Below are 56,995 nucleotides of genomic sequence, written 5' to 3' on the forward strand. Positions count from 1 at the left end.
TTCTAGGTTTGTCAGCACCATACCCGTGCTCGTTGGTTTCACCGAAGTGGTAAACGTCTGAGACCTGCATCACTTCGAGCTTTCCTCCCACATTAAGCTGACACGCCGCGATATAACTGGAATACTGTTAAAAGCGGCGTTAAACCCAACTCACTCACTCACTCACTCATTGCATATGAATATGGGCCCAGGGGCTTCCGTACAATAAACGTATTTTGACTTTGACTTTTGACCTTTATATACATACAGGAATGATTGAACCTCAAAGTGAATACGAACACTGTCACACTTTCGAATGACTTCACCTAGAATGTTTGACACTGTCACAGCCACTGTTCATAAAACGTCCTTGTCACCAGCAAATGGTTACAGGCATCGCCAGGTTAAACGTGGGAATGAGCAGGTTTCAGTTCACGTGTCATAGCTTTGAGAAACCTCATTCAGTCGACAATCCTTGAGTAGACTGGTTACTGATGTTTCCTGGCTTCTGGTGAGGTTCTCGAGGGATGTCTTGCTATTCTTCTTCGTCTTTACAAGCGCTTACAGGGTGGTATTCCAACGTGTTCTTATACCTTGTTTGTACCTATCGTAAGCTCGTTACAAAGAATAGGACCGTATGACCTGCCATCAAGACGCCCTGGACTCCCTAGGCCGCAAAAGTAATGTCTCATCAGACGTGGAAATGACTTCAAAGCTTATTTAGAGGGTCTTCCTCGGCTTCAGGCGCCTGTGGTCCATGTTCAAGTCGACAACCTTAAACAAAGTTACACACTCTCTTCAGCAACATAACATATTATTAAAACGTAAGTGTCTTAGGATAAACATTACTGTGAATCTGTCACATGAACACAAAGAATGGAAACAATTATGCACTGCCCTACTGGAGTATGATATCGAGCATGAAGCACAGTTTACATTCAACGACCGTCCAAATTGGCCAAAAGGGTTTTTACTCATGAGTTTCAACTAAATGACTCTTTCAAAGCGACTTATGGATTTCAACAAAGAACGCAACCCAAAGAGACGTTTCGGTACGAATTGGAGCTTGAATTAATAATTCAATCATGTCTTTACTGAAACTACAGCTATTTAAAACCACTTAAAGGATTGGATGGCATTAGCATTACTTGGTAGTGTCAGGCATCACTGACCGTATGACTGTAACAATTTGTATATTAAACTTTAAGTTAAGAATCATCGCCTACATAATTTTTATGAATTACATTAAATGTGAAGAACTCTGATGCCAGTTAACGTTGTCTATGAATGCTTCATACATGTACTGACTAGAATGTTAAGAACAAACCTTGGTGCTTACGCGACCATTTCCTGTATACCACTATAGCCCCGGCAACTGTAGGTACAATCAGGATTGCACCAACCACGCCACCAACTGTTGCTGCCACGTTAGATTCGGATTCGTCCACGGCGCCATTCTCCTCTTTACCTAAAGAATCAACATGTCATACCCATGTACATTATAATCAGCATGAAAATCACACAATCGTACCTGCAATGGATCTTTATTGATGCAAAGTTCAAATCAGAAAATTGTTTTATGTCATGTATCTCAACTACAACTTCGAAGTTCCCGTGTGCGAATCCTCGATTCGCCTAAATTATGCTGCCTGGCTAGTCACCTTATCAGTGATGATGTTTCGCCAAAGTTTCAAAGGTGCGTCAGGATAGTGTTTTACTCCCACATCAAGCTGACACGCCGTGATATAACTGAAACACTGTTCACAACTGCGCTAAATTATTGGTTCTGTTCACGCATAATCCATCTATGTTTTAATGTGACGTTAGTTCTAATCCAACAGGGGAGAGCATAATGGCATCATTGCCACATGAAATAGAAAATGGAAATTGGGTTTAACGTCGTTCAAGATTATTGCACTTATATAGCAACGAGCATGCACCTGCATGTGTGGCTGCTTGTGCTGATGTGACCTAAAGACTCTTTTATAGTGTAAGCCCACTGACATACCATGCTGCAGTTTAACATGGATATCTTCAATGCTAATATTACAATTTTTGAAGTCGCTCGTACTATAGACAAATCATCTTGGCAAGGCGCATGGCACAGATGATATTCTTACCGAATGTTTGAAGTCTCAAAATGTTATCTCAGCAATGCATAAAATATTTACTGTTTGTTTTAATACTGGTAATATTCCCTCGCAGTTGTCAAGGTAAAAATGACCCTAAACCAAAGAGCTCTACATTGAATCCTACAGATTAATCAACGATTACAATATTGAGCAGAATCTAATGATGTTCGGAACAATGCTCAAAATGGTTTACGAAAAAGAGGTCCATTATGAACCACATTCACACTGTATTCTCAAGAACCTCACGATGTTGGTACCAATGGGAAGATGCTGGTAGCGCTTCAGTAACTCAATCACAACGTTAAATGTAGAGTGCGAGTAAATGGCGTGTTTACACTCGGGGTTATTGTTAATCATGGTCTGACACAAGGATGTTTATTGTCCCCTATACTGTTTAACTCTTTCATCAATGACTTCCTGGATGTTATGACTGATTCCAAAACTGATAACAATATTGATGGTACCATTCATTATTTGGACCTTAGCGAATGCTGAATCAGAAAATTGCAGGTTGTACATTTGACAAATCCTAGAGTCCTAAGAACCACAGAAACGTTTGTTTTTGGTAGTTCGGCTTTAAGTATTGCTTCCTGTAACATCTACCTGGATTTATTGTTGACTGATCTGATGAAAATGCAATGACAAAGGCTGCGGCCATATCAGCAAACAGATTTTAAGCCCAATTATTTCCAAATTTAAAGCAATCGGATGTGTGCATTGCCACACTTTACATACGTTGTATAAGTTATATGACACTGTGGTGTGATCTGTCCTGGAGTAACTCATCTGTATGGGTAACCGTCATGTTTCTGCTGTTAATGCAGTACACTACCTGGCTTTCAGGTTTTACCTTGGAGTATACAGATATGTATGCACCTAATCTAGCTCTTAATGAGGCTACAGGGTGGATACCTCCAGACATTTGATATGTACAGCTAGACAGTGGTGCCGTTTCAAAAATATGCCTGATCGATTAAATTAACATATCTTTAAATGGGGGAAAATGCTTGCCACTATTCATTAGATTTGGAATTCAGGTTCTTCGGCCAAATCGGTCGACTTAAACAGGCAGCATATATCTAACATCACCACTTGCTCTAATACGGAAAAAGGGCGGTCGGGTAGCCTAGTGGTTAAAGCGTTCGCTCGTCACGCCAAAGACCCGGGTTCGATTCCCGACATGGGTAATATGTGTGAAGCCCATTTCTGGTGTCCCCACCGACCAGTGAAGATCCGGGGTAGAATAGCAACCTCCCTTCAGCAACCCATCCATGCTGTAAAAAGCGACTATGCTTGTCGTAAGAGGCGACTAACAGGATCGGGTGGTCGGGCTCGCTGACTTGGTTGGTGCATGTCATCGTATCCCAAAAGTGTGGATCGATGCTGATGATGTCAATCACTGGATTATTTACAGACTGCCGTCATATATCTGGTATATTGCTGAGTTTGGCGTTAAACAATAAACAAATAAAATCAAGTATAGCGGCTAAATTATCCAACTTTTTAAACCTGTCAAACAATGAGAAGCTATGTGTCTTTTTTAAACATGAGGTATAAACAGATTTGATGTATGGGTAAAACATTTTATCTCTTTATATCATTTAGTTTTGTCCCATCCCTCATAACTTCATATGATTGGCGCTGTATTATTATCGTATGGTATAACATATTTTATGCATGTTTTTTTATTAATATATATGTACAGTTGTTTGTCTAGGTACCCCTCTGAGACAGAGTATACTGACTCCGAGCCGACAAGTCCTTGTTTTATCCTTTTAATGCCGAGCAACAGGCAGGGAAACAAAAATGCCATTTTAAAAAGTCTTTCGGTATTACACGGACGGGGGTCGAACCACCGACATTCCGCTCTCTAGGCAGACACTCTATCCACTAGAACATGGATACGGCGCCAATAATCACCAATAATTTGCAAGTTCCGATCGTCTCAATAAATGACTCTAATAAAGAAATAAGTAGTAATAGTTTCAAGGTACAATATTGAACTAATCGTATATATCGTAATATGTTTACTTACTTCCAATACTCTTTGCTGTGCATCGTCCATCTTTGTTACACTGTTCGCAAACATTGAGACACCATTCACTGTTTTCACATAGGACACCATTGTTATTCTTGCATTCTATACATTTATCTTTTATCTGTGCACAGGTCTTATTGACGCAGCCTGTTTCACAACTAATATTACAGTAGAAACCAGTCCAGCCATCTTTGCAGCCCATGTGGCACCTCCCTGAATTGTGTATGCAAACAGAATTGTTGCACATTTGGCTACAGTTCCTGTCACACATACCTCCCCAGTATGACGGTAAACATCCGTCATCACAGTGCCCGTTATTACGGTTACACGCAGTGTTCTCTCGGCAGTTTGGTGAACACGTCTCATTGCATCTCTTGCCATAAAAACCATGTTCACAGTTGTCACATTCACCTGTACTTTTCTGACATTTGTCATTCTGACAATTTGTGCATTCAAGGGTACACTTGTTGCCATACCATCCACCCTGGCAGTTATCACACGTGGCTTCACAGTGCTCTATTAGAGGCCCAGCATCTGCAACATTGAATGTAAAGTTCATCCATGAATACTGAAACACTGAAACATCTGTAAACCATAATTTGGTAAAGTAAATCGTTTTGTATTGAAGCCACGACTTTATAGTATTGATCAAAATATTTTCATTTCTCCAAGGGGGCGGTCGGGTAGCCTAGTGGTTAAAGTGTTAGCTTGTCACGACGAAGACCCGGGTTCGATTCTCGACATGGGTACAATGTGTGAAGCCCATTTCTGGTGTCCCCCGCCGTGATATTGCTGAAATATTGCTAAAAGCGGCGTTAAACCGAACTCACTCACTCTCTCCCTCATTTCTCCAAGCCGAATAGCAGTGTTCTGTTATCAAATTTTGGAGAGAGAGAAATATGTTTGTCAAATTGAAAACTATGAAACTGTGGATTATCTCTAAATCTAAATTGTCAATGCGAGAGAATAACCAGCCTAAATTTTCTGCTGGAACAGATTCAACTTGGCGTAAAGGGCAAATAGCTGTGGATATTATATGAATGAGTAACTGAAAATCAGTGATGACACCAGGTGTTCCCGTAAAGGATAACCATGTCCTGGCCAATCTCATTAAAATCAGACCTTAATTCTCGCTATCGCCTAACAAAGATCTGAGGACATCCCAGTAGGGGTCACGTCAGAACGACCTTTCATCCGACCAATCAGAGCATCGCTTACCAGATCATAAAATGAATGTGATTTCTAATCATGCATCCTCGAGAACTTTAGCACGGGATATTCCGAACGATAGTTACGGGTTTAACGACTGAATCCATACAATCTAGACCATCTATTAGCGATTCCAGAATGTTCTTTTGTTCAGGTTTCAAATTTGTAATCGAGAATTTGTAGCGTAGTCGCCAATTTGAAATTAGTACCGTCAAGCACGAGAAAGCTGCCTTCTGATTGGTCATTCCATTGGTCGGTCAAAGTTCGCGCAAGGTCGGTCTGATGTGACCCGTAATGGGATGTCCTCAGATCTTTGTTTAGCGGTAGCGAGAACTAAGATCTGATTTTAATGAGATTGTGTCCTGCTCTACCTGTAGCACCCGTCACTCATACAATTAGCATGAAAAAAGTATATTTTGCCTGACGCAGCACAGCAGTACACCTGTCATGCGACGTCAGACTGTAAACGAGTGCGTCATTACTGAATTTTGTTGAAACTTATGAAAACGGGAGGTTAATTTTGAATTTTGAATTACGACGTGTACACGTGCAGGGATATTGCTGATTATAAGTTAAGAAACATGTTAAGAATAAATGCGTTTTGCAACACAGTGGGGCGCGGAGGGATAGATTAAGACACTGAGGCAAGTATCCTCCCCTTCTTACGAATCTGTTTCTTTATGCATATAAATCGGAATTTCAGTGCAGCATATTCGTTTTAAATTTGTCTCTGTTTGTTTGTTGATTCATTAGTTTTAGATCTGCCTGACCCTGGCTCTTACACTTTTTTATAACGAATGTCTAGTTACTTGTGGGCAGAGTGTGTGTGTGTGTGTGTGTGTGTGTGTGTGTGTGTGTGTGTGTGTGTGTGTGTGTGTGTGTGTGTGTGTGTGTGTGTGTGTGTGTGTGTGTGTGTGCGCTTGTACTAGTCTAGTTCGGGCCGATTTTATATTGCTAGCCCAGGAGATACCATACAACAGCTAAACACAAATACCCCACTCAGACACAGTAGCCGCCCAGTCTATGTCTTAGCCCCTTAATGCCGAGCGCCAGGCAGGGTAACAACAAGTACCATCGAGCTCCGGACCGTCCACTCTCCGGGCGGACGCTCTATCACGGAGACCACGGAGGCGCTCCTTTAACAACGTATTTGACAACAGATTGCAGCACACGCTCCCATTGATTTGACAACGCCACTGTGTATTTAGGGTGATCATACTCTACTAGACAGATATCAGTCTCTGTTTGGTTGTATTTGATACACCACTGTTCATAGAAATAATCCGGGTATATGACAACGGCCTGTAAATGATCAACTCTGGGACAGCCAAACCATTGATTGATATTATGACAACCGATCCACGTTTCGATTCGTTTGGGGTTCGATAACATGAAATCAACAAAGTCAGTGAGCCTGACCATCCTATCCCATAACAGACAAAATACCCTCCCTCCTATTTTAAACCGTTCTGCCTTCAGCAACACATCATAATTTTAACAGTTGACACGATATACGGCTTTCCAATAAACGAGAAGGTGACGTCAATACGCGTAATTATCGACATTGTAACGTTCATGGTTTTTTTCACCCGGCATAATATTTGAAATAACGTAATAACTGGCAAAGTATTTTCACATCCCCTGGGACAACCCTGGGAATTCCCTAAAACGAATAAATACTGAAGCATTGCTTGAACTTTAGCCAACATTGCAAATACAAAATCCGTGGACTTCCACGAATATCCTACCCGTGAAGATCCGGGGTAGAATAGGTGTTCAGCCATCCACGCTTGCCGTAAAAGGCGACTATGCTCGTCGTGACTAGGGATCGGGTGGTCAGGCTCGCTGACTTGTTTGATGCATGTCATTGGTTCCAATTGCGTGGGTCGATGCCCTTGATATCAATCATTGGATTGTCTGGTCGATTATTTACAGACCGCCGTCATATAGCTGGAATATTGCTGAGTGCGGCTTTAAAAACAACAAACAAACAAACACCAATATCCTCGCTACAATCTACCGTTGTGACCAAAACGAAGAAATGCGCACCCAAACTATCGACTCGATCTGCACCTCGACAGACAGTGATAGTGTACAGCAACCAATTAATGTAACTAGCTACTTGACACATCTTTATTATCACCTTTCAGTGAGCAGTTGATCCATGATCACCAACACTTGTTATCACCACAGGTTCACTGACAACCTTGATGTCACACGTTGATCGTGTCGTCGTTCTGACGTCCAGTACTTGATGTAAGTGTATTACAACGCACTGTGACCCGTGAAGATCCGGGATAGAATAGGTCTTCAGCAACCCATGCTTGCCGTAAAAGGCGACTATGCTTGTCGTAAGAGGCGACTAACGGGATAGGGTGGTCAGGCTCGCTGACTTGGTTGACGCATGTCATCGTATCCCAATTGCGTGGATCGATGCTGATGATGTCAATCACTGGATTGTCTGGTCCTGTCTTGATTATTTACAGACCGCTGTCATATAGTTGAAATATTGCTGAGTGCGGCGTTAAACAACAAACAAACAAAAACAAAAACACAAAAAACGCACTGTCGCCGTGACTGACATACTTAAGTAGCACTTAACATACCTTTCATCTAATATGAATGAGTTTATTCCGTGAAGGGGCCACCGGCCCATTATACAAGGTACATTTGATTGATCTGTTCAGAGCGCTGACTATTACAGGGGACTGATTCACAAATCGCCCGCAAGCCACGAACGTTCGTGAGTCTAGTGGTCAACACTCATCGGAGTGCTGAGGAGGATGCACAAAAGGTTACTGAGGCCGATCATCACCCACGCACACTCATGGATCGGGTCCCAACACATGTTACACACACTGGCAACAATCAGTCTCACATTGTTACAATGGCATAGTGTTCCTTTTCTTGAGAGCGAGAAATATATACTTTGCCATTCTTCTTATAACATAGAGGTTGCAGCTATATAATTGTTTTAGTTTATCAAGAGTTGGACATATGTAATATTATTTGGAATGATATAATTTTCAGCTAATGATATAATTTGAATATATTTGTTATAACCAACCTGAACAAATGTTTCTGCAGTGCAGTTTGAGCATACGGAAGTTTCATATCACTTCTCCTCTTGAGGAACTATTTTTTTCGGTCAAACAACTTGTTGCTTTGTAATTGTCAGTGTCAATCTCATTAAAATCAGACCTTAGTTCTCGCTACCGCTAAACAAAGGTCTGAGGACATCCCATTACGGGTCACGTCAGACCGACCTTGCGCGAACATTGACCGACCAATGGAATGGTCAATCAGAAGGCAGCTTTCTCGTGCTTTACGGCACTAATTTCAAATTGGCGACTACGCTTCGAAACATATGTTGACAAATTCTCGATTACAAATTTGAAACCTGCACGAAAGAACATTCTGGAATGGCTAATAGATGGTCTAGATTGTATGGATTCAGTCGTTAAACCCGTAACTATCGTTCGGAATATCCCGTGTTAATGTTTTCGAGGTTGTATTATTAGAAATCACATTCCGACTGTCACTTTCATGATCTGGTAAGTGACGCTCTGATTGGTCGGATGAAAGGTCGTTCTGACGTGACCCCTTATGGGATGTCTTCAGATCTTTGTTTAGCCGTAGCGAGAACTAAGGTCTGATTTTAATGAGATTGTTGTCATTTAAACATTAAGTCACACGAACGACATGAAAATGTGGATACATCATTCGGGCATAAAATAGTAATACAAAAAGAGAATGTCAATTATCACCACTCTACGTAAGTTCATACTCCAATGAACTCAGACAAAGTGAAAGTCAAGTCTTAAGTAGAATGTGTTCTGTCCTTTAGCAATGCAATATACAATGTTTTGTTGGGATCCGTTCACGCTCTGTGTTCTGTCCTTTAGCAATACCATCTTTTAACGTCTTTTGGTATGACGCGGCCGGAGACCGAACCCCAGACCTACCGCTCTCCGGGCGGACGCTCTACCACTAGACCACGGAGGCGGTCAGTCCACGTTCGAAGTATTCCATGAAGGTTGTAATAATATTTCACAGGTAGCCACAAACGATTAATCGAAACAAGGAAGTAGTTACTGGGGCGTGAATAGCAAACCCAGCGTTCAGGTTCAAGCATGTGTACGACTGTACTCACGACTTCCTCCTCGAATAACGGTTAATTATATGATACTAGCATTATTTTCATTAAATGCTCATTGTCTCGGTTCGAATTCACGGTCGTGTGCACATTGTCGATACCTACATACCTACGTTATTGATCATACTCATTCATAGATAACTAAATGTTGTCCGGTTCAATACTAAAAATAGTAAAACTGATCACTGAACTGCTTCACAGATAAACCCGTGTCTCGCTAAACATTACCACACAAAGGTAACTATGAAATACTGAAGTCAGGATCTTAAATACTTACCATCAGAACTTGTAACGCTAAGGAGCAACAGTAACTGGAGGATTAATCTGTCCATTGCCACCATTGACTGGTCTGAGTTAGCTCCACGATGTGACGTCAGTCCAGGAAATACCACAGTATGCCACGTGACTGATAGCATGTATATTATGTAAGGTATATCAGTTGTGTGGGAGGCATAGTAATGTATTTGCATACTTCGGAAACAACACCATGAGACGATTTTGACAACAGAGGACTTGTAGTTGTTTCAAATCTTAACACGATTGAACATGCTGCGGTCTGTTGGTTTTAAAAGTGAGGTGAAATGGAGTTTAACGTCGCGTCCAAGATTATTGCACTTGTATTGCGACGTGCATGTACGTGTGTGTGTTTGTGTGGCTGCTTGTACTAGTCCGGACTGATGCCGATTTATAGTGCTAGCCCACTGATATACCATGCCGCAGTTTAACATGAATACCCCACTCAGACACAGTATACTGACGCCGAGCCGACCAGTCCTTGTTTTAGCCCCTTAATGCTGAGCGCCAGACAGAGTAACAACAAGTACCATCTTTTAACGTCTTTTGGTATGACGCGGCCGGGGACGCTCTACCACTAGACCACGGAGGCGGTCTGGTTTTAAAGGAAGGTCCTGTTTATCACGTAATAATTGCATTTCACTGTCTTAATAATGGTAGTTTTATTATCTTAGTTGTATGGTGGCCCATAAGGGACATGGAATCTGTTTTTCAATATTTTGATAGTTCACTTACTTTTATCGTAACCTTTTGCAAATGAACACAATTTGCCTTAACATGCAGTGAAATATCAAAATATTGAAAAACATGTCCCTTATGGGCCACCGTATGGTTGGTATCGCATTACCATAATGCCCGACAGGAAGCAACATTGACCCTTAACGCTTTGCATCTTAGCTGTCATCGGGTTCAAGGTTTAAACCTCCTTTAATACGCCCTTTAATACTTCGTATATCCACTGGGGGCACGGGTGGCCCAGTCGTCTAAGGCGCCGCAATTCGCTGTGCAGAGTTGCGTCCCTTGGGCATGACAGAAACCTATGATTATAGGTTCGAATCCCGGTTATGTTTCTAGGTTTGTCAGCACCATACCCGTGCTCGTGGGTTTCACCGAAGTGGTAAACGTCTGAGACCTACATCACCTACATGACGTAAACCAAACTCACTCACTCACTGATTTTCCCGCAATCTAAATTTATAGCTTGCCAGCAATTGCATATTTTTTCCAACTTTTATTTTGCTCAAGACAGTGTAAGAAAATAGGTAGGGAGGTGTTTGTACACTTAGAAAAGAAACAAAGCACCGCTTACTATATATGTTCATATGAACATGTTTAAATCTATGTAAATTATTTCTCACGAAATACAGTCATTTTGTTTCGAAGTAAAATAATCATATTCATTACAAACACCAAACTAGATTGTCCAGTGACATGTTTTGTTACTGTTCCATGGCAACAGTTATTTCATTACCCTTCCAATGATCCCTCTGCTTCTTTCCATCAAAGACCCGTGAAGATTCGGGGTGGAATAGGTCTTCAGCAACCCACGCTTGCCTTAAGAAGGCGACCACGCTTGTCGTAAGAGGCGACTTACGGGATAGGGTGGTCAGGCTCGCTGACTTGGTTGATGCGTGTCATCGATCTCAATTGCATGGATCGATGTTCATGATGTTAATCACTCGATTGTCTGGTCCAGACTCGATTATTTACAGACTGCCGTCATATAGCTAGAATATTGCTGAGTGCGGCGTTAAACAACAAACAACACATCAACATGTGATTCGGTGCGTGTGGCAATCTGCCTGAAAATACAGTGTTCATATACTAACGTTTCAGCAAGTATGAGATCAATGGACAGTAGAATTCAGCACGTAAATATTTCCAAAAGATACATGACACATCGGGATATGAAATATGAAAAAAGGGTTATGTTTAACCTTTCTTCGGGTGTATATAATCACCATTCATGGAACGAGATATATTATGTCTTCATTTTTTACGCATAAGCATATGCTGCTGCCCTGATCTGAAAACAATGTCTCAGCACTTTGTTCGCTTTGTAGAGACGGTTCCATGTGTTGGCATTATGGAAACCACTGGCGTGGGTGAGTCAATGGTGCTTTATGCAGCATGTTGGCATTATAAAAAACACTGGCGTGGGTGAGTTAATGGTGCTTTATGCAGCATGTTGGCATTATAAAAAACACTTGCGTGGGTGAGTTAATGGTGCTTTACGCAGCATGTTGGCATTATAAAAAACACTTGCGTGGGTGAGTCAATGATGCTTTACGCAGCATGTTGGCATTGTGAAAACCACTGGCGTGGGTGAATCAATGGTGCTTTACGCAGCATGTTGGCATTATGAAAACCACTGGCGTGGGTGAATCAATGGTGCTTTACGCAGCATGTTGGCATTATGGAAACCACTGGCGTGAGTGAGTCAATGGTGCTTTACGCAGCATGTTGGCATTATGGAAACCACTGGCGTGAGTGAGTCAATGGTGCTTTACGCAGCATGTTGGCATTGTGAAAACCACTGGCGTGGGTGAGTCAATGGTGCTTTACGCAGCATGTTGGCATTATGGAAACCACTGGCGTGAGTGAGTCAATGGTGCTTTACGCAGCATGTTGGCATTATAAAAAACACTTGCGTGGGTGAATCAATGGTGCTTTACGCAGCATGTTGGCATTGTGAAAAACACTGGCGTGGGTGAGTCAATGGTACGTTACGCAGCAGTCAGCACTAGCTAAGTTACATCCCATGTTTAGACCAGGAAAACAGGTGGTTGATAGCATGAGCACCGCTCCATTCCATCAGGGCAGACTGAAAAGTTCCAGATAGTGCTTCATTCCGCTCAGCGGTACCGTCCATCATAAAGTTAACATAGTCAGAACTCTAAGGTCGCTTTTATAAAAGGGTGACTTTGTAACATTTTGTAACCACCTCTAACCTCAAACCAGGGATACAGGGGTCCTGTCCCGAATCCACTCAAGCTTCCCCAGGAAAAAGCCCACAAGTGAGAGATTGTTAACAAAAATGGACTATGACTAGCTTTATTGACCTAACATAATTTGAATGAAATACAACACATGGATTTTGGACTTTATGGACTTTAAAGTGATACATTAGCGGATATAACCACACAGTAAATCTGCCACAGACCCTTAAATCACAGACTTGACTTCCCTCTTCAACAGAGGGGCTATCCAATGGAATGGGCGCACATCGAACTTTGCTGGTGTCTGGCACATACTGTCCTCACGTCTGTCAGGTGAACTTACCAGGTATTGAGACCGCCTCCGTGCCCACTGTTTGAAGAGAAGACGTCAGTGTGGACATGCTTATCTGGATATTGTTTCCCGATGTAGTGGCGAGCTGATGACTAAATATCAGGGGACTAATTAATTCTTTGGCCATCATCTTCCATAAAAAACCAGACTGCCTTGCTTCGCCCATTTAAGATCTTCCCATGAAGATGTGTGACGTTACATTTGTTCAGTTTAACGACCGCCTCCGTGGTTTAGTGGTAGAGCGTCCGCCCGGAGTGCGGAAGGTCTGGGGTTCGATCCCCGGCCGCGTCATACCAAAAGACGTTAAAAGATGGTATTTGTTGTTACCCTGTCTGACATTCTGCATTAAGGGGCTAAAACAAGGACTGGTCGGCTCGGAGTCAGCATACTGTGTCTGAGTAGGGTATTCATGTTAAACTGCGGCATGGTATCTCAGTGATGAGCTAGCACTTTAAATCGGCATCAGTCCGGACTAGTAGAAGCAGCCACAAACACACAGACACACGTACATGCACGTCGTTATATAAGTGCAATAATCTTGGACGCAACGTTAAACCCAATGTCACTTCACCTCACCAGGTATTTGGATTTAAATACTGCATCGGCTAAGTATTGTCATCGGGTGATGGCTTGTTTTATCTGGGGTTGGTGGGCAGGAGTTGTCGTGGATGTACCGGTCTGTGTGTGTAGGCTTGCGGTACACTGATGTTCTAAGTCCCTATGTGGTGTTTGGAGGGACACGTCTAGGAATGGTAGGTGTTTCGGTCTCTAGTCATGGTCTAGTGGCCGTACCGCGCCCCCGCTTTTAGTTGCCCCAATTTCCGACACCTTTCGGCAAAGACCGGCGGTCTTCGTTGTACACATTCGTCACCACTCGCCCCTTTCCGTAACCTGGAAGAAGACTCGTCCCCCTATCGATGAATGTTATGTGCGAAAATACGACAAACCGATCAGAATGCGCGTATGATTTCAAGTTCTTTGTCAAAGAATCCCTCAGAAATATTTTTTTATTTTACATATGTCTTGCATCAAAAATATACCAAAGACACGGTTAAATGTGTTCAATCATAATGTATAATTTTTCACGTCCCGATGTGCCTTAAATTGCATCTGAAATATATATAATATGAGGGGAAATATATATGAACCATTACGCAACGAGATAACAATTGTTTTAGGTAGGCCTGTTTAAGCTGAGACGGAATCCGGTCGCAAAAAGGTGTCAAGGTGTTCTTGTAGCTATTCTCAATTTATTACTGTAATACAGTTGCTTAGGTACGCCGCTGGTGTATTTGCTCTGATATATATAATCAACGTCATTGTCAGTATAGATTGGGTTTTTTATCTTTTATATTATCACCTACTGATACACTTAGATGCTCGTAATAAACTGTGAACCTATTTGTACGTTTTCAGTATCACTTTATTCTTGTTTAATGACACCCAGGACCCACTGACACAGCCATCTTAGCGCTAAGACTATTTTAAGCCTATACTAAAGTATAGGACCGGAAATCCCAGCAGGAAGTGGCTGTAGTACATAGGGGATAGCTGCTTGGACACATCCAATGTACTTCATGTATCATAATGTAATAACATGTTTTATTACATGCCCATGAAGTGATCACCCGTTTAGTAAACACATATATACAGCTGTACTACACATAGTGTAATACCAAAACGCGTGCTTACATATTGCCGAGCAAGTTTCGCGAACAAATATTGAAAGCTTTCAACATCACTTGGCTTATTCAACGACATTGCGTGTGGAGGTGATAGAACAACTGAGAGGAGCTTATTCACACTCGATGACACCAGCAACCCTGTTGCTAGGCTGACGTCACATGGTATTGTTTCGCCGGAGCATCTTCCAAAAAGATTTCAACGAATTACGTCAAAGGGCATTGTGACGTGATTATAAACTTTGTGGTGCCGGGCGCGTTCCACAGGGCGATCGTATTTTAGCACAACGGCAGTCTATGTTAGAATATGTCAGTTACGATAATCTTAGCGCTACGCTAACTTTGTGGAGCGGACGCCTGAATTCTAAATGTGGGTGGTTGTATGGAAATTAATACCTGTCAACTTATTACTTGTTTGAAGCATTATTCTGTTCAACCCAATTGGATTATGCTGTGGATCGTGTAGGTGTCTGCCTATTCACACAGGGCAGTGAAATTTTTAAAAAAACGTTGGCAAGCGAAAAAATAGACAGACAGACAGACAGACAAATTTATTCGGTACTTCAGGCCACTGGCCCATAATACAATGGAAATATACTGTGTATATATATTTGCATGCTGGGTAGATTTAATAATGATTTACCGTTCCACACTGTTTCCTTTCGATGTTCATGACTTGGGAGAGAAATTTACCTAAGCCTTTTATAATTTCTTCGTTTTCAGCTGACATAAGTCTTATAAAAATTCTTCAAAAAATAAAATGCCAAAATCGCTCCCGTGTAATATAAATTTTATGAAACTCATTAATAGTTGTGGTATCTCAGTCGCTTTCGCTCATCAGATACCACAACTATTCACTCGTTTCATAAAATTGGTGTTACACGGGAAGTCGTGTAGTACTCTATATTTCGTACACTCAGATGGATGTTAACCCATGTTTTATTGCCAAGCAAGGTCGTTTTTCTAACGGGTAAAAACGACAACATGAAGCCCTGATATAGTGGCTTGTCCCGCTGTTGACAGGTGTTTTACGACACCAAACGGGGTCAGTGGGTGCAGAGAGTTGGAGATCGTTATTCGGTCACTGCTGAACACATAATTTGTCCTCTAAAGGAAGAACGGAACAGGGAGTTTTTAAGCAATATATTTGCAATATATATACTCAGCTTAGAAACCTAGGGTAAATTATGTCTATTGTTTCGTGGGTGCAGTGCTATCGTGGAATGACCGCCAGTCTGCATGTACCGCTCACTACTGATTATCCAACAAGTATACTTGCTGATCAGAGGGATGTCCATACTGAAGATTTATTAACTTGTCCCTTTCTGGTAGAGTTGTTCAGGTTGTTTATTGACCTGTCCGTCACTGGAGAGGTTTTACCAAGAGATTTATTGACCTGCCCCTCACTTGAGGTTTTACCAACAGATTTATTAACCTGACCCATGGCACAAACCAGGCGTGCGGTAGCGGATTAGTTTTTTAAAATAAATCAACACACACATGTTTCAATATTTATTCTGAGATGCCATAAACCATGCCGTTTACAGTTCAGCTGAAGTTGAATGTGACACAAATATTCCGCGAAGCGTCTCTTTTTGGTTTTCTCTCGCAAGTCGTGATCAGAGACAATTTCACTGGAAACGGCTGGTGGCGGTGCTGCAGATGACGGGATAGCAGTAGCAGTAGCAATTGACGGCGGCGCAGTAGCATCATCTGGAGATGGTCTCGTGGCAGTGGCAGTAACAGACTTTTTCTGCTTTCCCCCACCATAGATGATGTCCGACACCAGCAGTTTCTGATCTTCGGATGTCCGTTTATAAGTGCGCACAGTTTCGCTTCGATGGCCTGAAACATATACGCTATCAATTGTACCTTTCAAATGATAACACTACTCTTAAATAGTTGCCCAGAAATAATTTATATTTTATCTTTGCCACCAATTTGGAAGTAAAAATAATTTTAAAACTTTAAACTAAAATGTTGCTTTACCTGTCTGCTCGCAAATAAGTTGCCCATCAACGTTGGCTCTGTATAGCCTGGTGGCGGATGTTGCCCTGAGAGAGTGATTTGTTCGCTTTCCCTCGATTCCTGCATTCCGACACAGTCGCTTGATTATGCCTTGAAGCGTGTTGTGTCCTATCGGGAAATTGCTGAACCATCTGTCTGCCTTGGGTTTCACTAATAATGGTGAGTAGTAGAAAGCGTCCATTTTCTGAGCATGGGTTAGAAAGATGTCCTCGTCGCTCATCGTGTTCACGGTAAAAGTGTGTGGTTACTGTGTGAATGCGCACGTTTAAAAAAAGCTGGTCACGTGAAATGACAATTGTAAAACCTCTCACAAGTATCGGCAATCTGCACGTGCAGTACGTGATGATCCGGTCAGCTAGGATATGTTTGGTTACGTCCTAGTCACGTCACATGACAATTGTAAAACATCGCTCAAGTACCAACAATCTGCACGTGCAGTACGTGATAATTGGCACATGCATGATCTGACGTCATTACAGCGAATCAAAACGTAGTTCTCATACACTCGACTTTTTCAGGACAATATAAGGCAAATTTTGGCATTTTATTGCAAAAAAAAAGAAGTTTCCCCACGGTTTCTAAGCTAGATAAAACACTCCTCTTCGGTTATGCTTGGGGATGTAAAACACTCGGCGATCAGGGGTCGGAAATGTAAGACCTCGGGGCTTCGCCCTCGGTCTTACATTTCCTCTCCCCTGTCGCCTCGGATTTTACATCCCCAAGCATAACCGAAGAGGAGTGCTTTATCCTATACATACAACCTAGGGCAAAATTATATTCTTCCAGTATATTTTTTCAGAACAAACATTCTTACACACACACGCACACACGCACACACGCACATACGCACACACGCACACACGCACCCACGCACCCACGCACCCACGCACAGAAAATTAAATGTAAGTTTCCTTTTCCGGACATATTCCCTGCTTCTTCCCAGCCTAGAATATCAAGCATGTCCTTTACACGCGTGATTTTTTAAACTAACCTGTCGATCAAAAGAACGTAATACACACATGTTTGATGACTAAAAACGAAACAAACAAGACATAGTTATTCGATATTCATGTATTTGATATAGGTATCATAATTATGTCTTTGACCTTACGTCTGTAGTGTTTAGGCGACTGTTTTCAGCCTCGTAATGTTTTAATAACGTTTGTTATTGTTTGGTCAAATCCATTTTTTAAGTGTATACGTTCTTATCCCCGGCAGTTTACTAGTAACATTATGATTAAAATAACGGTGACGGTGCCAGTGAGATGTCAGGTTTTCTCCAGCACAGACATGTTCATGGGTTCCACGAAAATGGTAAATGTCTACGACCTGTGTCATTTTGGACCAAAAACATGCGATATATACATTAAACACTGCTCGACCCAACTCACTCACTCATTCACCCATTTAAACAAAACGAATATAAGTAATTGCAAATCTTTATTGAGATCATTTGATAACTATCTTTCAAATATGCATTTCATTCCAGAGAGTTGCGTCTCTTAGGCACGCCAGGATCCTAGAACCATGGGTTCGAATACCAGTTCCGATCCTTCGTTCGTCAACAATATTCCATATTCACGGTAAACGTATATGATCTGCTTCACTTCGGGCGTTCCTCCCACATCAAGCTGGCCCAGCGTAAAAAACAATAGCTGACATAATAAGACCAGGGACCCGTTCAACAAAGCGATCTTAGCGCTACGACTGTCGTAAGCCTATGTTAAAGTATTGGAGTTACGATCATCTTACTGCTAAGATCGCTCTGTGGAACAGGGCCCAGAAATGGGCTTCGCACATTGTACCTATGTTTGGAATCGAACCAGCTCTTCGGCGTGACGAACGAACACTTTAACCACTAGGCCACCCCACCGCCCCCATATTATTCGGAACAGATATTAAAGTGCACATCCGATACCAACATCCATTTGTTCAAGGCAGGACGATTGGTCCGAGTGATGAATTCTTCTTTTACGCGGACTCTCTCCATTTGATACCCTCAATGTTTTTTTTAAAAGTGATAAATCTGAAATAAAATGTTGGAGGAATGTAACGTTGTACATGGCAAAGACTTATCAGGCAATACATCTCGAATGCTTCGAATGTTAAGAGTCAGGACGAGCTTGCTATTGAATTAAGCTAACCTTGTCTATACCATGTGGGTATCCTCAGGGTTGTACGCTGTCTGGGTGTTCGTGACGCTAGATTATCGGCTTCAGCCTAATAGTTTGATTCTCTTCGTTAACGTATGCAAGCCTGTATCACTTCGCCCCCTAATAATAATAATAATAATAATTAAAAATAATAATAATAATAATAAATGAGTGTCAACCAAGCGAAGTGTCATATCAACTCGGGCCAGGTTTTAAAGCGAGATCTGAACGACCACTGCATCGAGTTTATGTGCAGAGTGTTGAGAAGATCAGCAATCCTGTAGAGTCCTTCGCTTGGGTGAAGTCGTCTGGCCTGAAAAGTGAAACAGAAGGCTTTCTGTTTGCTGCTCAGGACCAGTCACTTCCCACTTGAAACCGCCTACGTGTGATTTTGCATCGAAATGTAAATATGAAATGTAGATTATGTAATGAATTTAATGAGACTGTCCAAAAACATTGTCAGTGGATGCCCAGCTTTGGCACAAACACAGTATCTTAAACGACATGATGGTGTAGCTCGATCATTTTATTACCGTCTTTGCCATGCTTGTGGTTTTGACACAGAGGTCAACCAATGGTACGACCCGGAATATGTAGAGGGCGTCATGGAAAATGATAAATACAAAATTCTTTGGAATAGGCCCGTTTACAGCCTCAGACGTATCAAGGCTAACAAACCTGATCTTGTCCATTTTGATAAATCCAATGAAATCATTTATATCTTTGAATTTTCTGTCCCCTTTGACACTAATGTGATTGACAAGATTGAGGAAAAACATGACAAATATGCGGACCTCGCTTTCGAAATGTCACGCTTGCATCCCAAGTACCAAGTTGTCCGACTCCCCATTGTTCTCGGTGCCTTAGGTTTGGTACCTCCCTATCTGTTGACTGACATCGGGAGAGTACCCGGGTTTGCTGCCAGGAATACAGCCCTTCTGACAATCTGGGTAATGCAGAAGGCTGCAGTGTTGGGGAGTCTTCACATTCTCAGAAAAGTTCTGAGTGGGTTCGACTAGACAGCGCTTCCTGGAAGAGGTCCGATTCGCTGCGTGTAGAGGGACAAGGGCCCTGAGCTGATAATGAGCCTAACCAGCCTGACTGTGCCAGGATCACCCAAACCCAAATCTTGTGATATCAAGCTGCCATGAAAAAGAATTACTGTTCAAAGCGGCATCTTAACCCAACTCACTCACTCACTCACAGTTCACCTTTTACATCTGCACAAGTACATACCGACGGTTGGTATTTGCAGGGTCCATTCCTCAGATATTGGAGTGCGATGGTGCCAAAGAAAACACAGAGATTTATTACCAGCATCACGCTGAACACTGTCACCAGTAGAATCAACGTGGGTTCCTCGCCTTGCTCTGGAAAGGAATAAGTGTACAACATTGTGAACTATATATCTGGAGGGTTGAGTTGTACAGGGCTTCTACGGTGCAGCCGCTGGCTAATCCTATCTACAATGAAACGACGTTTCAGAGCTTTCAAGATACAGTGAGTTATCCGAAGCGGAGTGGCTATATTGGACCATATATAGTACCAATGAAGGTTCTACCTCAACATATATAGGGGGTCAACAATGTAGCCGATGGGTAACTACAATCAGAAACCTAGTTAACACTACGTTCCCTGTATTTCGAAAATACATAGAGGATATTTCATGTGTCGAGTGAAATATTATGTTTCTCTCATCAAGTGACGGGGGTAAAGGAGATATTTTCACGAGTGGCGAGGACAGGAGTGAAAAGATCTCCTTTTTCCCCATCACGAGATAAGAGAAACATGATTATATCAGTTGTCAACCGGAAACTTTAATTATTTCATTACAAATGTAGCACCTTGAAACGTAAATTCTCGTTTCGTGTGTGCAAAATCTTACAAAATATAACCAAAAATATCAAAGTCAGATTATTTAGGGTCAAGAAAATTCTGTGTCATACGTTGAGATATGATTATATACAAAGTCAACATTGATAAAAAATATTCTTTAAAACTACGAGACCGCTGTTGGAAGCGAAAGAATACACGCTGGTCAAGTAACAAAAATGGCGCTGTGCGAAACGAACAGTCTCGATTGACGAGTTAAATGAGAAATTTACAGTTTGTAACACAAAGAGAATAACAAACGGCAAGGCGCGATATTAACTTCATAAATGACCATCTGTCATTATTTTGCCTTGTCAATGTGGAACTAACGTAAAAAGGACGTCAACAGTTTGTGCACGGGCTAGACACTTACGCTAAAAGGTGACAATTTGAGTGGCGGTAGCTCTTGTATGACAATAGTTCCGTCAAAGTGTTATGTACACTGCTGTGAAAAATCAAGTGTTATGTTCACTGCAATGAAAATATCACTTTTCTCAACTTCAGAAAACTCAGTCTTTCACACTGAGGTATACAATAAATCGAGTTATCCATACTTCGAGACAAGCGGAGTGACTAAATATCATGGGCAGGGTATCTACAATGTAGCAAATGGCTAAGTAAACTGAGAAACCTAGTTAACACTACGTTCTCGGTATCTCAGAACAATCGAGTTATACATACTTCGAGACAAGCGGAGCTACGATGTAAGAGACGAAATATCAACTGGTTCAAAGGAACAGCGAACCTTGAAGGAGTGGTAAGTGATATGTTTATCTGAAGGCAACGGTTATGTGATATAATCTCAAGTCCTTTCAAACACACACACGCCATGTATAAGAGATATATGTCCCGGGTTGATAGCTTTTATGATTCTAAAGGGCATGATTTGCCACGCACTGGTGATACTCTATGTAACCTGCTTGCATATCTGCAGTCTTTTGTCACTGAGGTTGCATTACTGTGTAAGCTTACCAGCATGAGTTCGCTTTCGACATGTAGTAGCATGGGGCCTAGCGGGAGCTTCTGTCACATTAATGGTTGAGTCAACGGTACTTGGCTCTTGCTCCGTCAAATCTGCAAACATTGCACAGGGGCAGTGGTTGGTTGGTGGGTTGGTTTGTTGTTTAACGCCGCACTCAGCAATATTCCAGCTATATGACGGCGGTCTGTAAATAATCGAGCCTGGACCAGACAATCCAGTGATTAATATCATGAGCATCGATCCACGCAATTGGGATCGATGACATGCATCAACCAAGTCAGCGAGTCTGACCATCCGATCCCGTTAGTCGCCTTTTACGACAAGCATAGTCACCTTTTACGGCACGCATGGGTTGCTGAAGACCTATTCTACCCCGGAATCTTCACGGGTCCACAGGGGCAGTGACATATTAATGTTTTACACATACCAGAGCTGTCTATTCCTATGTTGCAAAATCTCAAATGCATTATATAGCTCGAGTGAGTGAAGGTTGTTCAACGCCGCAGTCTCGAATATTCCATCTATACCACGGCGGCCTCTACATCTCATTTGACCAGACAAACGAGTGACTGATAAGTTGAGCCACGATCCATTGGGGCACGATATGACACGCAATCAGTGGCGTCATACGGCCAGACAATCCAATTTCGAATTATATTATAACGAAAAGCAAAGGAATAAAGTGATCCTAACCCGGGTCGCAATAAGGATTGCTGCAGCGAAACGCTAATGAACCGACCATCAAGGCTGAAGCTACCATCAACATAAAAGTTGAATAATAAAACAGTATCACCTTTGAAATCGCGATCTATTTCCTTGGTGGTATCACGTTTACATGACGATGTCCCCTTATTCCCTGCCGACGCCCCTATTCGCTTGTGAGGCCCCTATACCTTGGTAATGCCCCCTTACTCTTTGTCCTCGCCCCTAGTCATTGGCAATGCCCCTATGCCTTTGTGGTGTCCCATTATTCTTTAGCACCATGAGTCTTTGACGATGTCCCATTATTCCTTTGCGATGCCTCTGGTCCTTGTCGAAGCCCCTTTCCTTAACAATATCTCTTATTCCTTAGTGTTCACCCGTGCTCGTACTTATCACCAAAGTGGTAAACATCTGAGACCTGCATCACTTAGTGATTCCCTCCCACCAAGCCGACACGCTTGATATAACAGGAATACTGTCCAAAGCGAGGTTAACACCAACTCATTCACTTTTCCTTAGTGATGCCCCCATTCTCTGGTGATACCCCTATTCATTAACCACATTTCCATTTCCAACACATAATACTTACTCAAACAGAAGAGATGACAGGCACTGTGTATTTTGACTGCACCGCAGAGATCCAGATTCTGACTACAGGGTACGCAACGTCCAGCACCCTCGTCGCAGTAGTCCACCCCGAGGGTGCAGCGGTCTCCGTAGCAGTCAAAGTCTAATGGGGCAGCCGCAATCAAATTGTTTTCAAACATTTTCACCAGAAAAAAATACACAACGAGTTCCATGCCTACAGAAAAGCAGTACACATCACATCCAGCTCAGATGATTTTTAAGTCCTACAGGGTTGCCTTGACGTACTGCCACTCCACCAAGAAGCCACACACAAGTATAGTCAGGTTCGAGTCTCATCGGCATGCATATGACTATAATGTACTCCACTTTCACACCCTATTGACAATTCCTCCACCTCAACTTGGCTAGAATAGTAAGACTGAGAAAATGACCGGTGCACATTGAGACAGAAACACCTGGAGGTAAGAAATATGTCGTACATATAGACGACTCACAAGCCTAACACCATGCCTTAACATACATGTCCAAAGCCCATATAACTATACGATTTCATGTTTGCATGTGATTCTGAACAGGTACGTTGTTTCTCCCTGGTCTTTATCAGATTCTAGGAGCTCAATAAGACCTGCTGAGACGGCTTTGACATTTTGTTTAATGATTACATTACTTCATTCGGAAACACAGAGTGGTTGAATGGGATTCATTTTATTGCTCAGTAGTCACAATTGTATCTATCGCGTATACAAATGGGACTATAACAGTTATTTGTGTTGACACCCCCACATGGTGTCCAGTGTGGACGACCCATTGACGATAGTGATAGATAAAGAGTGTGTCTACATACCTGTGTACCTCACAACTCTCCAGGGAGATGGCCCTTCGTGTGACGTACTATGCGCACGTCCATGTTATTACGTGTGGCCTTGTAACTATTAGTATTGACTTGGCCCGTTTCACAAAGAGATCGCAACATTACGGCTGTCGGAACTCCTATCCCTAACACTGAAAACAGCTTCGATCGATTTGTGATACGGAGCCCACACAATTTACCATGAACAGGGCAGTTGCATGATCAGCATGGCGGTGGAGAATCGTTTGTTATTTGCTTAACTGTTTTGTAATATGGTTTCATGTTTTTTGTCGAATAAAACTTTTTGCGTCTTTTATCACGTGTTTACTTGTGGTTTTGGTCTGTAGACTAAGATATTAGAGTAAGAGATCTTTTGTTTGATTAGATGGTCGTTATGCTTCGCTGTGAACAAGTGTTATTATCATATTGTGATGCAATGTAACCCTATATGATACTTTGTTTAAGTGCCATATTACCCTCCATGTCATTAACCTACATATCGGTGTGTTTAAGTGTGTTATTATAACACACTGCAGTGTGTTCAAATATGATATAAGCCTACATATCGGTGTGTTTAAGTGTAATATTCCCCTACATGTCAGTGTGTTAAAATATAATATTAATAATATAATTATATTAATTAATAATATAATATAATATTAATCTGCATATCGGTATATTTAAGTGTAATATTATCATTCACGTGTGTGTGTTCAAACATGATATGAGCCGGTGCGTTTTAATGTAATATTACCCAACAAAAAACAAAACAATTATTTTATTAACCAGCATATCGGTGTGTTTGATTGTAAAAACATCTTAAATGGCAGTGTGCTTAAGTGTAATAATACTATACATGTTAGTGTGTTGCAATATATTATTAGCCTGCAAATCGGTGTGTTTAAGTAATACTATAATATTGCCCTACATGTCAGCGTGTTGGAAAGGGCATCAATGAGACACTGAGTTTTTTTCCATATGTAACTTAAATGTACTTGAAAATAAAATTCATTTTGCTTTGATATTCGTTCAAAATATTTCCCTAAATATGTCACCCGATGTAAGTTTTCTAAAACATTTTGTAAATTACGTTAAAGGTGCCATCAATCTCCGATCTTCACACTTGTAAATATTTGCTGCTGCTCGCGTGTTAAAAACTACCTTCAAAGCATTTGTCGTACGTGGCCCTGAGGCCTCAATATTGAAATAAAGGATTGAGTGTGTTCAAATATAATATTTACCTGCATATCGGTGCGTGTAAGTATGATATTACCCAACATGTTGACATGTTCAAATATAATTATTATATTAACCTGCATGTTGATGTGTCTGCGTGTATCATTATCCGCCAAGGTAGCGTGTTCCAATAAAATATTAACCTCCATATCGGCGTGTTTAAGTGTAATATTACCCCACATGTGGGTGTGTTCGAATATAATGTCAACCTGCATATCGATGTGTTTAAGTGGCATATTACCCTTCATGCCAGTTTGTTCAAATATAATATTACCCTACATGTTGGTATGTTCAATTGTAATATAAACCTCCATATCGGTGTGTTTAAGTGTTATATTACCCTACATGTTAGTCTGATCAAATATAATATTAACCTGCATATCGTTGTGTTTAAAGTCATATTACCCTACATGGCAGTTTGTTCATATATAATATTACCCTACATGTTAGTATGTTCAATTGTAATATAAACCTCCATATCGGTGTGTTTAAGTGTTATATTACCCTACATGTTAGTCTGATCAAATATAATATTAACCTGCATATCGATGTGTTTAAGTGGCATATTACCCTTCATGCCAGTTTGTTCAAATATAATATTACCCTACATGTTGGTATGTTCAACTGTAATATAAACCTCCATATCGGTGTGTTTAAGTGTTATATTACCCTACGTGTTAGTCTGATCAAATATAATATTAACCTGCATATCGTTGTGTTTAAATGTCATATTACCCTACATGGCAGTTTGTTCATAATTATATAACCTCGGTCTTACATTTCCTCTCCCCTGTCGCCTCGGGTTTTACATCCCCAAGCATAACCTCGGAGTCGTGCTTTATCCTATACATATAAACCTCCATATCGGCGTGTTTAAGTGTAATATTACCTCACATGTTAGTGTGATCAAATATAATATTAACCTGCATATCGCTGTTTAAATATAGCACACATTATGTCCGTGAATTTGGAAAGAATATTCGCCTACATGTTAGTGAGTCCATGTGAGATTACTCTACGTGTATACATATAAAAATGCATGACGTTGTTCCGTATTGTAATTCATTTGTATTTGTATTATCCTACATGGCAGATCCCCTGAAAGTTAACAATTGATCCTCCCAACGGACGGGCTCAATCCAGATAAGGTAACTACACAGTGTTCAATGTCCTAGGCTTGGCAGGTAAGTAGACGGCGGTGTGTTATGTATGTCCTCGTAAGTGTTTAAGGAGACAGCACACGCTATCATGTCTCGTTATTTTATCTCGATCAGTTTGTAGTGCACTTAACAGCATGAGTTGTACATGAAGAGACGTACACACTGCACTTTTATGACACTAATGTTATCACAACGCTAAATGTCATGTGCATTGCGTAATCGTCAATATTTATTTTCAGACACTATGATATGGTATCATATTTTCTACCTGACTCCGACCGCCTCCGTGGTATAGTGCATACAGCGTCTATCCAGAGTGCGGAAGGTCGGTGATTCCTACCCCGGCCGCGTCATGCCAAAACACTTTTAAAGTTGTAACCCCGCCATGTGCTCGGCATAAAAATAATAATCGGAATAATACAAGTGATCGGTTCGGAGTCAGTATACTGTGTCTGAGTGAGGTGGGGGGCACGGATGGCCCAGTCGTCTAAGGCGCCGCGATTCGCTGTGCAGAGTTGCGTCCCTTGGGCACGCCAGAAACCTATGATTGTTGGTTCGAATCCCGGTTCGCTCCGATTATGTTTCTAGGTTTGTCAGCTCCATACCCGTGCTCGTGGGTTTCACCGAAGTGGTAAACGTCTGAGACCTGCATCACTTCGGGCTTTCCTCCCACATTAAGATGACACGCCGCGATATAACTGGAATACTGTTAAAAGCGGCGTTAAACCCAACTCACTCACTCACTCACTGAGTGAGGTATCCATGTTAAACTGCGGCATGGTATCTCAGTGGAGTTGCACTGCCAGACTAGTACACTTGTGCATACTGTTTGCTACATGAGGGCAATTATCTTGAACCACATTCCACATCACCTCGACACCATGATTATAGGTTTCTGTGAGTTGGTGGCTTTCTGTGAAGTTGTTGATCAAGGCCTCAGTAAAGCTTTCAAAGCGTTTTATGGTAGACACGTGGAGGGCATTGCCACGTTTGACGCATCAGTGACAAAAATGATGTCCGATGCAATTCCCTATTTTGACTTGTGCCATATGTTCCTATAATTTTTCGGGTGAACAATTGACTTGACTTTGCATGTGTTTGCGACGGGAGCCGCCGTTGGGGCAGGATACGCTCACCTTTTCGCGAACACCTGGTATCATTACTATTTGATAGTGATTCATAAACACATGCTTATGATATAGTCGGAATTGTACAATCGACTCTGCTTTATGCAAAGATTTCTATTGGATATTGAAAGGGTTTTGTCGCTTTATGTCACTTTATGTGGCAGTGATGTCGTTTTGTCTGGACTAGAACAAGCAACCACACACACAGCCAAACATGCACTCACGTCGCAAAATAAGTGCAAATATCTAACCGACATTAAGCGACAATTCACCTCACCTCACTTCAAGTCACCTCACCTCACCTCACCTCACCTCACCTCACCGCACCGCACCTCACCTCACCTCACCTTAAGTCACCTCACCTCATCTCACCTCACCTCACAACTTACTAACGCCACTTGACAACGACTTTTATTCCACATGTATGCAATGTCAGCTGCGAAACAACGAACTTGACTTAATTTATGTTCATGTCATGCATGAAACACGCAATATTTATCAAGTTATTATATATGTTCAAAGTGCATATGTAATATGCGGTCTTTCAACACAGGGGCGGTGGGGTATCCAAGTGGTTAAAGTGTTAGCTCGTCACGCCGAAAGCCCGGGTCGATTCCCCACATGGGTACAATGTGTGAAGCCCATTTCTGGTGTGCCCTTCTATATTGCTTGAATATTACTATATATATTGAATATTGAATAATTGGCGTAAAACCATACTCACTCACTCATTCATTGAACACAGATACATGTGATGGTTGTAGAGCAGACGATCTCGATATCCATTGGCTTGATAGGATTTCTATTATATTATATTATTTTATAGTTATAGTTTTATTGCACCAGAATATGTGTTCGAGGGTATCTATGTTTATAATTAGTGTCTTGTGAAATTTGTTTTTTTATCATATTATGTTTGATAAGACACTACAGCAATAGAAGCAAGATTGATACATTTGCGTGAAACCTACACATACGTATGGAATACTGTAAGTGACATTCTCGCGATCTCGCATTCTCGCGATCTCGACCTTTGCAAACGAGGTAGATATCCCCAAAACACGAGAATGCGAGATAGCCAAATTCCATACATACATGTACGTGTTACTTTTATTGCGAAAATGTATTAAAAATATCATATAAACATTACATGAACATATCGAACTAAAAACCCCGTTTAGGAGTTCCGGGCCAAGCGTCTCTGAGGTCCCCGGTAGCTCATTGAGTGAGTGAGTGAGTGAGTTGGGTTTAACGCCGCTTTTAACAGTATTCCAGTTATATCACGGCGTGTCAGCTTAATGTGGGAGGAAAGCCCGAAGTGATGCAGGTCTCAGACGTTTACCACTTCGGTGAAACCCACGAGCACGGATATGGTGCTGACAAACCTAGAAACATAATCGGGGCGAACCGGGATTCGAACCCACAATCATAGGTTTCTGGCGTGCCCAAGGGACGCAACTCTGCACAGCGAATCGCGGCGCCTTAGACGACTGGGCCACCCGTGCCCCCGATTGTAAGAGTGGACTTAAATGGGCTTCTGTGGTCAGGCGTTGTGTCTTGGCTGATTGTGGGTCAACGTGCCCTGATGGTGTTTGTTGTTGTTCATGCTTTCAGTCACCGGTTTACAGGCCGCCGGGATATAGCTGGAATGGTGCTGGCCGGGGAACGACAAAGAGTGAATGAGTGAGTGAGTAGGGTTTAACGCCGCTTTAAACAGTATTCCAGTTATATCGCGGCGTGTCAGCTTGATGTGGGAGGAAAGCCCGAAGTGATGCAGGTCTCAGACGTTTACCACTTCGGTGAAACCCACGAGGACGGGTATGGTGCTGACAACATAGAAACATAATCGGGGCGAACCGGGATTCGAACCCACAATCATAGGTTTCTGGCGTGCCCAAGGGACGCCACTCTGCACAGCGTATCGCGGCGCTTTAGACGACTGGGCCACCCGTGCCCCCGGAACGACAAAGAATAACCAGTCTTGATTATCAGCGGGAACAGATTCCATTGGGCGTAAAAGGCAACAAAGCGGTGACATGTACAATGTATATGAATAGATCACTCAAGATCAGTGATGACAGTGATCGCGAAATGGGTAATTCACTGGAACTTTAAATTGAATTTCCTTTTATTTTATTTAATAAACAGAAATAATAAACAGAACACGATTTAGATATGTACATATATGACAACATTTATTTCTTGATAATTAAGAATAAGAGAGAAATATAAATGCCTTGCTGCCCTTGTGCGTGACAGACGCCTATTGTTGTGGGTTTGAATACGTTTTTGCCCTGAATATATTTTCAAGGTTTGTCAACACCACACACGTCCTCGTGAGTTTCACCAATATGGAAAAAGATACACTTCTTAAACCAACATCACTTAGTGCTCCAGCTACCACATATCAACTTATATAAACACATACATATTATAAAAGAGAAACCCGCAAAACCTCGTTAACTCGAAGTCCTGTGCCCATCGGAAATACATCGAGATATCCGAAGTTCGACACAACTATTAGGCAAAAATGTCGCTTTGCAAGCTACCATTATCATACTGATATATAATTCATTATGTATTCTTAGTCGATATATCGAATTATCCGTTGTTCGAGACAAGCGTAATACCGTTGTGGCGACACGATATACATATTACAAAAGAGATATACTGATTTTGCTAGGGTCATAACTTCATAGCTTTAGTGATATGTTGAGTTCAGAATGTCGAGCTGGCGAGGTTTTTACACTTCGTAAGACAGGAGTACAATGTCTCATCTTTAAGGAATAAATCATTTAACAAGAAGCATAAACACCACTGACGTACAACATTGACATTTTAATATCAACAACAAAATATAAAATGAAAAGGGAGAAACAAATTAATAAGATCCGTCACCTCTGAGATTATTTCCGCCTAATAACCTGCCAAGGTCTGGGATCCGTTTAACAAAGCAATCGTAGCGCTAAGACGATCGTAACTATCATACTTTAACATAGACTTACGACTGTCTTAGAGTTACGATCGCTTAGTGGTAAGAGGCCCTGGAATATAAAGTAAGAATGTTATGCTTACTAAACGATAATCACTTCTCTCTTTTTCAGGAAAATAATGGAGTGTTCCATGTGTCGCGTGCTGACGACTAGCTGCCTTACCGCTTATTTAAACCGCGCACAACGGCACTTAATATGTTTACCTTTACACACTGGGTGGTATGTCATTCATTAATCATCATATTATGCTAACAAATTAAAATATGACACTTTAAACTTTAAGTTCTACATTTCTTTCGTGACAAAAGTCCCATTACCACGACAATAGTGCTGTTGCCATTCAAAGTAGGGTTAATGACGTGAGGTTGCTGTGGATCCCGAATCAACGATACGTCAGACCTCGTTCCAAGCGCAGCATCCTTTGGGCAAAACCACAAGCTGAACAAGTTTAGATCTCACCTCCCGAATACAACCATACTGGTCCAGTTTCTTCTTACGTGAAGACCAATATGTCAATAAACTGATTATCCCAATGACAAAGTGTCAAGTTCTCGTAAGGCATTAATTTCAACCTCTGAACTGAAACCTTGAACGAGCAATTGAAAATACTGGATCCGGCTTAACTTGAGGTGACGCTATGATAATGTTCTGATGGTTGACATAATATGATCCATTTGTGTTCTCTTCTCCAACACCTTCCGTTGAATGGACTTGTATTATAATATAACTATGACGCTGCACTATTTTTCATGTGTAACGAGCTGACACTTCACTGACCTACTTTCTACAATGCACATTTTAAGCCCGTGTATTAATTCAAAGCACGCGCATTACGAATATAGTGGCTTCAATTATCAAATTGCACAAAATAAACGTGCAGTAAAATATAGGTCTAGTTCAAATGTTTACGGACATTGAGGTTTAAGTGAGTGAGTGAGTTGGGTTTAACGCCGCTTTTAACAGTATTCCAGTTATATCACGGCGTGTCAGCTTAATGTGGGAGGAAAGCCCGAAGTGATGCAGGTCTCAGACGTTTACCACTTCGGTGAAACCCACGAGAACGGGTACGGTGCTGACAAACCTAGAAACATAATCGGGGCGAACCGGGATTCGAACCCACAATCATAGGTTTCTGGCGTGCCCAAGGGACGCAACTCAGCACAGCGAATCGCGGCGCCTCAGACGACTGGGCCACCCGTGCCCCCTTCAGGTTAAAGAGTGTAATGCACGTGTATTACGAATTTTCTGCATGTAATTTCGGTGCAGCATATATGTATTTACACTGTATTTACTTTTATTTATTTATTTATCTTAACTTCTAGGCTGTACAGTAAACTACGGTTATAACGAACTCATGATCCAAGGGACCACTGATTTTAGTTTGATGTAAACGAGGTTCGTTATAAGCATATATACATGTATAAACAGCAAATGTTCGGTACCAAAAAATAACATCGTTATATCCGTCAGTTCGTTATAAGAGTGTTCGTTATAAACGTAGTCCACTGTATTTTAAATCTGATTTTGCATAATTCTGATACTTTGGTGCTGTAATTTAAGTCAGATAACGCACACGTAACTGGCCATTCTTTACAAATAACACACTTACTATTTATTTGTAACAAATGTCCAGTTACTTGTGTTATTCTTAATCATTATCACTGCTGTATTTGAAAACCATAACTTATTATACAAATAAAAGCGAAAAAGCCTTTTCTATAACCACAACGTCAACGCCAGAGATAACACACCTAAGAGTCAATTGTGCGATACCCACCATATCATAAGCATGTGTTTGTGAATGAGTGAGTGAGTGAATATTGCTTAACGCCGCATCAGCAATTTTGCAGCTATTCGCGGCGATGTTTTCTGAATTACTATCAAACTGATGATAAGATATGTTCGTGGCTAAGGTACAACACATGCTATTACAGTAAACGACGCATGTTTAAATACAACATCGTCTTAATCTTAATGGTCAGCTTGAGCTATTTGCTATTTTTGGAGGTGTTTGTGTGGAGGAGGCTTTCTTGGATTTTCAGGATGTGATTCACAAAATACTGGAGAACAACACACAGGTTATAAAAAAGAAATCAGTGTTTGTTATATACAATGGATGACCCATAAATAGTGTTGTCAAAATAGTAGTTCATGATGTAGTGACCGACAACATGTTTGTCCCCTTACAAAAAAAACCTTGCTTCCTCCTAAAATATGAAATAATCGGCCCCAAAGTATCTGTGATTCAGGAGTGTTCCAAGAAGCCAAATCTCATGCATGATCTCTGCCTATAGTGAAACGGTGTTTGCGGACAGTAGGTCCGTATTCTCATCTCCTTCTCGACAGAAGCATCTCAACAAGCATGTCCACTGTCCAGATATGTCTCATATGCCGGTGGTGCACTGCCGTTGTTGCAGTTCATGTCGCCGATGCAGGAAGGCTGCATCTTTGGTCTTGATGCACGGGAGATGATGGCACCTTCAGCATCGACTGTGTGAGACTTCGTGTCTATCGTCACATAGTCTCCTGCACCTTCTAGCAGGGCAGGAAGTTGACCGGGCAGTTGGTATAAGATCAGTTTCTCCTTCTCTGGCGCTGTGACACTGTGGCACTCTGGCAATATAGACATTCAGAATTACAAAAGACAGCATATTATCCTATTGATATTTGTACTTATGTGTATGTCTTTTCAAATGTAAATAATGTTTCACTTTTGAACCTTGTCTACTTATATAGTATTTCCAGTATCAAAATGCAAACATGATATGTTGGATATCACGTGGATGTTTTCTCAAAGATACATTATACATTTTTTAATCAGCTCCAAAACCCTGTGTTAAATTGAGGTACGGTTTTTAATAGAAGTCTGGTGGTTAAACGAGACCCCTCGGTTAATATATAGAGGCCCTGAGATTATAAAACCTTCGGAATGTTAAATACTTCTTTAAATATCCAAGATCCACAATAAACTTGGAAACTTTAAACTTTTTCTTTGTCCACAAAAATCATTCCGAACATAACGTTGATGCTGAAATTGTCAATATATCGGACAATATCTTTCTGAAATTTCATACTTGCCGATTCTGCAATAGTACAGCCAATGTAGCAATACCAGGTCTACCTTACCAGTTCCATGTTGCGGCGGAGATTTGACTTTATCTTGTTTCCTGCACCATCTGGAGCAAAGGATCCCAGTGAGGATGATCACCACAACCCCCAACACACCAGACGCTGTACACACGCCGATTAGGATGACACTCAACCGCTCATTCTGCTTGACAACATCTGTAACATACCATTGTGGTTCCTATTCAAATCCTTCCAATCATTATCACAGACACAGAATAGACGCTTCAGACATTAAACGTTCTTCAGATCATATAACGTTTCTTAAACGTAGTCACAACGCTGCAAACATAAAACATTGTGACGACGTTCTAAAATTGGTTTCACAATATCACGCTCCTTACACGCTATTAATAAAACGTGTCATTGTGTTGTAAAATGGCTGCCACGACCATATACCGTTCCTACGACGTTCCTACGCTGCAACATGAAACGTTGTGACGACGTTGTTCAGACGTTATCACGACGATATGAAGTTAATACAACGCTGGTCAGGCTTGGTCTCACATACGACATGTGATATGGCTGTAAAGGTACTAATAGAGGCATGATACTCAACTTTATCACTCGTTATACAAACACAACAGAATTAGATATTTAACATGATCATGAAGATATAAAGGTACAATGACACAAAGCTTATATAGCAATCGTGTTCAAAAGATATCTTACCTTCGAGCTCAGTTTGGCGTCTTTTATATTCCCTATTGTCAACCAACAAGGCATTCCGTGATTCATTCAACTGGGACAGCATCGTGTTCAACTTTGTGATCGTCATCTTCATCTTTGTTGTTGTATTTTGTTCACTGTGTAGTTTTGTTTTTACGTCTGTCATTTCGGAAAACGTCTTGTCTTTCTTCTTTGTCATTTCTTCCAGTGTAACTCCTTGTGAAACAAATGAACGTTTATGAATAAAACATTTTGGCCATGTCAATAAAGAACGTAAGACATATATGTAAAATATTATTTTAATTTCACGGATTAACGATTTAATTATCCAAATGTACAAAACACCTTGTAACAATAAATAGCATGCATTAATTATCAAGATACTTTGAAAGCATCTGCAGTTAGAAATTTCCTAGCAAACATATAGAAACAATGAAGATAATTATGTCAGTACTTACGGTTGCAATAACTGTCGCATTCTCGCGAGATCTCGGATGTATTACACAGGTGAGCTACGTCAGCGCAGTGGTAACATCTTTGTCTCTCCTCCACACAGTACTGTTCTCCACGACGACAGAGGTCCCGGTGACACTTGAAGTAGTCGGTGTCGACAGCAACACCCACGACTAGGGTAATGATTGCCAAGAGAACTGTAGCCTTAGTCAACATTGTCTGTACAAAAAGCAAATGTAATCGCGATGTGTTATCTGAATTAGACTTGTAACACTGTCATCCATTGTTGTGTAAGACGATAATATGTAGTAGTTTCATTAGTGAGCCTATTTTATACATAGATCGAGTTCTGAGTCTGTCAATAGTCACAATGTCCCTTACATGTGTGCTTATCAATTATTGTCCATTCATGAGATTTAATGGACCCTAGAAACTGATATTGACCGAGGCCAGCGGCGAAGGTTAACACACGTTTGTTGTGTCCATGAAACATGTTCATACCTCAAAGTCAGAATGATGAGATCTGATTGGTTCATGTGATCTTGATAGAATGATATGTATCCCGCCTTGGAAGGAAAAACATTTCTCAGTCGGAGAATAAATTTATACCCCGCAACTAACAAGACAGGCTGCACGTGGATTTCTGATATGTTGAATAAATCCCTTATACCCCGTTTCGAAGCAAAAAGCCGCACGCTGTTTCCGAGTCAATGAAAGTCACGTGACATAAGTTAACCCCAGCTCAATCGGACATCTATTTTATACATTTTAAATTTATTTATTCTTTGCACTGTCATATTAAAACATGTCGGTAAGACCAATTCGTTTCAACAGTATCACTCGGGGTACATTGGGTGTTATGCTTCCCTTGTTAGAGACCTATATAACGCGGGACGCATAAAACCCCATGTACCCCTCGTGATACTGCTACAACTTTGCCCGAATTGTGGTCAATAGTTATTTCATTACACAAAAGCAAAAATAATATTTTAAAGTCAAAAATAATATTCAGGTGTTCCAGGAGATACTGCTCCTGAACAAGCTGATTGGCTGAAAATAATTTCCTTTGTTTGTTTGTTTGCAAAATTCTCAGCTATATATCTGTAAATAATCGAGTCTGGATGAGACAATCCAGTGATTGACATCATAAGCATCGATCAACGCAGTTGGGATACGATGACATGCATCAACCAAGTCAGCGAGCCTGACCACCCGATCCGATAGTCGCCTCTTACAAAAAGAGTTTCTGTTTTGAGTCCATTAGCCTCATCACGCAGGGCAGACTGTCTTTGATCGCTGCTCGGGAGGATGAGTCTCAGGACAAAACAGTGTTTTAAAGAAAATCGTGTGACCCTTTCTCAACCAATGGATATACAGGTACAATTTGTACATGCAATAACTGCAAATGTATACATACAGTAATATCCCAGCATCATAATATACCGAAAATGAGCATGCAGATGTCCTACAAAAACCTTTCAGACAAATGGACATTCAAACTCCAACTCCAAATCCAGTTTCGATAACCGATTATCGATATGGTTAACCGTAGAGATAACCAGTATGTTATATCTATCTACAAGAACATAATAATTAGGCATACTACTTCATCTATGATAGGACATTTCAAACTTTCGACGATATATATAACTGATTTATGTAATACGGCGAGTCTATATATAAATACAGTGACATCTGATTATCAAAAGTCGAGTAGTACACTAATGTATGAATACTTGTCTAGAGCGGAATTATTTCACAATACCCCCAGCAACTTATGCACATAAGTCTCCACGTTACATGTTGCTTAATCTATAAATAACCTACCAGGAAAGTCTCCTCCTATCTCCAACAAGACTTTCAAACTGGCCACGTACATAACATGCTTCATATATATTTACAGCTGCATTAAAAGCACGTCTAAAAATAGACCTCACGTTGCTAAATGGGGCACTGCCAACTCATGAACATGGTTGCAATCAATGAAGAAGTGGTTTGAAAGTGGTTTTCAGATCGGTAGGAATTAGTATAATTTGTCTTAAGTTACGTATAATATGTGGGTATAAATGAGGTTTGTTGCAAATGCAAGACAGCAATAACTTATAAACCTTCGATACATCTATCACACTGTCTCCTTCATGGGAGGGATGAAGAATACATTTAGCCACACGTCAACTCATGATATCATTGGTTTTCCCAGCTATTTTTAGACTTGACGTATCTACCACTATTCGTAGTTATAAATATACCAGTATATCAACAGTGTGTTTCAGACCAATTTACACATTTTAACATAGATTTTATGTCATGTGTATTTACGTCTCAATTCACACAAAAATACCGGGATAGAATTTATGTCATGTGTAAATTAAGACATGTTTATATTGAATAGGACAAGAAAACTAAGATACTATCAGCCTTGTCCTCCCGTTGTAGGTCTTGGTGTAATTTTATATGAAAACAATATACCAGTATATAGAGAAGAGGGGGACTCTGACACGCTTGTGAATATTCGGCATATTTTGGAACATTTGGATATTTTTTCAACTTTTACCGTTTTACTTCTTGTGGCATCGGAATTGTTATCACTCCTGATATTATGCCTGAGTGAGTGAGTGAGTGAGTGAGTGAGTATGTTTTTACGCCGCATTTAGCAATATTCCAGCAATATCACAGCGGGGGACACCAGAAATGGGCTTCACACATTGTACCCATGTCGGGAATCGAACCCGGGTCTTCGGCGTGACGAGCGAACGCTTTAACCACTAGGCTACCCCACCGCCACGATATTATGCCTGAATTAATGTTAATTTCAATCCACATGTTCAAGTCATGATACTTTCTATCTTAAGCGCAAAAGTATGTATTCTGTTTGCATTTGCTAAGAATATCAATTGTTTCATAGGACTCATCTCTCATCCCTTTATCACTGATGTCTGTACACTACTCACTCACTGATGTCTGTACACTACTCACTCACTGATGTCTGTACACTACTCACTCACTGATGTCTGTACACTACTCACTCACTGATGTCTGTACACTACTCACTCACTGATGTCTGTACACTACTCACTCACTGATGTCTGTACACTACTCACTCACTGATGTCTGTACACTACTCACTCACTGATGTCTGTACACTACTCACTCACTGATGTCTGTACACTACGGTATGTGTGTGATGGCGTCCATATGTAGAGGTGGCATTCAGGAGTAAAACAATACTCACTCACTGATGTCTGTACACTACGGTATGTGTGTGATGGCGTCCATATGTAGAGGTGGCATTCAGGAGTAAAACAATACTCACTCACTGATGTCTGTACACTACGGTATGTGTGTGATGGCGTCCATATGTAGAGGTGGCATTCAGGAGTAAAACAATACTCACTCACTGATGTCTGTACACTGCGGTATGTGTGTGATGGCGTCCATATGTAGAGGTGGCATTCAGGAGTAAAACAATACTCACTCACTGATGTCTGTACACTGCGGTATGTGTGTGATGGCGTCCATATGTAGAGGTGGCATTCAGGAGTAAAACAATACTCACTCACTGATGTCTGTACACTAAGGTATGTGTGTGATGGCGTCCACATGTAGAGGTGGCATTCAGGAGTAAAACAATACTCACTCACTGATGTCTGTACACTGCGGTATGTGTGTGATGGCGTCCATATGTAGAGGTGCCATTCAGGAGTAAAACAATACTCACTCACTGATGTCTGTACACTGCGGTATGTGTGTGATGGCGTCCATATGTAGAGGTGGCATTCAGGAGTAAAACAATACTCGCTCACTGATGTCTGTACACTGCGGTATGTGTGTGATGGCGTCCATATGTAGAGGTGGCATTCAGGAGTAAAACAATACTCACTCACTGATGTCTGTACACTAAGGTATGTGTGTGATGGCGTCCATATGTAGAGGTGGCATTCAGGAGTAAAACAATACTCACTCACTGATGTCTGTACACTAAGGTATGTGTGTGATGGCGTCCATATGTAGAGGTGGCATTCAGGAGTAAAACAATACTCACTCACTGATGTCTGTACACTAAGGTATGTGTGTGATGGCGTCCATATGTAGAGGTGGCATTCAGGAGTAAAACAATACTCACTCACTGATGTCTGTACACTACGGTATGTGTGTGATGGCGTCCATATGTAGAGGTGGCATTCAGGAGTAAAACAATACTCACTCACTGATGTCTGTACACTACGGTATGTGTGTGATGGCGTCCATATGTAGAGGTGGCATTCAGGAGTAAAACAATACTCACTCACTGATGTCTGTACACTACGGTATGTGTGTGATGGCGTCCATATGTAGAGGTGGCATTCTACAGGACAGGAGTAAAACAATACTCACTCACTGATGTCTGTACACTACGGTATGTGTGTGATGGCGTCCACATGTAGAGGTGGCATTCAGGAGTAAAACAATACTCACTCACTGATGTCTGTACACTACGGTATGTGTGTGATGGCGTCCATATGTAGAGGTGGCATTCAGGAGTAAAACAATACTCACTCACTGATGTCTGTACACTACGGTATGTGTGTGATGGCGTCCACATGTAGAGGTGGCATTCAGGAGTAAAACAATACTCACTCACTGATGTCTGTACACTACGGTATGTGTGTGATGGCGTCCATATGTAGAGGTGGCATTCAGGAGTAAAACAATACTCACTCACTGATGTCTGTACACTACGGTATGTGTGTGATGGCGTCCATATGTAGAGGTGGCATTCAGGAGTAAAACAATACTCACTCACTGATGTCTGTACACTACGGTATGTGTGTGATGGCGTCCATATGTAGAGGTGGCATTCAGGAGTAAAACAATACTCACTCACTGATGTCTGTACACTACGGTATGTGTGTGATGGCGTCCACATGTAGAGGTGGCATTCAGGAGTAAAACAATACTCACTCACTGATGTCTGTACACTACGGTATGTGTGTGATGGCGTCCATATGTAGAGGTGGCATTCAGGAGTAAAACAATACTCACTCACTGATGTCTGTACACTACGGTATGTGTGTGATGGCGTCCATATGTAGAGGTGGCATTCTACAGGACAGGCGTAAAACAATACTCACTCACTGATGTCTGTACACTGCGGTATGTGTGTGTGATCGCGTCTATATGTAGAGGTGGCATTCAGGAGTAAAACAATACTCACTCACTGATGTCTGTACACTACGGTATGTGTGTGATGGCGTCCATATGTAGAGGTGGCATTCAGGAGTAAAACAATACTTACTCACTGATGTCTGTACACTCGGTATGTGTGTGTGATGGCGTCCATATGTAGAGGTGGCATTCAGGAGTAAAACAATACTCACTCACTGATGTCTGTACACTACGGTATGTGTGTGATGGCGTCCATATGTAGAGGTGGCATTCTACAGGACAGGAGTAAAACAATACTTACTCACTGATGTCTGTACACTCGGTATGTGTGTGTGATGGCGTCCATATGTAGAGGTGGCATTCAGGAGTAAAACAATACTCACTCACTGATGTCTGTACACTACGGTATGTGTGTGATGGCGTCCATATGTAGAGGTGGCATTCAGGAGTAAAACAATACTTACTCACTGATGTCTGTACACTCGGTATGTGTGTGTGATGGCGTCCATATGTAGAGGTGGCATTCAGGAGTAAAACAATACTCACTCACTGATGTCTGTACACTACGGTATGTGTGTGATGGCGTCCATATGTAGAGGTGGCATTCAGGAGTAAAACAATACTCACTCACTGATGTCTGTACACTACGGTATGTGTGTGTTGGCGTCCATATGTAGAGGTGGCATTCAGGAGTAAAACAATACTCACTCACTGATGTCTGTACACTACGGTATGTGTGTGATGGCGTCCACATGTAGAGGTGGCATTCAGGAGTAAAACAATACTCACTCACTGATGTCTGTACACTACGGTATGTGTGTGGCGGCGTCCACATGTAGAGGTGGCATTCAGGAGTAAAACAATACTCACTCACTGATGTCTGTACACTGCGGTATGTGTGTGATGGCGTCCATATGTAGAGATGGCATTCTACAGGACAGGAGTAAAACAATACTCACTCACTGATGTCTGTACACTACGGTATGTGTGTGATGGCGTCCATATGTAGAGGTGGCATTCTACAGGACAGGAGTAAAACAATACTCACTCACTGATGTCTGTACACTACGGTATGTGTGTGATGGCGTCCATATGTAGAGGTGGCATTCAGGAGTAAAACAATACTCACTCACTGATGTCTGTACACTACGGTATGTGTGTGATGGCGTCCATATGTAGAGGTGGCATTCAGGAGTAAAACAATACTCACTCACTGATGTCTGTACACTACGGTATGTGTGTAATGGCGTCCATATGTAGAGGTGGCATTCTACAGGACAGGAGTAAAACAGTACTCACTCACTGATGTCTGTACACTACGGTATGTGTGTGATGGCGTCCATATGTAGAGGTGGCATTCTACAGGACAGGAGTAAAACAATACTCACTCACTGAGGTCTGTACACTACGGTATGTGTGTGATGGCGTCCATATGTAGAGGTGGCATTCAGGAGTAAAACAATACTCACTCACTGATGTCTGTACACTACGGTATGTGTGTGATGGCGTCCATATGTAGAGGTGGCATTCAGGAGTAAAACAATACTCACTCACTGATGTCTGTACACTACGGTATGTGTGTAATGGCGTCCATATGTAGAGGTGGCATTCAGGAGTAAAACAATACTCACTCACTGATGTCTGTACACTGCGGTATGTGTGTGATGGCGTCCATATGTAGAGGTGGCATTCAGGAGTAAAACAATACTCACTCACTGATGTCTGTACACTACGGTATGTGTGTGATGGCGTCCATATGTAGAGGTGGCATTCAGGAGTAAAACAATACTCACTCACTGATGTCTGTACTCTGCGGTATGTGTGTGATGGCGTCCATATGTAGAGGTGGCATTCAGGAGTAAAACAATACTCACTCACTGATGTCTGTACACTAAGGTATGTGTGTGATGGCGTCCATATGTAGAGGTGGCATTCAGGAGTAAAACAATACTCACTCACTGATGTCTGTACACTACGGTATGTGTGTGATGGCGTCCATATGTAGAGGTGGCATTCAGGAGTAAAACAATACTCACTCACTGATGTCTGTACACTACGGTATGTGTGTGATGGCGTCCATATGTAGAGGTGGCATTCAGGAGTAAAACAATACTCACTCACTGATGTCTGTACACTACGGTATGTGTGTGATGGCGTCCATATGTAGAGGTGGCATTCAGGAGTAAAACAATACTCACTCACTGATGTCTGTACACTAAGGTATGTGTGTGATGGCGTCCATATGTAGAGGTGGCATTCAGGAGTAAAACAATACTCACTCACTGATGTCTGTACACTAAGGTATGTGTGTGATGGCGTCCATATGTAGAGGTGGCATTCAGGAGTAAAACAATACTCACTCACTGATGTCTGTACACTAAGGTATGTGTGTGATGGCGTCCATATGTAGAGGTGGCATTCAGGAGTAAAACAATACTCACTCACTGATGTCTGTACACTACTCACTCACTGATGTCTGTACACTACGGTATGTGTGTGATGGCGTCCATATGTAGAGGTGGCATTCAGGAGTAAAACAATACTCACTCACTGATGTCTGTACACTACGGTATGTGTGTGATGGCGTTCATATGTATGGGTGGCATTCAGGAGTAAAACAATACTCACTCACTGATGTCTGTACACTACGGTATGTGTGTAATGGCGTCCATATGTAGAGGTGGCATTCAGGAGTAAAACAATACTCACTCACTGATGTCTGTACACTGCGGTATGTGTGTGATGGCGTCCATATGTAGAGGTGGCATTCAGGAGTAAAACAATACTCACTCACTGATGTCTGTACACTACGGTATGTGTGTGATGGCGTCCATATGTAGAGGTGGCATTCAGGAGTAAAACAATACTCACTCACTGATGTCTGTACACTGCGGTATGTGTGTGATGGCGTCCATATGTAGAGGTGGCATTCAGGAGTAAAACAATACTCACTCACTGATGTCTGTACACTAAGGTATGTGTGTGATGGCGTCCATATGTAGAGGTGGCATTCAGGAGTAAAACAATACTCACTCACTGATGTCTGTACACTACGGTATGTGTGTGATGGCGTCCACATGTAGAGGTGGCATTCAGGAGTAAAACAATACTCACTCACTGATGTCTGTACACTGCGGTATGTGTGTGATGGCGTCCATATGTAGAGGTGGCATTCAGGAGTAAAACAATACTCACTCACTGATGTCTGTACACTACGGTATGTGTGTGATGGCGTCCATATGTAGAGGTGGCATTCAGGAGTAAAACAATACTCACTCACTGATGTCTGTACACTACGGTATGTGTGTGATGGCGTCCATATGTAGAGGTGGCATTCAGGAGTAAAACAATACTCACTCACTGATGTCTGTACACTAAGGTATGTGTGTGATGGCGTCCATATGTAGAGGTGGCATTCAGGAGTAAAACAATACTCACTCACTGATGTCTGTACACTAAGGTATGTGTGTGATGGCGTCCATATGTAGAGGTGGCATTCAGGAGTAAAACAATACTCACTCACTGATGTCTGTACACTAAGGTATGTGTGTGATGGCGTCCATATGTAGAGGTGGCATTCAGGAGTAAAACAATACTCACTCACTGATGTCTGTACACTACTCACTCACTGATGTCTGTACACTACGGTATGTGTGTGATGGCGTCCATATGTAGAGGTGGCATTCAGGAGTAAAACAATACTCACTCACTGATGTCTGTACACTACGGTATGTGTGTGATGGCGTTCATATGTATGGGTGGCATTCAGGAGTAAAACAATACTCACTCACTGATGTCTGTACACTACGGTATGTGTGTGATGGCGTCCATATGTAGAGGTGGCATTCAGGAGTAAAACAATACTTACTCACTAATGTCTGTACACTCGGTATGTGTGTGTGATGGCGTCCATATGTAGAGGTGGCATTCAGGAGTAAAACAATACTCACTCACTGATGTCTGTACAGTACGGTATGTGTGTGATGGCGTCCATATGTAGAGGTGGCATTCAGGAGTAAAACAATACTCACTCACTGATGTCTGTACACTACGGTATGTGTGTGATGGCGTCCATATGTAGAGGTGGCATTCAGGAGTAAAACAATACTCACTCACTGATGTCTGTACACTGCGGTATGTGTGTGATGGCGTCCACATGTAGAGGTGGCATTCAGGAGTAAAACAATACTTACTCACTGATGTCTGTACACTCGGTATGTGTGTGTGATGGCGTCCATATGTAGAGGTGGCATTCAGGAGTAAAACAATACTCACTCACTGATGTCTGTACACTACGGTATGTGTGTGATGGCGTCCATATGTAGAGGTGGCATTCAGGAGTAAAACAATACTCACTCACTGATGTCTGTACACTACGGTATGTGTGTGATGGCGTCCAAATGTAGAGGTGGCATTCAGGAGTAAAACAATACTCACTCACTGATGTCTGTACACTACGGTATGTGTGTGATGGCGTCCATATGTAGAGGTGGCATTCAGGAGTAAAACAATACTCACTCACTGATGTCTGTACACTACGGTATGTGTGTGATGGCGTCCATATGTAGAGGTGGCATTCAGGAGTAAAACAATACTCACTCACTGATGTCTGTACACTACGGTATGTGTGTGATGGCGTCCATATGTAGAGGTGGCATTCAGGAGTAAAACAATACTCACTCACTGATGTCTGTACACTACGGTATGTGTGTGTTGGCGTCCATATGTAGAGGTGGCATTCAGGAGTAAAACAATACTCACTCACTGATGTCTGTACACTACGGTATGTGTGTGATGGCGTCCACATGTAGAGGTGGCATTCTACAGGACAGGAGTAAAACAGTACTCACTCACTGATGTCTGTACACTACGGTATGTGTGTGATGGCGTCCATATGTAGAGGTGGCATTCTACAGGACAGGAGTAAAACAATACTCACTCACTGATGTCTGTACACTACGGTATGTGTGTGATGGCGTCCATATGTAGAGGTGGCATTCAGGAGTAAAACAATACTCACTCACTGATGTCTGTACACTACGGTATGTGTGTGATGGCGTCCATATGTAGAGGTGGCATTCTACAGGACAGGAGTAAAACAATACTCACTCACTGATGTCTGTAAACTACGGTATGTGTGTGATGGCGTCCATATGTAGAGGTGGCATTCAGGAGTAAAACAATACTCACTCACTGATGTCTGTACACTACGGTATGTGTGTGATGGCGTCCATATGTAGAGGTGGCATTCAGGAGTAAAACAATACTTACTCACTGATGTCTGTACACTACGGTTTGTGTGTGATGGCGTCCACATGTAGAGGTGGCATTCAGGAGTAAAACAATACTCACTCACTGATGTCTGTACACTACGGTATGTGTGTGATGGCGTCCATATGTAGAGGTGGCATTCTACAGGACAGGAGTAAAACAATACTCACTCACTGATGTCTGTACACTACGGTATGTGTGTGATGGCGTCCACATGTAGAGGTGGCATTCTACTGGACAGGAGTAAAACAATACTCACTCACTGATGTCTGTACACTACGGTATGTGTGTGATGGCGTCCATATGTAGAGGTGGCATTCAGGAGTAAAACAATACTCACTCACTGATGTCTGTACACTACGGTATGTGTGTGTTGGCGTCCATATGTAGAGGTGGCATTCAGGAGTAAAACAATACTCACTCACTGATGTCTGTACACTACGGTATGTGTGTGATGGCGTCCATATGTAGAGGTGGCATTCAGGAGTAAAACAATACTCACTCACTGATGTCTGTACACTACGGTATGTGTGTGTTGGCGTCCATATGTAGAGGTGGCATTCAGGAGTAAAACAATACTCACTCACTGATGTCTGTACACTACGGTATGAGTGTGATGGCGTCCACATGTAGAGGTGGCATTCAGGAGTAAAACAATACTCACTCACTGATGTCTGTACACTACGGTATGTGTGTGATGGCGTCCATATGTAGAGGTGGCATTCAGGAGTAAAACAATACTCACTCACTGATGTCTGTACACTACGGTATGTGTGTGATGGCGTCCATATGTAGAGGTGGCATTCAGGAGTAAAACAATACTCACTCACTGATGTCTGTACACTACGGTATGTGTGTGATGGCGTCCATATGTAGAGGTGGCATTCTACAGGACAGGAGTAAAACAATACTCACTGACTGATGTCTGTACACTACGGTATGTGTGTGATGGCGTCCATATGTAGAGGTGGCATTCAGGAGTAAAACAATACTCACTCACTGATGTCTGTACAGTACGGTATGTGTGTGATGGCGTCCATATGTAGAGGTGGCATTCTACAGGACAGGAGTAAAACAATACTCACTCACTGATGTCTGTACACTACGGTATGTGTGTGATGGCGTCCATATGTAGAGGTGGCATTCAGGAGTAAAACAATACTCACTCACTGATGTCTGTACACTACGGTATGTGTGTGATGGCGTCCATATGTAGAGGTGGCATTCAGGAGTAAAACAATACTCACTCACTGATGTCTGTACACTACGGTATGTGTGTGATGGCGTCCATATGTAGAGGTGGCATTCAGGAGTAAAACAATACTCACTCACTGATGTCTGTACACTACGGTATGTGTGTGATGGCGTCCATATGTAGAGGTGGCATTCAGGAGTAAAACAATACTCACTCACTGATGTCTGTACACTACGGTATGTGTGTGATGGCGTCCATATGTAGAGGTGGCATTCTACAGGACAGGAGTAAAACAATACTCACTCACTGATGTCTGTACACTACGGTATGTGTGTGATGGCGTCCATATGTAGAGGTGGCATTCAGGAGTAAAACAATACTCACTCACTGATGTCTGTACACTACGGTATGTGTGTGATGGCGTCCATATGTAGAGGTGGCATTCTACAGGACAGGCGTAAAACAATACTCACTCACTGATGTCTGTACACTACGGTATGTGTGTGATGGCGTCCATATGTAGAGGTGGCATTCAGGAGTAAAACAATACTCACTCACTGATGTCTGTACACTACGGTATGTGTGTGATGGCGTCCACATGTAGAGGTGGCATTCAGGCGTAAAACAATACTCACTCACTGATGTCTGTACACTCGGTATGTGTGTGATGGCGTCCACATGTAGAGGTGGCATTCAGGAGTAAAACAATACTCACTCACTGATGTCTGTACACTACGGTATGTGTGTGATGGCGTCCATATGTAGAGGTGGCATTCAGGAGTAAAACAATACTCACTCACTGATGTCTGTACACTACGGTGTGTGTGTGATGGCGTCCATATGTAGAGGTGGCATTCAGGAGTAAAACAATACTCACTCACTGATGTCTGTACACTCGGTATGTGTGTGATGGCGTCCATATGTAGAGGTGGCATTCAGGAGTAAAACAATACTCACTCACTGATGTCTGTACACTCGGTATGTGTGTGGCGGCGTCCACCTGTAGAGGTGGCATTCAGGAGTAAAACAATACTCACTCACTGATGTCTGTACACTACGGTGTGTGTGTGATGGCGTCCACATGTAGAGGTGGCATTCAGGAGTAAAACAATACTCACTCACTGATGTCTGTACACTCGGTATGTGTGTGATGGCGTCCACATGTAGAGGTGGCATTCAGGAGTAAAACAATACTCACTCACTGATGTCTGTACACTACGGTATGTGTGTGATGGCGTCCATATGTAGAGGTGGCATTCAGGAGTAAAACAATACTCACTCACTGATGTCTGTACACTACGGTATGTGTGTGATGGCGTCCATATGTAGAGGTGGCATTCTACAGGACAGGAGTAAAACAATACTCACTCACTGATGTCTGTACACTACGGTATGTGTGTGATGGCGTCCACATGTAGAGGTGGCATTCAGGAGTAAAACAATACTCACTCACTGATGTCTGTACACTACGGTATGTGTGTGATGGCGTCCATATGTAGAGGTGGCATTCAGGAGTAAAACAATACTCACTCACTGATGTCTGTACACTACGGTATGTGTGTGATGGCGTCCATATGTAGAGGTGGCATTCAGGAGTAAAACAATACTCACTCACTGATGTCTGTACACTACGGTATGTGTGTGATGGCGTCCATATGTAGAGGTGGCATTCAGGAGTAAAACAATACTCACTCACTGATGTCTGTACACTACGGTATGTGTGTGATGGCGTCCATATGTAGAGGTGGCATTCAGGAGTAAAACAATACTCACTTACTGATGTCTGTACACTACGGTATGTGTGTGATGGCGTCCATATGTAGAGGTGGCATTCAGGAGTAAAACAATACTCACTCACTGATGTCTGTACACTACGGTATGTGTGTGATGGCGTCCATATGTAGAGGTGGCATTCAGGAGTAAAACAATACTCACTCACTGATGTCTGTACACTACGGTATGTGTGTGATGGCGTCCATATGTAGAGGTGGCATTCTACAGGACAGGAGTAAAACAATACTCACTCACTGATGTCTGTACACTACGGTATGTGTGTGATGGCGTCCATATGTAGAGGTGGCATTCAGGAGTAAAACAATACTCACTCACTGATGTCTGTACACTACGGTATGTGTGTGATGGCGTCCATATGTAGAGGTGGCATTCTACAGGACAGGCGTAAAACAATACTCACTCACTGATGTCTGTACACTACGGTATGTGTGTGATGGCGTCCATATGTAGAGGTGGCATTCAGGAGTAAAACAATACTCACTCACTGATGTCTGTACACTACGGTATGTGTGTGATGGCGTCCACATGTAGAGGTGGCATTCAGGCGTAAAACAATACTCACTCACTGATGTCTGTACACTCGGTATGTGTGTGATGGCGTCCACATGTAGAGGTGGCATTCAGGAGTAAAACAATACTCACTCACTGATGTCTGTACACTACGGTATGTGTGTGATGGCGTCCATATGTAGAGGTGGCATTCAGGAGTAAAACAATACTCACTCACTGATGTCTGTACACTACGGTGTGTGTGTGATGGCGTCCATATGTAGAGGTGGCATTCAGGAGTAAAACAATACTCACTCACTGATGTCTGTACACTCGGTATGTGTGTGATGGCGTCCATATGTAGAGGTGGCATTCAGGAGTAAAACAATACTCACTCACTGATGTCTGTACACTCGGTATGTGTGTGGCGGCGTCCACCTGTAGAGGTGGCATTCAGGAGTAAAACAATACTCACTCACTGATGTCTGTACACTACGGTATGTGTGTGATGGCGTCCATATGTAGAGGTGGCATTCAGGAGTAAAACAATACTCACTCACTGATGTCTGTACACTACGGTATGTGTGTGATGGCGTCCATATGTAGAGGTGGCATTCAGGAGTAAAACAATACTCACTTACTGATGTCTGTACACTACGGTATGTGTGTGATGGCGTCCATATGTAGAGGTGGCATTCAGGAGTAAAACAATACTCACTCACTGATGTCTGTACACTACGGTATGTGTGTGATGGCGTCCATATGTAGAGGTGGCATTCAGGAGTAAAACAATACTCACTCACTGATGTCTGTACACTACGGTATGTGTGTGATGGCGTCCATATGTAGAGGTGGCATTCTACAGGACAGGAGTAAAACAATACTCACTCACTGATGTCTGTACACTACGGTATGTGTGTGATGGCGTCCATATGTAGAGGTGGCATTCAGGAGTAAAACAATACTCACTCACTGATGTCTGTACACTACGGTATGTGTGTGATGGCGTCCATATGTAGAGGTGGCATTCTACAGGACAGGCGTAAAACAATACTCACTCACTGATGTCTGTACACTACGGTATGTGTGTGATGGCGTCCATATGTAGAGGTGGCATTCAGGAGTAAAACAATACTCACTCACTGATGTCTGTACACTACGGTATGTGTGTGATGGCGTCCACATGTAGAGGTGGCATTCAGGCGTAAAACAATACTCACTCACTGATGTCTGTACACTCGGTATGTGTGTGATGGCGTCCACATGTAGAGGTGGCATTCAGGAGTAAAACAATACTCACTCACTGATGTCTGTACACTACGGTATGTGTGTGATGGCGTCCATATGTAGAGGTGGCATTCAGGAGTAAAACAATACTCACTCACTGATGTCTGTACACTACGGTGTGTGTGTGATGGCGTCCATATGTAGAGGTGGCATTCAGGAGTAAAACAATACTCACTCACTGATGTCTGTACACTCGGTATGTGTGTGATGGCGTCCATATGTAGAGGTGGCATTCAGGAGTAAAACAATACTCACTCACTGATGTCTGTACACTCGGTATGTGTGTGGCGGCGTCCACCTGTAGAGGTGGCATTCAGGAGTAAAACAATACTCACTCACTGATGTCTGTACACTACGGTGTGTGTGTGATGGCGTCCACATGTAGAGGTGGCATTCAGGAGTAAAACAATACTCACTCACTGATGTCTGTACACTCGGTATGTGTGTGATGGCGTCCACATGTAGAGGTGGCATTCAGGAGTAAAACAATACTCACTCACTGATGTCTGTACACTACGGTATGTGTGTGATGGCGTCCATATGTAGAGGTGGCATTCAGGAGTAAAACAATACTCACTCACTGATGTCTGTACACTACGGTATGTGTGTGATGGCGTCCATATGTAGAGGTGGCATTCTACAGGACAGGAGTAAAACAATACTCACTCACTGATGTCTGTACACTACGGTATGTGTGTGATGGCGTCCACATGTAGAGGTGGCATTCAGGAGTAAAACAATACTCACTCACTGATGTCTGTACACTACGGTATGTGTGTGATGGCGTCCATATGTAGAGGTGGCATTCAGGAGTAAAACAATACTCACTCACTGATGTCTGTACACTACGGTATGTGTGTGATGGCGTCCATATGTAGAGGTGGCATTCAGGAGTAAAACAATACTCACTCACTGATGTCTGTACACTACGGTATGTGTGTGATGGCGTCCATATGTAGAGGTGGCATTCAGGAGTAAAACAATACTCACTCACTGATGTCTGTACACTACGGTATGTGTGTGATGGCGTCCATATGTAGAGGTGGCATTCAGGAGTAAAACAATACTCACTTACTGATGTCTGTACACTACGGTATGTGTGTGATGGCGTCCATATGTAGAGGTGGCATTCAGGAGTAAAACAATACTCACTCACTGATGTCTGTACACTACGGTATGTGTGTGATGGCGTCCATATGTAGAGGTGGCATTCAGGAGTAAAACAATACTCACTCACTGATGTCTGTACACTACGGTATGTGTGTGATGGCGTCCATATGTAGAGGTGGCATTCAGGAGTAAAACAATACTCACTCACTGATGTCTGTACACTACGGTATGTGTGTGATGGCGTCCACATGTAGAGGTGGCATTCAGGAGTAAAACAATACTCACTCACTGATGTCTGTACACTACGGTATGTGTGTGATGGCGTCCATATGTAGAGGTGTCATTCTACAGGACAGGCGTAAAACAATACTCACTCACTGATGTCTGTACACTACGGTATGTGTGTGATGGCGTCCATATGTAGAGGTGGCATTCAGGAGTAAAACAATACTCACTCACTGATGTCTGTACACTACGGTATGTGTGTGATGGCCTCCATATGTAGAGGTGGCATTCAGGAGTAAAACAATACTTACTCACTGATGTCTGTACACTCGGTATGTGTGTGTGATGGCGTCCATATGTAGAGGTGGCATTCAGGAGTAAAACAATACTCACTCACTGATGTCTGTACACTACGGTATGTGTGTGATGGCGTCCATATGTAGAGGTGGCATTCAGGAGTAAAACAATACTCACTCACTGATGTCTGTACACTAAGGTATGTGTGTGATGGCGTCCATATGTAGAGGTGGCATTCAGGAGTAAAACAATACTCACTCACTGATGTCTGTACACTCGGTATGTGTGTGTGATGGCGTCCATATGTAGAGGTGGCATTCAGGAGTAAAACAATACTCACTCACTGATGTCTGTACACTACGGTATGTGTGTGATGGCGTCCATATGTAGAGGTGGCATTCAGGAGTAAAACAATACTCACTCACTGATGTCTGTACACTACGGTATGTGTGTGATGGCGTCCATATGTAGAGATGGCATTCAGGAGTAAAACAATACTCACTCACTGATGTCTGTACACTGCGGTATGTGTGTGATGGCGTCCATATGTAGAGGTGGCATTCTACAGGACAGGAGTAAAACAATACTCACTCACTGATGTCTGTACACTACGGTATGTGTGTGATGGCGTCCACATGTAGAGGTGGCATTCAGGAGTAAAACAATACTCACTCACTGATGTCTGTACACTACGGTATGTGTGTGATGGCGTCCATATGTAGAGGTGGCATTCAGGAGTAAAACAATACTCACTCACTGATGTCTGTACACTACGGTATGTGTGTGATGGCGTCCATATGTAGAGGTGGCATTCAGGAGTAAAACAATACTCACTCACTGATGTCTGTACACTACGGTATGTGTGTGATGGCGTCCATATGTAGAGGTGGCATTCAGGAGTAAAACAATACTCACTCACTGATGTCTGTACACTACGGTATGTGTGTGATGGCGTCCATATGTAGAGGTGGCATTCAGGAGTAAAACAATACTCACTTACTGATGTCTGTACACTACGGTATGTGTGTGATGGCGTCCATATGTAGAGGTGGCATTCAGGAGTAAAACAATACTCACTCACTGATGTCTGTACACTACGGTATGTGTGTGATGGCGTCCATATGTAGAGGTGGCATTCAGGAGTAAAACAATACTCACTCACTGATGTCTGTACACTACGGTATGTGTGTGATGGCGTCCATATGTAGAGGTGGCATTCCGGAGTAAAACAATACTCACTCACTGATGTCTGTACACTACGGTATGTGTGTGATGGCGTCCACATGTAGAGATGGCATTCAGGAGTAAAACAATACTCACTCACTGATGTCTGTACACTACGGTATGTGTGTGATGGCGTCCATATGTAGAGGTGGCATTCTCCAGGACAGGCGTAAAACAATACTCACTGATGTCTGTACACTACGGTATGTGTGTGATGGCGTCCATATGTAGAGGTGGCATTCAGGAGTAAAACAATACTCACTCACTGATGTCTGTACACTACGGTATGTGTGTGATGGCGTCCATATGTAGAGGTGGCATTCAGGAGTAAAACAATACTTACTCACTGATGTCTGTACACTCGGTATGTGTGTGTGATGGCGTCCATATGTAGAGGTGGCATTCAGGAGTAAAACAATACTCACTCACTGATGTCTGTACACTACGGTATGTGTGTGATGGCGTCCATATGTAGAGGTGGCATTCAGGAGTAAAACAATACTCACTTACTGATGTCTGTACACTACGGTATGTGTGTGATGGCGTCCATATGTAGAGGTGGCATTCAGGAGTAAAACAATACTCACTCACTGATGTCTGTACACTACGGTATGTGTGTGATGGCGTCCATATGTAGAGGTGGCATTCAGGAGTAAAACAATACTCACTCACTGATGTCTGTACACTACGGTATGTGTGTGATGGCGTCCATATGTAGAGGTGGCATTCCGGAGTAAAACAATACTCACTCACTGATGTCTGTACACTACGGTATGTGTGTGATGGCGTCCACATGTAGAGGTGGCATTCAGGAGTAAAACAATACTCACTCACTGATGTCTGTACACTACGGTATGTGTGTGATGGCGTCCATATGTAGAGGTGGCATTCTACAGGACAGGCGTAAAACAATACTCACTGATGTCTGTACACTACGGTATGTGTGTGATGGCGTCCATATGTAGAGGTGGCATTCAGGAGTAAAACAATACTCACTCACTGATGTCTGTACACTACGGTATGTGTGTGATGGCGTCCATATGTAGAGGTGGCATTCAGGAGTAAAACAATACTTACTCACTGATGTCTGTACACTCGGTATGTGTGTGTGATGGCGTCCATATGTAGAGGTGGCATTCAGGAGTAAAACAATACTCACTCACTGATGTCTGTACACTACGGTATGTGTGTGATGGCGTCCATATGTAGAGGTGGCATTCAGGAGTAAAACAATACTTACTCACTGATGTCTGTACACTCGGTATTTGTGTGTGATGGCGTCCATATGTAGAGGTGGCATTCAGGAGTAAAACAATACTCACTCACTGATGTCTGTACACTACGGTATGTGTGTGATGGCGTCCATATGTAGAGGTGGCATTCAGGAGTAAAACAATACTCACTCACTGATGTCTGTACACTACGGTATGTGTGTGATGGCGTCCATATGTAGAGGTGGCATTCAGGAGTAAAACAATACTCACTCACTGATGTCTGTACACTGCGGTATGTGTGTGATGGCGTCCACATGTAGAGGTGGCATTCAGGAGTAAAACAATACTCACTCACTGATGTCTGTACACTACGGTATGTGTGTGATGGCGTCCATATGTAGAGGTGGCATTCAGGAGTAAAACAATACTCACTCACTGATGTCTGTACACTAAGGTATGTGTGTGATGGCGTCCATATGTAGAGGTGGCATTCTACAGGACAGGAGTAAAACAATACTCACTCACTGATGTCTGTACACTACGGTATGTGTGTGATGGCGTCCATATGTAGAGGTGCAATTCAGGAGTAAAACAATACTCACTCACTGATGTCTGTACACTACGGTATGTGTGTGATGGCGTCCATATGTAGAGGTGGCATTCAGGAGTAAAACAATACTCACTCACTGATGTCTGTACACTACGGTATGTGTGTGATGGCGTCCATATGTAGAGGTGGCATTCAGGAGTAAAACAATACTCACTCACTGATGTCTGTACACTACGGTATGTGTGTGATGGCGTCCATATGTAGAGGTGGCATTCTACAGGACAGGCGTAAAACAATACTCACTCACTGATGTCTGTACACTACGGTATGTGTGTGATGGCGTCCATATGTAGAGGTGGCATTCAGGAGTAAAACAATACTCACTCACTGATGTCTGTACACTACGGTATGTGTGTGATGGCGTCCATATGTAGAGGTGGCATTCAGGAGTAAAACAATACTCACTCACTGATGTCTGTACACTACGGTATGTGTGTGATGGCGTCCACATGTAGAGGTGGCATTCAGGAGTAAAACAATACTCACTCACTGATGTCTGTACACTACGGTATGTGTGTGATGCCGTCCATATGTAGAGGTGGCATTCAGGAGTAAAACAATACTCACTCACTGATGTCTGAACACTCGGTATGTGTGTGATGGCGTCCATATGTAGAGGTGGCATTCTACAGGACAGGAGTAAAACAATACTCACTCACTGATGTCTGTACACTACGGTATGTGTGTGATGGCGTCCACATGTAGAGGTGGCATTCAGGAGTAAAACAATACTCACTCACTGATGTCTGTACACTACGGTATGTGTGTGATGGCGTCCATATGTAGAGGTGGCATTCAGGAGTAAAACAATACTCACTCATTGATGTCTGTACACTACGGTATGTGTGTGATGGCGTCCATATGTAGAGGTGGCATTCAGGAGTAAAACAATACTCACTCACTGATGTCTGTACACTACGGTATGTGTGTGATGGCGTCCACATGTAGAGGTGGCATTCAGGAGTAAAACAATACTCACTCACTGATGTCTGTACACTACGGTATGTGTGTGATGGCGTCCATATGTAGAGGTGGCATTCTACAGGACAGGCGTAAAACAATACTCACTCACTGATGTCTGTACACTACGGTGTGTGTGTGATGGCGTCCATATGTAGAGGTGGCATTCAGGAGTAAAACAATACTCACTCACTGATGTCTGTACACTACGGTATGTGTGTGATGGCGTCCATATGTAGAGGTCGCATTCAGGAGTAAAACAATACTTACTCACTGATGTCTGTACACTCGGTATGTGTGTGTGATGGCGTCCATATGTAGATGTGGCATTCAGGAGTAAAACAATACTCACTCACTGATGTCTGTACACTACGGTATGTGTGTGATGGCGTCCATATGTAGAGGTGGCATTCAGGAGTAAAACAATACTCACTCACTGATGTCTGTACACTACGGTATGTGTGTGATGGCGTCCATATGTAGAGGTGGCATTCAGGAGTAAAACAATACTCACTCACTGATGTCTGTACACTACGGTATGTGTGTGATGGCGTCCACATGTAGAGGTGGCATTCAGGAGTAAAACAATACTCACTCACTGATGTCTGTACACTACGGTATGTGTGTGATGGCGTCCACATGTAGAGGTGGCATTCAGGAGTAAAACAATACTCACTCACTGATGTCTGTACACTACGGTATGTGTGTGATGGCGTCCATATGTAGAGGTGGCATTCTACAGGACAGGAGTAAAACAATACTCACTCACTGATGTCTGTACACTACGGTGTGTGTGTGATGGCGTCCATATGTAGAGGTGGCATTCAGGAGTAAAACAATACTCACTCACTGATGTCTGTACACTACGGTATGTGTGTGATGGCGTCCATATGTAGAGGTGGCATTCAGGAGTAAAACAATACTTACTCACTGATGTCTCTACACTCGGTATGTGTGTGTGATGGCGTCCATATGTAGAGGTGGCATTCAGGAGTAAAACAATACTCACTCACTGATGTCTGTACACTACGGTATGTGTGTGATGGCGTCCATATGTAGAGGTGGCATTCAGGAGTAAAACAATACTCACTCACTGATGTCTGTACACTACGGTATGTGTGTGATGGCGTCCATATGTAGAGGTGGCATTCAGGAGTAAAACAATACTCACTCACTGATGTCTGTACACTACGGTATGTGTGTGATGGCGTCCACATGTAGAGGTGGCATTCAGGAGTAAAACAATACTCACTCACTGATGTCTGTACACTACGGTATGTGTGTGATGGCGTCCATATGTAGAGGTGGCATTCTACAGGACAGGAGTAAAACAATACTCACTCACTGATGTCTGTACACTACGGTATGTGTGTGATGGCGTCCATATGGAGAGGTGGCATTCAGGAGTAAAACAATACTCACTTACTGATGTCTGTACACTACGGTATGTATGT

General features: G+C 42.4%; 4 protein-coding genes across 6 annotated transcripts; all 4 read right to left on the minus strand.

The window, feature by feature from the left end:
- Positions 1 to 213: 213 nt before the first annotated feature.
- On the minus strand, positions 214 to 9,891 carry LOC124114662 (protein draper-like). The gene is made up of 4 exons (XM_046475339.2): positions 9,792 to 9,891; positions 4,147 to 4,683; positions 1,307 to 1,447; positions 214 to 753 (listed from the first exon to the last, which is right to left on the minus strand). Exons 1-4 carry the CDS (start codon positions 9,853 to 9,855, stop codon positions 689 to 691), a joined length of 807 nt encoding a protein of 268 aa, XP_046331295.2. The 5' UTR covers positions 9,856 to 9,891; the 3' UTR covers positions 214 to 688.
- A 6,379-nt stretch (positions 9,892 to 16,270) lies between these two features.
- LOC124114635 lies at positions 16,271 to 17,503 on the minus strand. Its single transcript, XM_046475310.2, has 2 exons — positions 16,771 to 17,503; positions 16,271 to 16,626 (listed from the first exon to the last, which is right to left on the minus strand). The coding sequence occupies exons 1-2, from the start codon at positions 17,027 to 17,029 to the stop codon at positions 16,271 to 16,273; spliced, it is 615 nt and encodes a 204-aa protein (XP_046331266.1). The 5' UTR covers positions 17,030 to 17,503.
- A 733-nt stretch (positions 17,504 to 18,236) lies between these two features.
- LOC124114680 lies at positions 18,237 to 24,097 on the minus strand. Of its 3 annotated transcripts, XR_006857885.2 has the most exons (5): positions 23,951 to 24,097; positions 23,108 to 23,248; positions 21,807 to 21,908; positions 20,199 to 20,332; positions 18,237 to 18,835 (listed from the first exon to the last, which is right to left on the minus strand). XR_006857885.2 is itself a non-coding variant. In XM_046475363.2 (4 exons), exons 1-4 carry the CDS (start codon positions 23,316 to 23,318, stop codon positions 18,821 to 18,823), a joined length of 462 nt encoding a protein of 153 aa, XP_046331319.2. In that variant the 5' UTR covers positions 23,319 to 23,730; the 3' UTR covers positions 18,237 to 18,820. The 3 variants fall into 3 exon arrangements, 2 of the variants coding, with proteins under 2 accessions (XP_046331319.2, XP_048243843.1); XM_046475363.2 differs by lacking the exon at positions 23,951 to 24,097 and having other exon boundaries at positions 23,108 to 23,730; XM_048387886.1 differs by lacking the exons at positions 18,237 to 18,835; positions 23,951 to 24,097 and adding an exon at positions 18,843 to 19,275 and having other exon boundaries at positions 23,108 to 23,736.
- A 5,550-nt stretch (positions 24,098 to 29,647) lies between these two features.
- LOC124114663 lies at positions 29,648 to 36,627 on the minus strand. Its single transcript, XM_046475340.2, has 5 exons — positions 36,548 to 36,627; positions 34,726 to 34,939; positions 34,271 to 34,483; positions 33,599 to 33,757; positions 29,648 to 33,085 (listed from the first exon to the last, which is right to left on the minus strand). Exons 2-5 carry the CDS (start codon positions 34,934 to 34,936, stop codon positions 32,826 to 32,828), a joined length of 843 nt encoding a protein of 280 aa, XP_046331296.2. The 5' UTR covers positions 34,937 to 34,939; positions 36,548 to 36,627; the 3' UTR covers positions 29,648 to 32,825.
- Positions 36,628 to 56,995: the final 20,368 nt, after the last annotated feature.

Source organism: Haliotis rufescens, unplaced genomic scaffold, assembly GCF_023055435.1.
Source record: "Haliotis rufescens isolate VD_foot unplaced genomic scaffold, xgHalRufe1.0.p SCAF_7, whole genome shotgun sequence".
In the NCBI taxonomy this organism is placed as follows: domain Eukaryota; kingdom Metazoa; phylum Mollusca; class Gastropoda; order Lepetellida; family Haliotidae; genus Haliotis; species Haliotis rufescens.

Excerpts from the sequence above, each read along its gene's own strand:
- LOC124114662 (XM_046475339.2), bottom strand. The coding sequence starts at position 9,855 with ATGGTGGCAATGGACAGATTAATCCTCCAGTTACTGTTGCTCCTTAGC. Across the intron at positions 4,684-9,791 it reads TAGCGTTACAAGTTCTGATG|ATGCTGGGCCTCTAATAGAG; the intron begins GTAAGTATTTAA and ends TCAATGTTGCAG. Across the intron at positions 1,448-4,146 it reads CACAGCAAAGAGTATTGGAA|GTAAAGAGGAGAATGGCGCC; the intron begins GTAAGTAAACAT and ends TTGATTCTTTAG.
- LOC124114635 (XM_046475310.2), bottom strand. The coding sequence starts at position 17,029 with ATGAGCGACGAGGACATCTTTCTAACCCATGCTCAGAAAATGGACGCT. Across the intron at positions 16,627-16,770 it reads ACTTATTTGCGAGCAGACAG|GCCATCGAAGCGAAACTGTG; the intron begins GTAAAGCAACAT and ends TATATGTTTCAG.
- LOC124114663 (XM_046475340.2), bottom strand. The coding sequence starts at position 34,936 with ATGTTGACTAAGGCTACAGTTCTCTTGGCAATCATTACCCTAGTCGTG. Across the intron at positions 34,484-34,725 it reads ATGCGACAGTTATTGCAACC|GAGTTACACTGGAAGAAATG; the intron begins GTAAGTACTGAC and ends TTGTTTCACAAG. Across the intron at positions 33,086-33,598 it reads TCCGCCGCAACATGGAACTG|AGTGCCACAGTGTCACAGCG; the intron begins GTAAGGTAGACC and ends CTATATTGCCAG.
- LOC124114680 (XM_048387886.1), bottom strand. The coding sequence starts at position 23,318 with ATGGAACTCGTTGTGTATTTTTTTCTGGTGAAAATGTTTGAAAACAAT. Across the intron at positions 21,909-23,107 it reads CTGTCATCTCTTCTGTTTGA|ATTTGACGGAGCAAGAGCCA; the intron begins GTAAGTATTATG and ends CAATGTTTGCAG. Across the intron at positions 20,333-21,806 it reads TCGAAAGCGAACTCATGCTG|AGCAAGGCGAGGAACCCACG; the intron begins GTAAGCTTACAC and ends ATTCCTTTCCAG.